Source organism: Amphiprion ocellaris, chromosome 24 (genome assembly GCF_022539595.1).
Source record: "Amphiprion ocellaris isolate individual 3 ecotype Okinawa chromosome 24, ASM2253959v1, whole genome shotgun sequence".
In the NCBI taxonomy this organism is placed as follows: Eukaryota; Metazoa; Chordata; class Actinopteri; family Pomacentridae; genus Amphiprion; species Amphiprion ocellaris.
Genome location: NC_072789.1, coordinates 17,180,686 through 17,239,170, shown reverse-complemented (window position 1 = coordinate 17,239,170; position 58,485 = coordinate 17,180,686). Strand labels below are relative to the sequence as shown.

Here is a 58,485-nt window from a genome sequence, read left to right as displayed (position 1 = left end):
GTGTCGCCATTTAGTGTTTGTGACTGGAATTCGTCGAATAAAGTCCTAAATAAATAACAGTAAAGTGTAGAAATAACAATACAGTAAAGGGAACTGATGGTCAGGAGCTGAATGCGGTGTTTTTTCCGTGTTTCTCCACTTTGTGGTGCCTGAATCAGCCTGTAGAGGAGGCGGAGTGAGGAGCTGCTCCAAGCCGTTCAGGGAAGCCTGAGCTCGGCCTGACAACCGGAAGAGACCCGGTCTGACTGGATCCAGACAGCAAGAGGTTGTTCTCTAGCCGTCCCCTTAACGTGCTATCCTGCAGTCAGACTCAGGCCCGGAGTGGATAATCGGGAGGAGCGGGACAATTCCCGGTGGACAGGTCTGATGTTTGGACCGTGGGGGCTGGTGTTCACCCTTTTATTTATTTATGTATTTGAGTCGGTGTTCAGTCATGGCACTGGATTGATCATTACGCTGCTACCGCTGTTTCTGGGCCACCTCCGTCTCCACTGGCAGCTCTTTTTTCTGTTTTTTTCTGTTTTATTTTATTTATTTTTGCTTGCTGACGCACTCTGACGTAACACGTCCGTGCACACAGTCGGTGGCGTTTGAAAGATGGAGAATAGAAAGAGCAAGTTTAAGAAGGCAAGAATTAAAAAGAATACAGCTCTGGAAACAGACGCAGACAAATGTGCTGAAATTGGAAACTATTTCTCTAAAACCTGCTCGCGGTTTGAAATGACAAATGAGGACGATAAAACGGATACAGCAAGATGTTGAACTTTCTCTGCAAACCACCGTTCAGTTTGATTATCAAGTCAATGAACTGTGCAGCGTTGTGGCATATAATAACGTTATATAATTTAGTATGATGCGACACCACATCACTGGGAAACTTTGTCTTGTAGCCCCTCAGAGTCAGAAGAAAGATCCAGCACCAAGCAGCAGCCATGAACCACAAGTCTAGAGTGAATATTATTAAAATTAATATTATGAAGAGTGTGGTGTAGACCTGCTCTATATGAGAAGGGCCCTGAGATGCTAGATGATTCAGCACTACACTGGTAAAACTGCCCTGAAATGATCAGAAGGATTTGTAAAAAGGAGAGATTTGTGCTGAGAATTATGAGCATTTTTAAAATGTGATTTAGTGTCAGAAGCAGAGCCAGCAGTGATGAGAGGATTACTGCTGTCAGTATGGAAGGAACAGGTGAGCTGTTATAACAGTGTGAACTAGCAAGCGCAAGTTCCAATATAACTACTTTCTATGCTCAAACGATAATAGTGGCCCATTTTATTTTTTCATCATTAAACATGAGCTAGTAAATACACAAAGCCCACAACTGAAAGGGAATAATACCAAAGTAACATGAAATAAGCCTGCATATTTTTTTAAAGGTATCTTTATTGTTTTTTCTATTAATACAAGAAAAGTATAGTACAAAAAAATGAGAGTACCTGATATTACACCAAACATGGTGAACAAACATTCCCACACGGTGAAGACAGCAGAAGGAAAAAAAAAAAGGAAAAACCCCAATAAGCAAAAATGAATTCATTGAAGATAAGTATGAAGTGTAGAGATATGTAAAAATAAAATTTAAAATAAAATTAAAAAAAAAAAACATACAACAGCATTGAAATCTCAAATTGACAATTGAGGGGCTATGTAAGCCGATATCCAGGCATTCGGTATTACTATATGGTGTTTGGCTGATACCAAAACTCAAGTCTGGTTCTTTCTAGGAATGTCTGACCAGATAAGTCCATGAAGACCCTTCTGTAGGGTCTGCACCTCTTCTATAGAAGAGCAAGAGAACCCACCAGGATATAACCTTGCTTCTGAAGAGACAAAGCTATGGATCTGCAAATACCTAAATAAATGTTTGGAGGGGAGGTTGTGTTGTTCAATTAGCTGGTTAAAAGATTTCACAGTGCCAATACCCTTCTCAGACCATAAGAAAAATGCGCTGTCTTCAAGGCCAGGGGGAAAATCTGGGTTTAAATGAATAGGAGTGAATAGAGAGAGAGAATCCTCCTGAGACCCTATTTTATTAAAAATTCTCCAAACCTTTAATGTGTTTTGGAGGAGGAGATTGGCCCTTACTCTGTTTGCCACCCATTTTTTAGAAGTATACAAAATATTACGAAGAGGAATTGGATCCAGAGGGGTGGCCTCAATGCTAAGCCAAGTGGATCGGGGATCATTCCTAAACCATTCCCAGAGATAGCGGCCGAGGCAAGCCAATTGATAATATTTAATATTTGGCAGTGACAACCCTCCATCTCCTACGCGAAGTTGTAGTTTTTGTAATTTCAATCTGGCCCGTTTGTTCCTCCACAGAAAGGAAGATAATGAACTATTTAGGATAGAGAGTGACCTTCTAGTCAGAAGAACTGGGACCATTTGGAACACGTAGAGCAGACGAGGAAGTATGTTCATTTTAAAAAGATTTACCCTGCCTATAGGAGATAGTGGAAGGCTGGTCCAGTGTGCCAGATCCTCTTTAATTTTACGGATTAAAGGTATAAAATTGGCTTTATAAAGACCAGAGAGGGACAGAGTTATATGTATACCCAGATAGACGAACCCAGAAGGAGACCATCGAAAGGGGACAGCGCTAGAAGAGGTAGAGGGGGTATGAAGGGTGAGGGGCATAGCCTCTGATTTTGAATAATTAATGTCATAGCCCAAAAACTGACCAAAAGATTAAATAATTTCAATAATTCTGGCCATAGAGATTTCAGGGTTGCTTAGAAAGAGCAACACGTCATCCGCATAGAGGGAAATGGTGTGCTTTTGAGGACCTATAGTAATGCCAGCCACCTGAGGGTCAGTCCTTATCACCTCTGCTAAGGGCTCAATAGCGAGCGCAAACAGGAGAGGAGAGATTGGGCAGCCCTGGCGAGTACCGTGCCCAACTGCAAATGTGGGAGATTTCCAACCATTTGAAATGACCGATGCACGAGGGGAGTCATATAAGAGAGAGATCCATTTGATGAAGCTATCTCCTAAATTAAATTTAGAGAGGACCCTCAGCAAATATGGCCACTCGACTCTGTTGAAAGCCTTCTTGGCATCGAGAGAGACTACAACAGCTTTAGCTTCCAAATTGGTGCCATATTCAATAATATTCAGCAATCTCCTAATATTATTACAGGAATTACATCCTAAAATGAAACCGGTCTGGTCCATTGAAATAAGGTCTGGGAGGACGTGCTCTAGTCTTCTAGCTAAAATTTTTGCGATAAGTTTTCTATCTACATCAAGCAGAGCAATTGGTCTGTATGAGGAGCAATCCTCTAATGGTCTGCCCTTCTTCAGAATCAGTGAGATGTTGGTATCCATCATAGTATTTGGGAGGTGGCCAGAATCAAATGAGTGACATAATATTTTAAGCAGAGGGTCAACTAGCAGGCTCTGAAAAGATTTAAAGAACTCAGGAGTCAGGCCATCAGGCCTCGAGGCCTTGTTGTTTTGCAGTTCATTAATAGCAGCAACGACTTCTTCTCGTGAGATAGGACTGTTTAGCAGATCTTTCTGGGTCTGAGAAGCCTGAGGTAGATTGATGGCTGACAAAAAGTTTTGCATCAGGGCCTCTGACTGAGGCTCAGTTTCAGATTTACATAAAGATTCATAAAATGATTGAAAGCATCTGTTGATATCCTTACCATAATGAACTATTTTACCTGTCTCATCTTTTATGGCTGAAATAGCCTGTGAGTCAGACCTAGCCCTAATTAAATTTGCCAAGTATTTACTGGACTTATTCCCAAACTCATATATTCTGTGTTTTGCAAAAAACAGGGATTTCTGGGCCTCTGATGACATGAGTGTATCCAGAGCTGCTGTTGTGGTATCAATTTGGGATCTCAAGTCATTGGAAGGGTTCATATCAAATTCTCTCTGAAGCTTCTTTAATTGTTGTTCCAAATTCCGCTGTTCTGCCTCCTTCTTATGTTTGAGATGTGCAGAAAAAGAAGTTGTAAAGCCCCTTGACACAGCTTTAGCAGTCTCCCAGAGCACACTAGGAGAGACTTCTGGGGTGTCATTCTCAGCCAGAAAGAACTTTAACTGCTCTGTAAAATATTCTATAAAATCAGGGTTTTTAAGAAGATAGTTTTTAAATCGCCACTGTGGCAGAGGACGCTGCTCTTTACAGGACATAACCAAAAACAATGGAGAATGATCTGAAATAACAATATTACCAATTGAGCATGAGATCACTTTTTGAAGGGCATGATTAGGTGTGAAAAAATAATGAATCCTTGAAGGGGATTTATGTACCTTTGAATAGAAAGAATATTGTTTGTCTGTGGGGTGGAGGGCCCTCCAGGTATCGATAAGATCTAAATCTCTGCAGCAGCCTAAAAGAGTCTGACTAGTACCGACACTAGATCTTGACCCACTATGTGATTTATCTAGGCGGGGATTGAGACAGCAGTTAAAATCGCCCGCAATTACTGAGGATTCAGTAATCCAGTCCGAAAACAAGGAGAATACTTTCGTGTGGAAGTCAGGAGGACATACTGGTGGAGCATAGACATTTAAATAAGAGACATTATCCCCATATAACATCCCTGAGATCATTACATAGCGTCCAAGTTTATCACTTTTGACCTTCACTTCAGTAAGGGGCAAGGCTTTATTGATCAGAATTGCAACCCCTCTGCTTCTTGATGTAAAGGAGGAATAAAATATCTGGCCAACCCAATCTCTCTTTAATTTTTGGTGCTCTTCATTACTCAGGTGAGACTCCTGGATGAAAGCTATTTGAACCTTTTCCCTCTTTAACAAATTAAGAATTTCTTTTGTTTAACAGGGCTCTGAATCCCATGTACATTCCATGAGCAGAGTTTAACCGTTGAGTTATCAACCATAATCAAGCGGATTTCGAATAGACAAATGCATGCCTGAGATAGTCACAGAAGTATGTTTAACCCCATATGTCAATCTGGAGAAGGTGCTGAACATCAGACAGTCAAGAAACAAAAAAAAACAAAACAAAAAACACCTGTGTGGGAGAAAAAAGCAAATAATAATAAGACCTGATCCACCCCCCAAGTGCTTCCCCAAACGAAGCACCAAAGTCCAAAGCTACTACTGTGCATCTAAACTGTGCACTAAACCAGTGCTCCAGATGTATACATGTGCATTAGCAAAACTACAATAGGAGGAATAATTTAACACAAGTACTTGAACTGTAACAATATAAACAGAGAAGAGAAACAATATCCTGACAGGCCCCATGGTGGCACCTCAGACAGTTTGAAATGACAGATTGTCAAGCAGTTTAAGTTGTCAGGCTTATTTTAAAAAAGAAAGACAAAAAAGAAAAACAGACCGTGGCCCGCTACATAACCAGTAGAGCACAGATATTGGCTGCCGTGTGACAAATACAGCCGCCAGAGTTTCGAACATCATATGGCATAACAAACAGTTTGTGGAGCCAGTTTGTCAAGCAGTTCAGTTCGTGGAGCCAGCAACATGTAAAGCTGTAACTCACCCTGAAGCAGAAATCTCAGTCCCAAACATTAAGTCCGTGGATTTCCACCTGGCCGACATGGGCCCTGAGTGGAGAGACGAGCAGGGCCTGGAAGAACTTAACCATTTGGGGCAGGTCCCGATTCCGGTGGCCGGGCTGGAACTATCGTTTCCTCGTAGTATTTTTCGGCAGCCTCTGGGGTGTTGAAGAAGTGCTTCTTGATATTAAAGGTGAGCTGCAGCTGTGCGGGAAACAAGAGGCCATATCTGGGAACATGCACACCTGGTGGCCACAGAAGATCAGCGGGGCTCTCTCCCTCGCAAGTCGGAGGATCCGCTGTTCAGCCTGGAAGTGATGGACCTTGACGATCATCGGGCGCGAGGGGGCTCCTGGTTTGGGCTTGGGGGCCAGCGAGCGGTGGGCTATATCTAGCAATGGAGAGGCTCCGGAGTTGTCTATGCCCAGCAGCTCAGCAAAAAAGTCCGCCATAAATGAAGTTGTCTGCGGACCCTCGATATTTTCCGGGATTCCCAAAACCCTCAGATTTTGCTGTCTGCTTCTCGACTCCAAGTCTTCTGTTTTAGACACAAGCATCGTGTTGCTTTTGCTCAGCGCCTCACATTTAGCCTCGAGTTCGGCGACCCTGCCATCAATATCTTGAAGTGAAGATTCAACATCAGTAAGACGAGAGGCAAATGAAGCAATTGTGGACTGAATGGTGCCCATGGAGGCGCGAGTCTCGTTCCGAAATGATTCAATCAGCCTGACCACGGAGAAGAGGGACGGCTCCTCGTCTTCAGTATCGTCGTCGCCATTATGTGACCGAGGGCTAGCACCGCTTTCAGCCTTGTCCTTATGTCGTGACGGACGGCCTCTCTCTGCTCGCTCCTGGCGCGTACTGCCCTTACCAGTCATCTTGTGAACCTTCCTGACAAGACTTGGGGCGTTTAGGAGAGCGAAGAAGTAGTTTGCGAACTTATTGTAACAAAATATGCAGGAGCTGGTCAGGACGCGTCTACTCCCTACTCATGCTTCACCACGCCCCCAAGCCTGCATATTTTTAAAGCAACCCTTACTTGTACTCAATTGGAAATATTTTAGAAAAATACACTGAATTACAGGCTTTACAGAACAGTGCGCTATTGCAGACTTAACATGTAAGGTTATAATTAAATGGTTTTAATAATAATGGGTCATGATCTAAAGTGGGCTGGTCTGAGGCATGAAACTCAAGGTCTGAAAATGAGTCCCACTCTGGCCCTGGTCAAACTCACTGGATTTGACTCTGATCACTGCCTATTTCCCTGTCAATACTATCAGCGGCCTCGTTTCAAGTGATGAAAGCATTAAAAAGCCTAAATCTCCTCCAGGATGTTGACTTTAATAATCAGGTTGATCATAGAACAGACAGCTGCCTCACTGGAACGTTAGTAGCTGTGACTTGTAGAGGACTGGGATGTTTATTCCACTTTATAGAGTCTGCTGCCTGAACTGACCTTAGAAACACACTATGTTGATGTGAGCCAGTAGTTTTATTAGTGTCTGCATGGAACCAACAACTGATCATCAAGTCTAATAAATTCAGTACGGTTCAAAAACATTCACACAACATTTATTAAATGATAACTTTTGATGTAATTTCAAGTCTTTATGAGGTTATTTCACATCATTTGTTCTATGTCGAGTGTTTTATGGTAATTTAGTGTTTTTTTTAGTTTTTCATGCTTTTTTAAAAAGTGATTTTTGCACCCTATTGTGTTGATTTTGCACATTTTTGTGTTGATTGCACATTTTTGTAATGTCGTGACTTTTTATGTTTTCTTATGCATTTTTTAAAACTGATTTTGCACGTTTTTGTCTTGATTTTGCACATTTTTGTTGTGACTTTAGTCTTGTTGAGGTTATTTCACATCATTTATTGCTATTTTGGGTGTTTTTGTGGCAATTTAGTGACTTTTTAATGTCGATTTTGCATTTTTAAAAATGGATTTTGCACCTTTTTGTGTTGATTAACATCTTTTTGTGTTGATTTTTACATTTTGGGGGGTCATTTCATGTCATTTGTTGTGACTTTGAGTCTGTACATAAATTTAAATAAAATCTTCAGACATGTTGGGGTGTTCCCAACCAGCAGGAGTTATCAATCTGAGGCTGAAATCAATGTGTTTAAGCAGTAAATATCATTTGTATTTGTCAGACAGTTTGTCACGGGTTCGTTTTTTTAAAAAAAAGTTATAAAAATGATGGCAAGGCCGAAGAGTTCCAAAAACAGTGAATTTCTTTTATTTGCACCAAATCCTTTAAAAGTGTATATACATATTTACAGTGCAAAACAAAAAAAAACTGGTGGACACAGCAGAAAAAAAAACAGAAGTATTTACAGAGAGCTTGAACCTTACAGCAGGCAGCCACATCACCTAGAGAACCTCCAGCACCAAAACTCTCTCTCTCCCGCTGTTCAACTCAGGGGCCCTATATATACCCCCCTAGCCCCTCCCCCGGGCAAACCAAAAGTTACTTGTAGGGGGGTAAATAAGAAAAGGCAAAAATAACCATAAGGAAGAACAAAATCCATAATACAATTAAACCAAAATTACACAAAACAAATTACCCAACTTAAGGTAACTGAAACAACTCTGAAAACATAATAAACCACAAAATAGCTACAGAACCGGAAAATGGGAAAGTCCCGGTCACGTGGTGGCCCCATTGCGCGCCACTTGCCCCATTTATCCCACAGCCGGAAGCGCCTCTGTTTGGCCCACGACACAGAGGCTGCACAGTCATTAAGAGGTGAGTGTTATTGTCCGGGTGTGCTTGGTGAGGGGAGACGTGTAGGCGCCGAGTGTGCACCCTCGACGCGTTACAGCAGGGAAGAGATGAGTCCAGATATGGGGAGGATTATGAAGGGCAGTTTATAAGTCCAGGGAACGTGCGGGCGATCCCGGCAAACAGTTTCTCAGCGCGCGCTGTGAGAACAATGGAGCGCGGCGCGCTCCTGCACCCCGCCCCCTCCGGAGCCGCCGAGAGGAGAAAAGGCGCACAGGGCTTAAGAGTGACGGGGCATTTAGAGGCGCTCCGTCACATTATCCCCCTCCTCCCCGAGGTTGGCGATGTGCGGCAACCTGGAGAGATAGTCCGCCACGACGTTGGTCCTGCCGGCTCGGTGACGGATCTGGAACTGGAACGGCTGAAGGGCGAGGTACCACCGGGTGAGACGACTGTTGCGGTCTTTCATAGAGTTCATCCATGTCAGAGCCCGGTGGTCAGTCTCCAGGTCGAACTCCCTCCCCAACAGGTAGTACCGCAAGCTCTCCAGAGTCCACTTGATTGCGAGGCCCTCCTTCTCAACAGTAGAGTACCGGGTCTCACAGGGCAGCAGCTTTCGGCTCATGTAAAGAACCGGACGTTCCTCTCCTGGCGGAACCTGGGCCAGGACAGCTCCCAGTCCCACGGCGGACGCGTCGGTCTGGACCAGGAACCTCTGGTTGAAGTCAGGACTCCTCAGCACGGGTGAGGAACACAGGTGGGTCTTCAGGGTCTGGAAGGCGGTCTCGCAGTCCTCGCTCCAGGCAACAGGATTCCTCTGGTCCTTCGCAGTCAGCGCGGTCAGCGGAGCAGCAATGGTGGCGAACTGCGGGACAAACCTCCTGTACCAGCCGGCCAGGCCCCTGAAGGACCTCACCTCCTTCTTCGTGCGGGGCCGCGGGCAGCTGCGGATGGCCTCCACCTTGTCCATCTGCGGTCGGACTTCGCCGTGTCCAAGCCTGTAGCCTAGGTACATCGCTTCTTCTTTGGCCCACTGACACTTGGCAGGATTGAGTGTCAGGCCGGCCTGCTGGATCTGGCTCAGGACCCGCTCCAGGTGCTGCAGATGCTCCTCCCAGGTGTTGCTGAAGATGACCCATCGTCCAGGTAGGCGGCACTGCAGTCCCCACACCCCTGCAGGACCCGGTCCATCAGCCTCTGGAAGGTGGCGGGTGCTCCGTGGAGACCGAAAGGCATCACCGTGAACTGGAAGAGGCCTGCAGGTGTCTGGAAGGCCGTGTAAGGGCGACTGGACTCTTCCAGGGGCACCTGCCAGTAGCCCTTGCAGAGGTCGAGGGTGGTGATGAACTTGGCCCGCCCAATCTTCTCCAGGAGATCATCGATCCGGGGCATCGGGTAGGCATCGAACTCCGACATGGCGTTGAGCTTCCGGAAGTCAATGCAAATGCGAAGTGAGCCGTCCTTCTTCACCACGATGACCACCGGACTGCACCACTCGGACTGGGATGGCTCAATCACCCCGAGACGCTGCATCTCCTCCACTTCCTTCAGGAGCTTCTCCACGAGATGTTGTGGCACCCGATAGGACCGCTGGCGGATTGGCCCTCTCTCTTTCAGGCAGATGATGTGTTCGACCAGTACAGTCCTCCCTGGGTTGGCGGCAAACAACTTGGACACACGCTGGAAAACCTCCCTGAGCTGGATGGACTGGACAGCAGAGAGGTGGTCAAGGGCAGGTTCGACAGGCTGGTGGAAGCTGGCTGCAACGGACGCCTCCTCCCCTTCACTGTCCACCTCGGCCACCAACAAGGACGTCACTGGACACGGGACAGGAGCCTCCTTCCACTCCTTCAGCAGGTTTATGTGATAGGTCTGCTTCGTCTTCTTCTTGTCTGGATGGTGGATCTCGTAAGTCACTGGACCCATCTTCCGAAGGACTGTGTATGGGCCCTGCCATTTGGCGAGCAGCTTACTGGTGGAGGATGGCAACAGGAGCAGGACCTTCTGGCCGGGATGGAACTCTCGATGTCGGGCCTGACGGTCCTACCACGCCTTCTGGGACTGCTGGGCCTTGCGAAGGTTAATCTCTGCTTCATCACGGTACAGCGCCAACCGGTCCCGCATCTCGAGCACGTATTGGACCACAGTTCGATCACTGGTTGTGGAGGAAGGAGCTTCCCAGCCCTTTCGCAGCAGGTCCAACGGCCCCTGGACATCCCAGCCGTAGAGCAGCTCGAACGGGGAGAAACCAGTTGAGGCTTGCGGCACCTCACGGTACGCAAACAGCAGGAAAGGCAGCCATCTATCCCAATCCCGCCCCGTATCAAGCACGAACTTCTGCAGCATCTTCTTGAGGGTTTGGTTGAACCGCTCGACCAAGCTGTCTGTCTGCGGGTGGTAAGGCGTAGTCTTCAGCGGCGAAATCCCCAGCTGGCGATGGAAGAGCTGAAGAAGTCGGGAGGTGAAGTTGGTCCCCTGGTCCGTCACAATCTCGTCCGGGATTCCAACCCTGGAAAACAATTGCACCAAACAACGCAGCACAGCAGGGGCAGTGACGGTGTGCAAGGGGAAGGCCTCGGGGAACCGTGTAGCGTAGTCTGAAAGCACTAAAATATACTGGTGACCCCGACTGCTTTTGACCAAAGGTCCTACAATGTCCATGGCTATACGCCGGAATGGGGTGGAGATCACGGGCATTGGTTGGAGGTAAGCACGATCTGATTGGCGCACATAGGAAGTCTTTTGGCAGATGGGACAGGTCTTACAATACATTTGTACATCTGCGTACATGGAGGGCCAATAGAACCGGGACGACATTCGCAAAAAGGTCTTATTGCGGCCCAGATGACCTGCCCAAGGCAAGGAGTGTGCCAAGTGCAAAATCATAGGCCGACAGGACACAGGAAACCACGAGGCGCTTGACACCGTCAGCCACTGCATACAGGACATCCTTCTCAAGAACAAAACATTCCCTGTCCCCTTTAGCAGAGTCCAACCCCCCAACCACCTTGTCAAATAAAGACTTGAGAGATGCATCCTCCCTTTGCATGGCCCCAATGTCCTCTGGCACTTCCCACCTGTCCTTTATAAGCCCCTCCTTACAGTCTGGCTCCCTGGATTTCAGACCCTTTTCAAAGCGTCGTTGGCGGCGAGACTTCCGTGGGCCCTTCGTACCTCCCTCAAACAGACTATCATCCAGGGTGGAAAATGGCTCTGTCTGAGGCTCACAGGTTAGCTTTGGTTTAGACGTCACCTCTGCTCTAGCCTGAGCCCGGGTGATCACAGGACCTAACACGCCCTTTTCACAGTCTGTGTCCTTGCCCTCCTCTTCCAGCAGTACATCCAGCAGCACCGGTAAGTCCCACCCCAAGATGGCAGCAACAGGCAACTTTTCCACCACCCCCACACTTAGCAAGTAGGCCTGTCCATTCACTCCAACAGTCAAATCAGCTGTGGGGTAGGCATGTCGGTCTCCATGCACACACAAAATGTCTTCCTGTCTGCTAAAATCCACCATTCCAGTTGGCACCAAGTCCCTCCGGACTAGGGTTAGGAAGCTGCCAGAGTCAAGGAGAGCAGTCACAGGCTGGCCATTAACTGTAATGTCCTTAAAACGCTGCCGTCTCCCTACAGCATTTACAGCTTCAGCACGTGGGGTATAACAGGCACCCGTAAGTTTAGCTTTTCTGATGGGGCACAAGGATGCTTTGTGGCCTGGCTGCTGGCAGTAGAAACAGATTAGCTCCTTACCGGGCCCACGCTGATTGGGTGCTGTGTTGAAGTCTCCAGGGGGCTGGTAACCGGATCTCACTGCTGGCCTGGGCTGTGACAAAAGCTGACGACTGGGACCTCCTGGGTGTGCAGCTGGGCCTCCTTTCCGCGCATTGATGTACTGCAGCGCTAGCTTGGATGCAGCTAGCCCATCTGCAGGCTCGTGCTCCTTCACCCAGGTGCAGATGTCGGCAGGAAGGACACGCAGCAGCTGCTCCAGGATGATCTGCTCACCAATCTGCTCCTTCGTGTGCTGCTCCGGACGGATCCATCGGCGATAGAGCCCCTTTAAGCGGTGGTACGTCTCAGTTGGGTTTTCTCCAGGCGGAACCGCGCTGGACCGGAACTGCTGACGATACGTCTCTGGCGAGATGTCAAATTTAGCCAGCAGCGCCGCCCTCAGGTCGGGGTACAGGTGGGCCCTCTCTTCGTCCATCGCTGTGTAGGCCTCCAGTGCCTTCCCACTGAGTAATGGCACCAGGCGACAGGCCCACTCCTCCTGTGGCCACGCCCACGTCTTGGCAATGCGTTCAAAGCGCAGGAGGTAATTTTCAATGTCCTCTCCATTGACATACTGAGGGATCTTTGGGTCTCCATAGGGTCGGGCGTCTGCACGGGAATGTTCCTCTCCACCGCCCCCACGAGACTCAGGTGTGGCTATGGGGGAGCTACGACGCTGTCGTGGAGCGGGAGTAGGTAGACCCCTAAGGCTCAGCATCGACTCTGCAGACGGCGACGCTGCCCCTTCTGGTGCTGGATTGGATACCCCAGGTCTCTGCTCGGCTGCTTGGGCTTGCTGTGGCTGAGAAGCAGGCAAAGAAGCTTGGAGTCCTCTCATTGCTGCCAGGAGCCCCTCCTCTCTCTTCTGTTGCCCGATCATAAAGTCATTCATGAGCCCCAGGAACTCACTCATGGGTTGGGCCATTTCAGATGCTTCTTCGGATGCAAGTTCCTCTTCTTCCATTTTTCTCTGCTGAGAGCGTCTCTTCCTTCGACCAGCCATCCCACTTCTGACACCAAATGTCAAGGGTTCGTTTTTAAAAAAAAAAGTTATAAAAATGATGGCAAGGCCGAAGAGTTCCAAAAACAGTGAATTTCTTTTATTTGCACCAAATCCTTTAAAAGTGTATATACATATTTACAGTGCAAAACAAAAAAAAACTGGTGGACACAGCAGAAAAAAAAACAGAAGTATTTACAGAGAGCTTGAACCTTACAGCAGGCAGCCACATCACCTAGAGAACCTCCAGCACCAAAACTCTCTCTCTCCCGCTGTTCAACTCAGGGCCCCTATATATACCCCCCTAGCCCCTCCCCCGGGCAAACCAAAAGTTACTTGTGGGGGGGTAAATAAGAAAAGGCAAAAATAACCATAAGGAAGAACAAAATCCATAATACAATTAAACCAAAATTACACAAAACAAATACCCAACTTAAGGTAACTGAAACAACTCTGAAAACATAATAAACCACAAAATAGCTACAGAACCGGAAAATGGGAAAGTCCCGGTTACGTGGTGGCCCCATTGCGCGCCACTTGCCCCATTTATCCCACAGCCGGAAGCGCCTCTGTTTGGCCCACGACACAGAGGCTGCACAGTCATTAAGAGGTGAGTGTTATTGTCCGGGTGTGCTTGGTGAGGGGAGACGTGTAGGCGCCGAGTGTGCACCCTCGACGCGTTACAAGCAGGGAAGAGATGAGTCCAGATATGGGGAGGATTATGAAGGGCAGTTTATAAGTCCAGGGAACGTGCGGGCGATCCCGGCAAACAGTTTCTCAGCGCGCGCTGTGAGAACAATGGAGCGGCGGCGCGCTCCTGCACCCCGCCCCCTCCGGAGCCGCCGAGAGGAGAAAAGGCGCACAGGGCTTAAGAGTGACGGGGCATTTAGAGGCGCTCCGTCACGACAGTTCTAAACATGAGTTGTTCTTATTATCTCTCAATCACAACCTGTGATCTGATCTGTCCAGCAGAGGGGAAAAGATTTAAACTGAAATAAAGTTCACCTGATACACTTTGAAGAAAGCAAAATGCTAGAAATGTTCAGATGTTTCTTAAATGTAGCATTAAATTAGATTGAGAGCAGACATGTCTCTTTCTGCACTGTTGAGGGAAATGTGCATTAGTGTGATCTCTGCTGATGTTGGTTCTGTCCCAGTGATTCCATTCTAGGGAACGTTAACTGTCAGGGATTTACAGCCTGATGGGAGTTTCTGCTTTCATGAACCACAGGGTTTTGTAGAAGTTGTGTTGGATGTTGAGTGACATGAAAAAGGTTGAATGTTGAAATAATCCGTCACATGAAATGAGTGGGAATCAACCTGTAAAATGTGCTCTTATTGTGAAAGTCTGCCTGCTGCTTCCTCATAGGTGGAGTCCTGACTGGTTCCAGGAAACAGATCACCTGTCTGAGCGTCCAGGAGTGGACTGGAAACTTTCTTCTTCTTCTTCAGTGCTTTGAATAAAGTGTAAGTTTGCTTTGTTTGCTGCTTTAACTTCAGTAATGTTGCTGTTTGTTTCTGCTCTGTGATGTTTCTACATGTTCACTTCTTATTTCAGCACAAACTTTGGATGACTGCTGTTTAAACATGGATCAATATGATTATTAGGTTATTGATTGACTGCAATCAGTCAATATTTCTATGAGATTATTGATTGCTTGAGTCAGTTTGATGAGCTGCTGATGTTTCTCTTTGTTTGTTCTCAATCCAAACTGCATGGTGTCTTTTTGACTTTGGGTTTGTGGGTGAGTCTCTGCAGCTCCATGACTCCATCTGCTGGACTGATAGTAGAAGTGCAGCAGCTGATCTTTTCCAGGAGGATTTGAGTGGATCAATGATGTTTGTTTCCTGTGCAGGTGAAGGTAGAAAGTGTGTGTGTGAGCTGCTGTGAGTTGAGCAGCATGGATGAGTGTGAGGACAGAGAGGAGGGAGTCCCTCCCTCTAAAAGCTCTCTGTGTGGGGAACAGGAGAACCAGAGCAAAGCTCAGAGGTGAGACCAGCATCTCTAAATGTCCAGGACTCTGGTGCATGTCAGAGCTCAGCAATCACATCACTGCTGCATCATTATTCACAGGGAATCCACCTGGACCTGGACCTGGAACTGGACCTGGACATGGGACATGGACCTGGACCTGGATCTGCATCCAGCTGTGTGTCCTTCAAGAGCGACCAGTCTAAGGATCTTTATTTTGAATTTAAAGAACGTCAACCTCCTGAAGTAAGAGGGAAAGAAGAAAAGAAGAAAAAAGAAGTAAGCTGTGAAGTCAAACTACTGACTGTTGTGTCAAATGTTATGTCATTGTTCCAAATATGTTCCATCATTAAATCACTCTGAATCTCTGCTACATGATTTTTCCTTCCTAGTGGTCTTCCTCTCTATTTACCAGAATCCATCAGAGACCAGAGTCCTCTGGACCTGGACCTGGACCTGCATCCAGCTGTGTGTCCTTCAAGAGCAACTTGTCTAAGGATATTATTTTTGACTTTAAAGGAGAACCAGGTCCTGCTGCAGAGGGGTAAGATGTTCAGAACAAGGTTTCAGAGCTGCTAGTCTGATAGCAGATTGGCTCCTCATCAAACAGAACAAATGTTTTGAAGAAGTGATGCTAATAACATGAACATCATCCACCGAGACATTAAAAACAGAACCAGGTGGATCACAGCAAGAACTCTGAGTTCACTAAAATATCAAGAAATAGTTTTACTGGACAAAACTTCAGTTCTGTGATTATATAAGCCTTGTTAGCTTGTATGTTAGCCTGTTTGTCTCTGTGTGGACAGACGTACTGAGATCTAACTGTTGATATTGATCCAAAGAGTGGAGCAGCAGAACTCGGAGGTTCCCAGAGCTCAGTCTGTCCAGCAGCATCACCTGGACTCCATATTCATGGTGAGTTCATGGACAACAAGTTGTTCTCCATCTGTTGTGTTCAGGTGTCTCCATGCTGCTCTTTGTAGACCAGTGGACTGTCAGCGTGTCCAACATGGATCTGATGTTTGGCTCCATGATTTGACTCTGATGGACTCATTGACACATTTCTCTGTTCCAGCTGCTGGAGGACAACATGGTGACTTTTGTGAAGAAGGAGCTGAAGAAGATGCAGAAGGTTGTGAGTCCAGATTACCCAGAATGCTCCTCAGAGAGTCAGAGGGAGGATGAGGAGGAGTTGGAGGGTGATGATGAAGAGCAGAGGAGCAGCAGAGAGATGTTTCAGCAGATCACAGTGTTGTTCCTGAGGAGGATGAAGCAGGAGAAGCTGGCTGACTGTCTGCAGAGCAGTAAGAGGATTTGTGGAAAGACTGAAGCTGCTGATCAACAGAACATTTACTAAAGTCTCAGAATATCTTCACACAATCAGTCTTTAGGGGACAAACTGTCACCTTCACTTTATTGCTACTTTGGTGCTTTAATATCCAGGTTACTTCTACTTCACTCTTTCTTTCTTGTGTTTTCATTCAGAATTTCCTGCTGGAGTTTGTGGACGTGAACTTAAATGTGGTCTGAAGAAGAAGTTCCAGAGAGTGTTTGAGGGCATCGCTAAAGCAGGACAGTCGACCCTCCTGAATGAGTTCTACACAGAGCTGTACATCACAGAGGGAGGGACTGCAGAGGTCAATGATGAACATGAGGTCAGACAGATTGAAGCAGCATCCAGGAAAGCAGACAGAGCAGAAAGAAGCATCAGAGCAGAAGACATCTTTAAAGGCTCACCTGGAAGAGATGGACCAATCAGAACAGTGATGACAAAGGGAGTGGCTGGCATCGGGAAAACAGTGTTAACACAGAAGTTGACTCTGGACTGGGCTGAAGACAAAAGCAACCAGGACATCCACTTCATGTTTCCATTGACTTTCAGAGAGCTGAATGTGGTGAAAGAGAGAAAGTTCAGCTTGATGGAACTTGTTCATCACTTCTTCAGTGAAACCAAAGCAGCAGGAATCTGCAGCTTTGAAGACTTCCAGGTTGTGTTAATCTTTGATGGTCTGGATGAGTGTCGCCTTCCTCTGGACTTCCACAACAATGAGGTCCTGACTGATGTTAGAGAGTCCACCTCAGTGGATGTGCTGCTGACAAACCTGATCAGGGGGAAGCTGCTTCCCTCTGCTCGCCTCTGGATAACCACACGACCTGCAGCAGCCAATCAGATCCCTCCTGACTGTGTGGACATGGTGACGGAGGTCAGAGGGTTCACCGACTCACAGAAGGAGGAGTACTTCAGGAAGAGATCCAGAGATGAGGAGCAGGCCAGCAGCATCATCTCCCACATGAAGAAGTCACGAAGCCTCCACATCATGTGCCACATCCCAGTGTTCTGCTGGATCACTGCTACAGTTCTGGAGGAGCTGCTGAGAACCAGAGATGGAGGAGATCTGCCCAGAACACTGACTGAGATGTTCATCCACCACCTGGTGGTTCAGGCCAAAGTCAAGAAGGTCAAGTATGATGGAGGAGCTGAGACAGATCCACACTGGAGTCCAGACAGCAGGAGGATGATTGAGTCTCTGGGAAAACTGGCTTTTAATCAGCTGCAGAGAGGAAACCTGATCTTCTATGAGTCCGACCTGACAGAGTGTGGCATCGATGTGGAAGCAGCCTCAGTGTACTCAGGAGTGTTGACACAGATCTTTAAAGAGGAGAGGGGACTGTACCAGGACAAGGTGTTCTGCTTCGTCCATCTGAGTGTTCAGGAGTTTCTGGCTGCTCTTCATGTCCATCAGACCTTCATCAACTCTGGAATCAACCTGCTGGAAGAACAACAACAAACAACCTCCAACAAACCTGATCCAACAGTTTTCTACCAGAGAGCTGTGGACGAGGCCTTACAGAGTCCAAACGGACACCTGGACTTGTTCCTGCGCTTCCTCCTGGGTCTGTCACTGCCGACCAATCAGAATCTCCTACGAGGCCTGCTGACACAGACAGGAAGTAGCTCACAGACCAATCAGGAAACAGTGAAGTATATCAAGGAGAAGATCAGTGAGAATGTGTCTGCAGAGAGAAGCATCAGTCTGTTCCACTGTCTGAATGAACTGAAGGATGTTTCTCTAGTGGAGGAGATCCAACAGTCCCTGAGATCAGGACGTCTGTCCACAGATGAACTGTCTCCTGCTCAGTGGTCAGCTCTGGGCTTCATCTTACTGTCATCAGAAGAACATCTGGATATGTTTGACCTGAAGAAATACTCTGCTTCAGAGGAGGCTCTTCTGAGGCTGCTGCCAGTGGTCAAAGCCTCCAAGAAAGTTGTGTAAGTAGTTGGAAACTGAAGATCCTTTTTCGTTTTGCTGCTGTTTCATCAGTATAATCTGCTTTTTGTCTCTTCAGACTGAGTGGCTGTAATCTGTCAGAGAGAAGCTGTGGAGCTCTGTCCTCAGTCCTCAGCTCCCAGTCCTCCAGTGTGACAGAGCTGGACCTGACTAACAACAACCTGCAGGATTCAGGAGTGGAGAGTCTTTCTGCTGGACTGGAGAGTCCACACTGTAAACTGGAAGCTCTCAGGTCAGGACTCACACTTTGAAACTGATGTGATTTCTATCAGTGGATAAACAGCTAACCTGAGTAGAATCATTTCTGCTGATGGGATTCATCAAATGAGCTTTTACTGAACTTGTGCAGGACTTTGTCAGGGTTTATTTTCTACATGATTAAATCCCACTAATCATTGTTGAGATTGTTGATTTGCTTGAGATGCATGAAATGTGCAGCAAAATGTAGCTGAAAGACAAAGAAGAAAAGAAAGAGTGAGAAACATCCATCCAAGTGTTGTCCGTCAGGTTTGTGTTGTTTTGTGTGTGCAGGCTGTCAGGCTGTCTGGTCACAGAGGAAGGCTGTGCTTCTCTGGCCTCAGCTCTGAGCTTCAAGACCTCAAATCTGAGAGAGCTGGACCTGAGCTACAACCATCCAGGAGACTCAGGAGAGAAGATGCTGAGAGCTAAAGTGGAGGATCCAGACTGTAGACTGGAAACTCTCAGGTACAGACAGACAGACACTCTCAGGTACAGACAGACAGACACTCTCAGGTACAGACAGACAGACACTCTCAGGTACAGACAGACAGACACTCTCAGGTACAGACAGACAGACACTCTCAGGTACAGACAGACAGACACTCTCAGGTACAGACAGACAGACACTCTCAGGTACAGACAGACAGACATTCTCAGGAAACTATCATCCTAGTGTTGCAGACCAAGCCTGCTCCTTTCCATCGGTAGGTTTCAGGGTGTGTGAGACGTCAGAGGAAGTGCTGCAGCGGTAGGAAGGAAGAAGAACAGTGAAGCTGAAGAAGGGTGATGTTTAGGTGCAGCTGCAGTCACAGCGCATGTTATGGTCCAAACAGAGAAGTAGATCCAAGTGTGTTCTGGAGAAGGTGAGTGTGTGTACAGTGAGCTGCAGAGCTTGAATAAAGTTCCTCGTTCTCCACCGCAGAGTTGGGTCCGGACTCTGAAAACAATTTGTTACCAACAGCGAGCCACGCTAAGCTAAGTGAGCTAGCGTTTACCCGAGGCTGTCCAACTACGATTCAGATGCCAACAAAACCAGGTCGGTAACACTAGCTTAGCAGAAAGACTGGAAACAGGGTAAACTGTTAGCATAGCTTAGCACAAAGACAGAAAGTAGGGTAAACTGTTAGCCTAGCTTAGCTCAAAGACAGGAAGCAGGGTAAACTGTTAGCATAGTTTAGCTCAAAGACAGGAAGCAGGGTAAACTGTTAGCCTAGCTTAGCTCAAAGACAGGAAGCAGGGTAAACTGTTAGCCTAGCTTAGCTCAAAGACAGGAAGCAGGGTAAACTGTTAGCCTAGCTCCATGAAAAGAGGAAGCATCAATGAGTAAAGCTGAATAATGAGTGTAAACTGAGCTGGAACGTGACGAGCACAGGACAGGACTTTAGAGATGCTGCATTCAGGTGTCTGTGTCTCCATGTTGGACTGGTCCTTTATCAGTGGAACAGTGTGAGAGCCATGTAACGTCCATGTGTGCTGCTGAAAGAGTCGCTGCTGCTCTGACCGTCCTCCTCCTTTCAGGGTGACGCCTGCTGGAGTCCGATGGTTGACACCAGGTCTGAGGAAGTGTAAGTGTGTTTTAATGGATTGATGGAAACAAAGCAGCACATTCAAGCATCTTCAAAGTGTCACATCTCTGAGGTCATCATCAAAGGTTTAATACTGATCACATGATCCATCAATAACTGCAGCTGTGTTGTGTTTGTTCTCTCCATCAGATTCCTGTCAACTCACAGTCGACACAAACACAGTAAACAGAAAACTAAAACTGTCTGACAACAACAGGAAGGTGACACGTGTGGAGGAGGATCAGTCGTATCCTGATCATCCAGACAGGTTTGATCGGTGGGCTCAGCTGCTGTGTAGAACTCGTCTGATTGGTCGCTGTTACTGGGAGGTCAAGTGGAGAGAAGTGGTTCATATATCAGTGAGTTACAGAGGAATCAGAAGGAAAGGAGGCAGTTATGATTGTTGGTTTGGATTTAATGATCAGTCCTGGAGTCTGCGCTGCTCTGATGAAGGTTACTCTGTGTGTCACAATAACAGTCAAACATCCATCAGGTCCTCCTCAGTCTCTCACAGAGTTTCAGTTTATGTGGATGTTCCTGCTGGAACTCTGTCCTTCTACAGAGTCTCCTCTGACTCTCTGATCCACCTCCACACCTTCAACACCACATTCACTCAACCTCTCTATCCTGGATTTGGGTTCTGGTCCAAGTCTGGTTCCTCAGTGTTTCTGTGCTGAGTTGAGTCTCCAGAGTCTCCTCCTGGTAGAGAAACAGTGTTGAACAGATAGTTGAGTCTCTCCATGACTCTGTCCCTCAGAAACATGTTTCCACATTCATGGATTAAATATGTTTCTTTGTGAAATCCTTCTAAATGATTCCTTGTGAACTTGTTCCTCTTCAAAGATGGAAGTTGCGATTATTCCAGGAGCCAAATGTGGTGTTTGCGTCTTTTTCCAGTCAAATGTTTAGAGTGAAAATCAGGATGTGGTGTTTCCTCTGATGCTCACTTGAACTAAAAGCATTTGAGCTGCACAAAGTGTGAAATGAGAGAGGAAGCAGTGAATCTACAAACTGCTGACAGACTTTCACACATTATTGTCCAGTGAAAATCAGGTTTTTGTGCAGCCAGACTTGATCCTGATTGGAGTGTTTCAGTCCTGTTCTAGTGATGAAATGAGAACTTCCTTCATCTTGTGTGTGATGGAGAAGAATAAAGGGCTGTGGCTAAAAATCCTGACTCTGAGTTCTTCATTACAAACATACATTATATCAGCTGTTTATTATTCATCTGCTTTATTCTACTCAACATGGAACAGAAAAACAAGAACAGGTATAAATTTAAATATAGAATATCGTATATTTTCAAATTTACTGTTTTTGAGTCTTTTCGCAACAAAAAATATGTATTTTTCTTTGTTTGAGTCTATATAGTCCTTTATATTTACTTTGAAGGCCAAATTTGATTAAATATAATTAAAAATGGCAACAAAAAGATCAAAGCTTCATCATTTATCATCTCCCATAATGCAAAGTCACTTCTGCACCTTTTAGACTCTGAATCAGAGAAAGCAGCAATTTCTCATCAATTCTGTCCCATGCTTTAATAATTAATTTTTCAGATCATCCTTGTTATTGAACTGTTTTCCATCATTATGAACTTTTCTTGCCATAAATCTCCATAACTTTCTGATGGGATTAAGGTCTGAGGACTTGGCAGCCAGTTCATCACATCTATATCACTCTTTCCACAGTATTCTGTGATCTTCTGTGATTTGTGGCATGATGTGTTGTCTTATTGATTGATCCATTTTTCATTTTTACAATAAATAAGTGGTTCAGTGTTTTTTTCACAAGTTTTATATAAGATTCTGAATTTGTCATTTCATCAATAAATTCTAAACAGATTTTATTTTTTCCATAAAAAGCTTCCATAACTCCAGCTATCTCTGGATAAAACATGGTTTCAGCATCGATATGATGCCAGTAGAATTTAAACCACCAGGACTATCCAGATTACATTTAACCCTGGAAATGAAACATTTTTTAACCTATATTCGATTCTATAAATGTTATTCTTGGCCATTAAAGGAGGTTTTCTGCACATTTTGGTGTATTTTAACCCTTCGATGGTCTAAATTCTTTGAATAGACCTTGTGCTGTAATCAATGTCTAACTTAGTTTTTATTTTCATTGCAGTGGTTGATTTTTCCTGAACAAGATCAATGATTTTTTAATACGTCTTTCTCCTATTTTATCTGGTCTAACTGTGGGTTTTAAACTATTATTTATTCAATAAATTACTAATAACACACTTTGATCTTCATGTTTGTTTGCTTATTTGTTGATAAGTGGAATTTAATTTTCCATGTTGAATAATCACAGCTTTTTCTTCTTCAGACAAGGTTTATCCTCTTCCATGGCAACAATGAATTGTAGAAATGAAAATAGAAAAAATATCTTTTGTAAAGCAGGAAAGCGAATGTTTTTATTTTTGTTCTCATCTTTTTTTTTGCCATTGAACTAAATTAAGCCCTAAAAGCAAATATAAAGAACTACAAAGACTGTAACAAAAAACTACATATTTTTAGTTGTGAAAAGATTCAGAAATAAAACTTGAAAATATATGATATTCTGTATTTTAATTTATATCTGTTCTTATTATTACAGTCAGTGACCGAATAAAACGTGAACAATATAAAGTTATGAACTTTAACTTCTTTCTGATTTTCCTCTGAACAATCAAAAATAAAGTGTGATTCCAAAGTGTGACGGTTAGATCAACATAAACTACTAATATCCTGTTTAACTGCTATAGAACCATCAGAGCAGCAGATTCTAAAGTCTGGTCCAGATAAGGAGCTCTACAGTGAGGCTGACCGTCCATCATAGCTGTCTAACCTGGACGCTCACATCTCTGGAACCGTTGGAGCTCATTTTTAATCAGGCTTCATCTGGATGAACTCACCACAGATTTGATGTTTTTAGAACGACTTTCTCACCTGAAATCATCTGAATACTACATTTTGTGTCACAATCACAGTAGTATTCCCAAAATACTTGTGTTTCCTCTGAAAGTTTCCTCCTGGGTCTTTGCTGCTGGTCTAAATGCATTGTGGGTTATTTGGCTCCAAGTCCACACTAGTCTGGTCTGATGATCCTCCATAATGTGGGCGGAGCCAGAACACATCCAGGTATTTCATCTGTTCTTGATCAGATGCTACTTTGAACTGGATCAGTACTTGGTCTCTGTCTGATGACGTTTTAGAAGAACACCAGAACTCAAGTACAGACCAGTACGGTCTAGTCCTGATTGATGAGCCAAAACACCAGCAGAGCATTCTGGGATTTGTAGTAATAACAGTACATGTGCTCTATAATACCAGCTCTAGTAGTCATCTGGTTTTGCATCACGGTCCAAATATAATTACATTGCAGGCCAGAGTTTGACACCTATGATTTAGAGCATTTTCTTCATGGTATAAACCTGACATTGTGTTGCAGGAGACGCTGCTATAGGAGAGGCTGTCATTGGCTTTTTTCTCTCTACATGCATGGAAAAGCTGCAGTCAGGGTTTGTGTCTTGTGTCTGTGGCTTCCTCACAAATGTTGACTTTATTTTAGGTGACAGGAAAGATTTTTGAACACCATGTTTCTATGATGTGTTGATGCATCACTGTGCTAACAATGCAGTCTGACAACTATTCCCTCACATTCACACCTAGAGGCAGTGAAGACTCACTAATATTAACCTGCATGTTATTGTGTTGTGGGAGGAAGCCTGTTGTTTATTGTTTGTGTGTTTTTTATGTCTTCAGCAGCACACTCCAGCATTCCAAGGCTTTTTGAAGGAGATCCTGAGCATTTAGTCCCCTCAGCCTCTCACTTTGTTGTGGAAAGTGATGTGTTCCTCATGCAGGGAGAATGTTAGGCCACTCCTTTCTTCACGTGTCTTCAGGACTCAGCAGCACACTATGTTTGACCAACGGACAACAGGCAGGTCAGCGTTGCAATTGTGGGACTGTACCAGTTGGTGGCGGTAATGCACCAAGAGGTTGTTTGCTAACCGCTATTAAAACTCAAAAGAAGTCTAATCGCCGTAGAGTTCATGGCTGCCGGTCAAAGTGAAACGCTAGTTGTATGTGATGAACTCAGGACGTTTCAGCAGTCGTGGGAGGAAGAATTTGCGTTTGTGGAGGTAAATAACAAGCCAGTGTGCCTTCTTTGCCAGAAACAGTCCATTTCAGAACGTGCTAATCTCCAGCGTTACCATGAACAATTTCTGTGAATAATGCACAGCTATGGATCATTCCAGAATGGGAGGACATTTGGGCTTCAACATTTTTGAGAAATAAACCTTCTCTTTTTCTATTTTCTGCTACATATTCATCAAAAAGTATGTAATAAACTATCAAAAGCTTGATTGACTCAGCTTACACATCAATGGTGCCATTTTATTCCATGTTTTATTTGTTGTTTGCTAACCCCACTCTAATCACAGTAACAGGGTTGCTAATCCATGCTAATGTTAGCTTTTTCTCAGGAGCAGAAGCTAGGTAGATATTTAGCTAGCTGTTACTGCTGACCAAGAGGACAAACCTACTGATGGAAAACAGTAAGAAGAATTTAAATTCCAGCGTATCATGTGATTCACTGTTTTCTTCTTCTACCAGCTAAGAAAGGTTCTGCTAACAGGGTTGTTGTGGGACACACGTTCCATGCATAATACTTATTTAAAATATGTGATGTTCATTTAAAAAAATGTTCCCACAATTGCAAGAGACATCAATGAAAAAATAATACCAAAAAAGGGAGATTTAAAGGTTTAAATTTCATTTTGACTGTTTTATTTGAGATTCAATGTAGTTATCAGGGGTGGGACGAGAAAAATATCATTTTAGGGGGAACTCCAGACTTATTTGGTATTTTAAAAACTATTTTAAAACATTATTTTCTCCTATTGTTTTTAGATTTGGTCTCAGGACAAGTAACTTCACACAACAACTGCATGTTTTAATATTTTGTACATGTAATGTCCTCCAATTCTGGAATGACACATAAGTTATTTAATTTCATTTCGTTATACCTCATGGCTCAAAAAAAAAAAAAGATAGATCACCAAAACAGCTGCGTTTACAATCAGAGTCAGCTTTATTGGCCAGATATGTACACAACATAAAGGGAATTTGGATTCAGCCATTGGTGTCACCCAAGGAATAAGGAAAGAGAATAATAAGATAACTATAGAAAGAAGAAAAAAATGATAGTAGGGATAAAAATAAAGATTAAAAAAGTATATCCAGATATTTACATATATAAATATATATATATATATATATATATATAAGTACAGTAGTGCAAAATGATAATTGCTACATGCTACTTAAAATATTTTGTTATAGAATATTACCTTAATTATTTAAATGTCTTTTATATAATTCAGTCGTATTAAATTATTCATTTTTAGACTGTGACCCACGCAAACAGAGATATTTTTCTGTGAGCAATGTGAAGTTGAGTAGCTCTGATGTAGAGCAATGAAATTAGAGCAATAAACTTCTCTTTGGTCCTGCATGTGTCCTACTTTCCAAGAAAATAATTCTATTAATTTAACACACAAATCCACAACTACGGATTTCCTGCTGATTTGAAGCATCTTTCCTATTAGCTGCAGACAAATGTGGACATGATCAAACCTCTGGTGAAGGCAGCATCCCGCCCCGGTAACTGTATTCTCATGTCAAAAACTAAAGCCTGAGCATGAAATAATGTCTTGTAAACCTAAATCCTGATTAGATGCTTGTGTGTCAGACATGAACAGCACCTGGAGGAACCTTTAATCCTATTTTCCTGAATCCAGCAGACAGTGTTTTGTTGTTCAAGCTGCTGACTGAAGCTTTTTTCTCATTAGGAAACAAATTGCAGCGTTTTCAGTAACCGCGGTCGTCAATGCTGTGATTTTATGTCTGTTTTGTTTAGATAAATTCAGCAGCTGCAATGTAAACAGAGTTAAATTAGAAAGAGTAAATGAAGCATTCAGTGAAAGCAAGAGTGAAGAGTTTTTTAGTTTTCATCAGGGTGTAGTGCAGAGCTCGGGGGCTTTGCTGGGCTGTTTGACCTGAAGGCTGCAGGATTTGGGACAGATGGAGTTGGGACCAAGCTGAAGGTGTAATTTCAGTTCATTGAATCTAAACATTTAGGTAATTAAGAGGATATGTCAGGTGATGAACAGTAATCCTCCCTTTGTTAAACATTGTGATTTTTTTCAATCAGTAATTTGTTGTCACTGTTTAAAAATTTGGGGCCAGAAAGTGTCCCAACTGCAAGAGTTTTGCTTAAAAAATGATTTCTTTCTTCATCAGATGGTCCAGGCCTGCAGGAAGCTTGACGGTCTTGGTCAGGACCTGGTGGCCATGTGTGTGAACGATGTTCTCGCTCAGGCTGTCGAGCCGCTCTTCTTCCTCCGTGACTTTACCTGCATCAGGCTGGACATCGATGTAGCCGCCTCAGTGGTCAGCGGCATCGCAAAGGCCTGTGAGAAGGCTGGATGTGCTCTGCTGGGTAACCATTACCTGAGTCATGTCATGTTTAGTATTTGCTAACACCTTTTTCCTAGATAATAAACACTTAAATTATATGTAGCTGTAGTATCTGTCTGTGCCACCAGCTGGAGCCTTTTGCGGTTTAATTTTGTAGCAACAAGGGCAGGTGGGTAGTTCCATGCTGGCAACTAAAACCCACCTTGTTTCCACGTGTCCATAAATCTGTATAATAAGTGGACTACGCCCCCTGATGTTCAACACAAGGGATAAACCTAAGCACAGTTGTCTCATCAGTTTTTACTGTCCAGTTGCAGGATGTACAAAGAAATACAATATATGTATGTTCTGTAAACTAACTCCACTATTTTATGATGACACATTTACACAATTTACTGTCAACATAGTTAAACTACTCAATAGTAATTAATTTTTTCCACTTCCTGGTCCAACAGATGGCAGAGTTTTGCAAACATGACATTCCCATCAGCCTTATTTGTGTTTAGTGCTAATTATAAAATGTTAGCAAGGTGTTAGCATTCAGTTAAAGCACCTCAGTGACTCAGTACAGATTCAGAGCCTGTAAACTTTTATTAGATTACATTCAACTTTCCTGACATTGAACAGAATACAGTGAAATGCAGTTTAGCAGCAGCGTGTTTTATAAAAAGCAGGGTGTAAACACAGTCTGTTACAGTAATAACCATGTTCTTGTAGTGAGGACGCTTAAAAATAAACAACTGTACACAATTTAGTTTCAGTGGTAACAGGTCTTGGTAGCTTGTATTCATGTTTGCTGCATTTCTGAGTTTCTACTTTATTTCCAACAGTCTTTCTGAAGTATTTGCATCTGATGGTTCATAAAAGGAAATATTCTGCTTGTCAGCTCAGACATAGTGCTGTTATAAAGAGGTGATGTAACTTTGAACCATTTGACCTTTAAGTGATGTTGGACAGATGTATTCTAACTTCTTTTGTACTCTGTAACTTGGATTAAGTCAAGAAATGGCCACCTGAACTACACAGTTCTTGAAAAACAAGAATGCATCAGGAACACGTTATAACGGTAGATCAGGACAGGAAAAGATTATTAGAAGAATTTAACATTTGAATTTTTATTTCTAAAAGCATGATGATGCCTAGAAAGGTATTAGCCAGCCGTCTGGCCATCTTCAAGGACAGTTTATATAAATTAAATAGTCTTCAAACTCATCACAGTATACTTTTTCAAACAAAAAGATGAGCTGTGACTGAAAAGCTGGACTGTTTTTTTTTAAAAATAGGATGTGAAGTTTGGTAGCAAACAAAGAATAATCATTGTTTTCCATTAAACAAAACAAAAACATAGTCCCCAGTTCTAGCTTCTCTAATGTAAGGATTTTTTTATTGTGAACTTAGTATCTTTGGGAGGTTATCAGGATGATTTGTTACTCAGAAAAGAAAAAAAATGTTTTCATTTTACTTTTTGACATTTTACTGATAATTTTCAGCTGTTTAAACACCAACTGAAATCATTTCACTGTAGCTCTGCTTTCAGGGGAGGTTTTTCTGACTCCAACAAAGATCAACAGTCGCCTGCTCCTGCTCAGGATCCTGTGGATCTGTCAAAGCCTTCGCTCACATCACTGGTGGGGTGATTCTGGAGAACATCCCCCGGGTGATGCCCCAGGAGCTGCCAGTGGATTTAGGTGAGATGAAAACACTTAAACATAAAGAAATCTGGAAAGGTGGCTTGGCATTTGAAAAGTCTGTTCTTTATTTATAGCAGGACTCTTGCCTGTGTGGTGTAAATCTAAAGCCATCCTTCTTGTTGTATTAATTTTTAAATATTCATGTTCAACGCATAGATTTGATTTTGTGGTTGATAAGCCCTGGCTCAGACGGTATTACTGCTGACTTCTACATCTCTTTCAGAGACCTGCTGGCCCCAGTCCTCCTCTCCCTCTACCAAAGTATGGAGGAGCAGAGGTCAACCCCCAGAACCTTGACGCTAGGATTGGTAAGTCTGGTGTACAAACAGAGGGGGGACAGATCCTGCCTGAAGAACTACAGACCGATCAGTCTACTCAACACAGACTACAAAATACTAGCAAAAATATTAGCAAACAGGTTGAAAAACGTCATACATCACATAGTAGGAGACACACAGTCATACAGCATACCAGGAAGAGAAATTTCAGACACAATACTAACAGTTAAACACGGGGTGCAGCAGTTACAACAGGAGGGGGGGATTTACATCACTGTAGATTTCAACAAAGCATTCGACAGAGTAGAACACAATTTTTTATGGAGGTTAATGAGGACACTGGGGTTTAGGAGCAGGTACATGGGCTGGTTACAATTATTATACAACAACGCACACAGTCAAATAAAATGCAATGGGTTCTTAACAAAACCAATCCAACTCCAACACTCAATCAGGCAGGGCTGTCCTCTCTCTGTGCTTTTGTACAGTTTGGTGGCCGAGCCACTGGCCCAGCTGATTATCACAGACAGGCACATAACGGGGATCATAACACCAGCACAAAGACACATTAAAATAGTACAATTTGCAGATGACACAAACTTATTTCTCAAGAACTCAGAACAGGTGGACAGTGTAATCACACACCTGGACACTTTTTGTAGAGCATCGGGAGCACAGGTGAACACAGAAAAGTCACAAATCATGTTTTGTGGCTCGGTGGCTCGGCCGCCAAACATTTGGGGATTTGAGGAGGCCCAGGAGAGCGTCAAGGTTCTGGGGGTTTACATTGGCAGCGATGCTGCGGCAGCGAGGGACAAATCCTGGGAGGGGCTTCTGGTCAAACTCCCAGGTCAGTTCGGGTTGTGGAAGATGTGGGGGCTGACCCTGAGGGGCAAGGTGGTCGTGACCAACTCCCTCATTTTGTCAAAGTTAACACACACATTGGCTGTCCATGACCTCCCCAACGCAGTACTTGCAAAAATCAATAATCTAATAACTACATTTCTTTGGAAAGGCAAAAGTAACCTGGTAGCACACAGAACAATAATAGACGACTACAAGAAAGGAGGCTTAAACTTAATAGACATTCACACAAAAAAAATAGCACTTAGAAACAAAATCATTATTAAGCACTTAGACAAAAACAATAGAGCAGATTGGAAAGATTTTTTCACACAACAGCTTAAAGAAATCAGCAGTTTAGGGAATTTTCAACTGTGTCAGATAGCTCCACATACTCGCTATGCCCAGCTAGATAGTTTTTACAGGGAGGTCATGGAGGTGTGGGGGTTGGCACGACCACTGATGAAGGCCCAAGTCAACACCAAGGCTCAGGTGCTGGCACAGCCGATCTTCCACAACCCGGACATTATGCACCAGGGGAGGCCCCTCCTAGGTGGTTCCCTCGAGGCTGCAGACCTGATTACCATCGGTCACCTTAGTAAAGAAGTGAAGCTTAGACTTCTAAATGTTCTTTTCATTCACTGCTGGAGCAGCTGATTAAAAGCAGCCCAGCAAGTGATCCTGCAGGTAAAAAGGTGTCACCGTGTCTTTTTATTCGCTTACAACCAAAGTTCATCTGCTCTTCTATTTCTGCATGGAATGAAGCTTTAAAATGGTCCAAAAGTCAAATCCCAGACATTGAGACTCTGCACATGTTGACAGTAAAATGCTGCTACAGTCATGCAGCTGCTTTGATTGTAAAGCAGTTTACTGCAAGGATCTGAAATCTTTCTAAAGACCCCCACTAGTAAAAATCACTTTAAAACTTTGTTCAAACGTCCATGTTTAGTTTTCTATGTGCAAGAAGAGACATCAGAAGTGAAATAAGCAGTCAAAGGTCAGATGTAGAGTGTAGAGTTCCATCTAAGACATTTAAAGGCATGAATTCTAGAAAATACTTGTAAATCTGTAAATCTGACACGGAGAGATGAGATGAAAATAATCTAGATAAAAACAGTTGTGATGGTAGAAAGTGCTGCAGAATGAAATAAGTGAAGACAGAATGATCAGTGGTGCATTAATACTGAGGCAGAGGACAGCTGGATCCTGTCCTGTGTGTTGGACAGCAATGATGGGCTGGAAACCAGCACTAATATCTGACCTGAGCTGAGAAACTCTGTCCAGCGTAGAGAGGATGGACCGTGTTCCCTCCTCTGGGATGGAAGTCCACCGGAGGTCCACTTTAACTCCATCACTGTGTCTGAGGGTGAAGAGCAGAGCAGCAGAGTCCACTGAGTCCAGCTCTCTGCAGCTCAGCTTGATCACATGATCCAATGACCTCAGCAAACTGGGGACCATGTGACTGGCGTGAGCTCTATACAGCTCTCTGATGGAAGTCATCACCAAGCTGGGACTGGGCCTGAAAGTATCCACACCATTTACAAGGACACTTTGTTTAAAGAGCTCACAAAGTGCTGATGAAAGATGAGTCACATCAGTTGACAGAGAAATCATTAAAGAAACCAACCGTGATCCTGGTAAGAGGTCAGAAATCCAAAGCCACCACCTTTTAATCACAATCCTGCCCAGAAAGGGAAGCAGACGAGCGGCGCTCTCCTGGAAGAAGAGGTTCTTCCTCAGGTTCACAGTGATGGTCTGAGCTGGAGACTGCTGCAGCAGATAGTGAAGAAGCTCCCAGTTCAGGCAGCAGGAGGTCAGGTCTCCAGAAACCACACTCAACAAGGACAACGTCAAGTCCTGGTCCTGGACTTCATGGACCAGGACTCAGTCTGCAGATTTCAGCACAATAATGAGTCTATCTGTTAAAGTGTTCTATGCTTTGTTTGGTTCAGAAGGTTGAGGAAGGATATCTACTTGATGGTTGGAGGACCATGGTGGAGCAGCAGTGGAATGAGACACTGAACAGGGATGCAGGACTCAGTGAGGACCAACTGTCTGACTGAACAGGATCTCAGCAGGGAAGATAAACTACTGACAACCTTCAACAACTCTCTCTCTGATGCTTGATCTTTCTGAGCCACAAGACAAAAATCTTCAACAGTCAAAGGACACATCAGTTTACTTCTTCTGACCCACTGAAACAGGACCAAGACCATGGCACTGGAAAGCCTGAAAACCAAAGAGAAAAACCAAAGAGCTGCCATCAGTGACTGGAGATTTAAAGTGGACCAAAGTAAAAGTCAGTGAAAGACAACAAGAGACAGGAAGTGTTGAAATGTTCACCTCAGACTGTGGAGTTGTGTTGGGTTTGTGAAGAGCAGGGAGGTTCTTCTGACAGACATCTTCTTTGCTGTGAGGCTGAGATCCACTCTAGAACCACACAGTTGAAGAACTCTCCCCACAGAGCAGCAGGTCGTTCTGGAGAACCCACAAAATACAAGACAAAACTGCCACAAATATGTATAAAATGACAGAAGACAGAAACCATTAATACTTTAAATCCAGGTTTTCAGAGGTGCTACTATACAGTCAACCAGTCAATCTGATAATGCTCTACTTTCATCTCTCTGTAAATTAATTTCTTTTAAGACAACATTTTGAAGAGAAATACATTTTGGTAAATTAACAAGCAGCAAACTTACCAATAGAGCTGCCCGTTGCACATAAAATCAGATAAATAGTTGTTGTTTTTGTCATCTAGATCTTTACTCAGAGACTAAATTCCATGGTACTCCACCAAACCTCTCCCTGAAGAGAAGAATGAAAACATTAACTTGAGCTCAACTATTAGTTAGGTACCAAACACTATTTATGAGATCATAAAAGAACAAGAAGAACAACTGATAAGCACCTTTAAAATCCAGAGTTAGTGAGAGCTCTGGCCTGTGCTGAGCTCTGTCTACTGCAGGTAGTACAGATACTGGCCATAAGAACCCACTTCAAATAAAAACTAACCATCACTTTAACTAGAGCTACTGGAATGTTACTATGTTGGACACCTACCTTTAAATGTCTGGATAAATGTTCCCTCTAGGAAGGGTTTGTCTCATCTTTCTATGATTTAATCCATCCTGATCAGGACTCTTCCTCCTCCTCCTCCTCCTCCTCTCTGTCATCTTTGCTGTAATAATGTTCAGACAACAACATTACATTTCAGTCAGGATATTTATAAATGTCAGAAATGTCACATGTCTGTCCTCTGGACAACTATTAGCCAACCTATAAATCAAGCCAAACCATATCTGGTATTCTGGCTTCACGTTTAACAGGTTCATAGGAATAAAGTGATGAATAATTGATGTCATAAATGAATAAACTCTTCTGTAAAAACCTCTAAAATACAGATATGACTAAAACTGAAGTGTGGTGTCTTTAGGTGGTACTACAGTAGAGATTTCATATTCAGAGTATGAGAGAAAACTAACAAGAAAACATGAAGAAAACATGATCATACAGCTCTGTAACCCTTTAGTAGAAATGTTAACATGTTGTTCTTAACTGTCCAGATGACCTTGTAATAAACACACAGAATATTATCATTGAAAGTTAGATGCTGCTGCAGCTCTACTACTGTGCATCACTGTTTTACAAACCAAACCATTGAATCCTCCCAGATACATTTCACTGTATAAAATATCTAATAGTGTCACTTACCTGTAGATTAATTTCACATTGTGCATGTAAATCATTCATATGTCATTTCTGTCAGATGGCTGCCGAGTTTTACCTTTAACCTTTGACATCCAGCTCAGCCAATCACTGACAAGAACCCACAATTTTTACTGACGACTAGCGTTCAGTCTGAGATGTTTAGAAGAAATAAACCTGCATAATGTGTCAAATGAACAGATTTGATTTCCGTTTGTTCCCACGGCTGCTGCAGGTAAAGTCACACAATGTGGAGGAATTTAGTTGGATTATGTTCCTTTTGTCATTTATTGTTATAGGATAGTGTTACTGGGGCTGCACAGTGGTGTAGTGGTTAGCACTTTCGCCTTGCAGCTAGAAGATCCCTGGTTCGCGTCCCGGCTTTCCCGGGATCTTTCTGCATGGAGTTTGCATGTTCTCCCTGTGCATGCGTGGGTTTTCTCCAGGTACTCCGGCTTCCTCCCACAGTCCAAAAATATGCTGAGGTTAATTGATTATTCTAAATTGCCCGTAGGTGTGAATGTGAGAGTGCTTGTTTGTCTTTGTATGTAGCCCTGTGACAGACTGGTGACCTGTCTAGGGTGTCCCCTGCCTTCGCCCGAGTCAGCTGGGATAGACTCCAGCCCCCCCATGACCCTAGTGAGGATTAAGCGGTGTATAGATAATGGGATGGATGGATAGTGTTACTTTTAAACCGACAGTTCAGTAAGAAAGGAAGGTTTTATCTTGCTGATGTGTTTTGACGGCATCTGCCGTCTTCTTCAGAGCGTCATCTGACGTGTGATGACGTGTCCTTTTTTATCACGTGGCTGATCTGACAGGATCTGTGGAGGAACTTAGTCGCATAATTAAAGACAATTAGTGCCCACAATGAATGTTATCTGAAAGTCAGGGAACTGTTGTTCATCAGCGCAATACAAACAACAGGAGAAACTAAAAAAACAGATTAATGTTAGAAATATTACAATTCAGACTCTAGAAGATCCGGATTTCTGGACATTTACCTAATAATTGAAATGTTCAGCTTCAGATTCTTCACTGATGTTTATTCTGTAAGTTTAGCTGATTACAGTTTATGACTCTGCACTAGAATATGATTTATGATTTAAACTGACATCATTGTGTTTAATTTTCAGGGTTAGACTCTACAGCACTGAGATGAAGAAATAAAATATTCTAGAAAAAGCAAATGTAGGAACAAATGTCTGGAAATGGATTTGTTTTCTAAAATAAATGTAGTTTGAGGACTCTGTTTGTTTATTCACACCACTGTTAACACTTTAGACCAGGGGGATCCAACATGCAGCCCGCGGCCCAAAACCGGTCCTCCAGAGGGTCCAATCCGGTCCTCAAAATGTAAATATTTCAGAGAAAACATTAACAGCAGATTGTAAATTAGTAAAACTATAAAATTAAAACAATTTCTGGACCATAACAAGTTGTTTTGATCATAAAGTAAAAGACCAGATTGTTCTTTTGTTGTTTTGTGTCTCGTTTTTGTAATATTTTGTCTTGTTTTGTTGTTGTCTGACTTTTGTCGTTTTTCTCATGTTTTTGTCATTTTGTGTTTCGTTTTACTCGTTTTGTGTGTCGTTTGTCTCGTGTCTTGTCATATTGTTTCTTTTTTTTTGGTCTCATTTCTGTTTTTGTGCAATTTTTTGTTTGTTTTGTTGCTTTGTAACTTTTTTGTCTAATCTTTTTGTTTCTTTTGTTTTGCTTCATGTCGTTGGTCTCATTCTTTGTCAGTTTTTTTTCATTATTTTGTGTCTGTTTTTTTATATTTTGGCTTGTTTTTGTTGTCTTTTTTGTCTGACTCATTTGTCATTTGTCTCATTTTTGTTGTTTTGGTTTTTTTTGGTCTCGTTTGTGTATTTTTGTCTACTTATTTTTCTCTTTTTTGTTTTATATCATGCTGTTTGTCTCAGTTTTTGTCGTTTTGTGTTGTTTTATTCGTTGTTTTATCATATGTATCTTTTGCACTTTTAGCACTTTTGTTGTATATTTTGTCATTTTCTTTCTTGCTATTGTAATTATTTCTTTTTCTGTTTTGTGTCTTTTTTTCATTTTTTGTCGTTTTCTTATTTTTGTAATTTGTCTTTTTTTTGTCAATTTTTTTGTTTTCTGTCTTTTATTGTTTGACTTTTGTGGTTTTGCTCCTCCAGTAAATCCTCTGTGGTTCAGTTCCAGATGACTAAATGTTGTGTTCCTTTGTCAACACTGTGATCTGGAAGTTGTAATGTGGAAATGATCAACTGAGGCTGAATGTTGCTGAAACTGAATTTATTTTTCTTGATAAACTTCAGGTTCGCTCTCAGACTGCAGGCTTACTTGTTGTTCCTAGAATCTCTAAAAGTAGAATGGGAGGCAGAGCCTTCAGTTATCAGCTCCTCTCCTGTGGAATCAGCTCCCAGTTTGGGTTCGGGAGGCGGACACCCTCTCTATTTTTAAGACCAGGCTTAAAACCTTCCTTTTCGACAAAGCTTATAGTTAGGGCTGACTGGGTGACCCTCACGGGGTGAGCTGGTGTTTTCATTTGCACAACTGACTTCCCCTCTTGACGTCCCTTTAGTTTGCCCCTAGTTATGCTGCTATAGGCCTAGGCTGCTGGGGAACCTCTCTGGATGCACTGAGCCCTTCTCTAACTACCTATGTATTTACTATATATACCATTATTGCATTACATTCACTCTGTTTCTTTCTGTGTCCTTTCTCCGAGTGTCCCTGGTCCCAGAGCTGGATGCTGGATGCTTCAGATGTGTGGCTGTGTTTTATGGTCCTTGTGTCCCACCCCCCCACCTCTCTATCTCTACCCCTCTATCTGTATCCCTCTATCTCTACCTCTACCCCTCTATCTCTACCTCTCTACCTCTTCTGTCCCTCTCAACCCGCCCGGCCAGCAGGCAGATGGGTCCCCCCACATTAGAGCCGGGTTCTGCTCGAGGTTTTTTTCCCTGTTAAAAGGGTGTTTTCCTTGCCACTGTCGCCTTTTGGCTTGCTCTGGGGGTCAGGCATATGGGTTCTGTAAAGCGTCTCGAGACAATTTGACTGTAATTGGCGCTATATAAATAAAATTGAATTGAATTGAAATTGTTGATGATGTTTTGTCTAAAAGGCTCTGATTGATGAGGAGAGATTCTCTGAGCTTCTCTGTTGTTTCACTGGAAATAGTTCAAAGTTGATCCAATGATCCAATCAGAGAGAGGAACCTTTTAGTCACATTGAGATGGGGATTTGTTTTTGGACTTTAAATGGATTTTTTACAACCCTGTTCCATGTAGAGTAGAATAAAGCAGATGAATAATAAACAGCTGATATAATGTATGTTTGTCACGAAGAACTCAGAGTCAGGATTTTTAGCCACAGCCCTTTATTCTTCTCCATCACACACAAGATGAAGGAAGTTCTCATTTCATCACTAGAACAGGACTGAAACACTCAAATCAGGATCAAGTCTGGCTGCACAAAAACCTGATTTTCACTGGACAATAATGTGTGAAAGTCTGTCAGCAGTTTGTAGATTCACTGCTTCCTCTCTCATTTCACACTTTGTGCAGCTCAAATGCTTTTAGTTCAAGTGAGCATCAGAGGAAACACCACATCCTGATTTTCACTCTCAACATTTGACTGGAAAAAGATGCAAACACCACATTTGACTCCTGGAATAATCACAACTTCCATCTTTGAAGAGGAACAAGTTTACAAGGAATCATTTAGAAGGATTTCACAAAGAAACACATTTAATCCATGAATGTGGAAACATGTTTCTGAGGGACAGAGTCATGGAGAGACTCAACTATCTGTTCAACACTGTTTCTCTACCAGGAGGAGACTCTGGAGACTGAACTCAGCACAAAAACACTGAGGAACCAGACCAGACCCAGAATCCAGGATAGAGAGGTTGAGTGAATGTGGTGTTGAAGGTGTGGAGGTGGATCAGAGAGTCAGAGGAGACTCTGTAGAAGGACAGAGTTCCAGCAGGAACGTCCACATAAACTGAAACTCTGTGAGAGACTGAGGAGGAACTGATGGATGTTTGACTCTTATTGTGCCAGACAGAGTAAGCATCATCAGAGCAGATCAGACTCCAGGACTGATCATTAGATCCAAACAGACAGTCATCACTGTCTCCTTTCCTTCTGATTCCTCTGTAACTCACTGATATATGAACCACTCCTCTCCACTCCACCTCCCAGTAACAGCGACCAGTCAGACCAGTTCTACACAGCAGCTGAGGCCAGTATTCAAACCTGTCTGGATGATCAGGATATGACTGATCCTCCTGCACATTTGTCACCTTCCTGTTGTTGTCAGACAGTTTGAGTTCTCTGTTTACTGTGTTTGTGTCGACTGTGAGTTGACAGGAATCTGATGGAGAGAACAAACACAACACAGCTGCAGTTATTGATGGATCATGTGATCAGTATTAAACCTTTGATGATGACCTCAGAGATGTGACACTTTGAAGATGCTTGAATGTGCTGCTTTGTTTCCATCAATCCATTAAAACACACTTACACGGCTCATCCGGTATGGACGCACTGTAAAGAGCTCTGCAGAGTCGGTGATTAAAGTACCTCCGGGCGATAACAAAGGATTTCAAATAGGTTGTATTTTATATCGTAAAGGAGGGAAATGTATAAAACACGCAAGACTGAGAAGAAAACTTTGAAGGCAAGTGAGAACGCCGAAGAAACTGAATATGCTAACGACGAGGAGGCTAACAATGGGGAGGCTAATGCTAACCTAACCCTTCAGCATGCTAGATTGCTAGAAAGCATTTCGTCGCTAACCAAGGAGATACTGGATTTTAAACGAGACATCAAACAAGATCTAGGTGAATTCAAAGAAGATGTAACGAAGAAAATACAAGATGACTTGAAAGAGTTTAAAGACGAGATGCTACAGAAACTTGAGAAGCAGAATGCTAACATTGACGAGGCCCAGACACGCATAGCAGACCTCGAAGCTGCATGTATTGGAATGAAAGATACCCTCCTCTCAATAATCAAACAAAACATGGAAATGCGCAATAAGCTTGTGGACTTGGAAGGACGTGGACGTAGGAATAATCTGAGAATCTACGGGGTCCCAGAAGACAAAGAGGGCAAATCTGTACAAGATTTTGTGTCAGAGTTGCTAAAAACACATATCAAGCTACCGGAAGGGGTTCAACTTCAAATACAGCGAGCACACAGAGCACTCATCACTAAACCAGCTGCAACTGCCACTCCGAGATCTATTATAGTAAACTTTTTACAGTTTCAAGTGAAAGAAATGGTGCTTAGGATGGCATGGCAAACCAAGATTGAGCTCGATGGCAAACATCTGTATTTTGATAATGACTACACCTCCGAAACGATGGAAAAACGCAAGGCATATGGCCCAATTAAAACCGCATTGAAGGAAAGAGGTGTCAGGTTTCAGACGCCTTATACGAGGATGAAAATATTCTGGGACAGTGGACTACGGAGCTACGACACAGCGGACGAAGCGGCGCAGGATTTGGCCAGGAGAGGATTCAAGCTGACATGGACAAAGAGAACGGACCAAAGGGGATCGATGGAGGACAGACTGGCGGAGCTGATGCCTTGGACGCGTGTTGGAGCGGAGGACCGCGTGGGACTCCGAGCGCGCGAAAGGCTCAACGAGTTTCGACGTACTCCAGTGTGAAACAAACAAAGATAAGCACACTAAACCTATTTTACACTAAAGACAATGTAATGAGTAAGCCAAAACTCGAAAGTAATCTTGTTTATGTTAAAATAGCCTATGGTAAAATTAATAGTTTAAGAATAGATCTTCTATTAACAACTGGATAATAAAAGAAAACCGACTAGAGACTCACTAATTGTTGGACATGTCTAATAAGGGAGAATCACCACTGGTTTGGGACTTCCCTTATTTCAGAGAGGGTCCCCATGGCAACATGGTACATTACCCTTTACCCACCAACAGGGACTCACAGGAATGTTTACAATCCTGTCTTTTGGAAGTTCCATTGTTCTATGTTTATTCTTTGTTAACTTGTTCGTTTATGTTAGGGACACAGGGAGTGAGACAGCAAATGTTACCTTGATTATTTAAATGATGGAAAATATAAAAATACTGTCGTTGAATGTGAACGGGCTTAACAACCCTATAAAACGAAAGAAAGTAATGTCTGTAATGAAAAAGGAAAAAGCACAAATTGTTTATTTACAAGAAACCCATTTATCGAAAGAAGAAACTGAAAAGTTAAAAGGATTTGGCTACACTAAACTTTACTACAGTACATATCGACATACTCATAAATGGGGTGTAACGATTCTTATACATAACACTGTTAAATTTGAATGTCACCAAGAAATTAACGACAAGGAGGGGAGATATGTCATTGTAAAAGGTGTACTGGAAAATGAAAAAGTAACTATGGTCAATGTTTACGCTCCACCTAATAGTAACAATCTTTTTTTTAGAATGCTTACTAACAAAATTATATCGGAAATAGAAGGAATACTGATTTGGGGTGGGGATCTTAATATTCTGATGAACCATAATCTTGACACCACAAACAAAAAAAAACACAAGAATCCAATCTCTAAAAAAATTAAATGCACACTTGAAGAATTTGGAATTGTAGATGTCTGGCGGGAACTAAACCCAAATAAAAAGGACTACACCCACTACTCTGCACCAAATAAAAGTTACTCACGTATTGACAATTTTTTTCTAAATAAGCTGGATTTATATAGAGTGAAGGAATGCAAAATTGAAGAAACAACTTTATCAGATCACTCCTTGTTGACATTGTCATTAAAATTTAATACAAGAACACGTAACACATTATGGAGACAATGTAGGAATTTTAAATAACAAAATGATTAAGGAGGAAATTAAAATGGATATTAACAGGTACCTAGAAGAAAATGATAATGACGAAGTTACCCGACCATTTTGTGGGATGCTTTAAAAGCCGTTATAAGGGGGAAACTCATCTCCAAGACGGCAGCACTCAAAAAGACAAAAATAGAAAATTATGAGAAAGAAAAAATAAAGCTGAGAGAGCTTGAGAATCAACATAAAAAGACTTTAAATCCAGACCTGTTGCCAAAACTTAAAGAGATAAGATCCAATATTGACAAAATAATTACATCAGATATTGAGAAGAAAACCAAATTTCTTAAACAATCCTATTACAAAGTGGGCCCCAAAGCAGCTAGACTACTAGCAAAAAAGCTTAAAAAACAACAAACAGAAAGAACTATTTATAAACTAAAGAAGGACAAAATAAATGACTTTACATATGAACCCAAAGAAATTGAAAAAATATTTAAAAATTATTATGAAACGCTATATACTCAACCACCCAGTGCAGACAAAGAACAAATCAAAACATTCCTACAGTCATTAGATCTACCCTCTATTGGAAAAAACCAAAATGATCTTTTAACATCACTAATAACAAAGATTGAAATAGAAAAGGCAGTTGGTAGGCTAAAAACAAACAAAATGCCCGGCAGTGACGGATTACCATCCGAATGGTATAAATCATTTGGTGCTGAACTTATACCATTGTTACAATCATCATTCAACTATACATTAGAACAAACTGTTCTTCCTCCATCGTGGAGCGAAGCAATTATAACAGTCATTCCTAAAAAGAAGAAAAGTGAGACGTGCAGATTTTAGGCCCATATCGATACTTAATGTAGACTACAAAATTTACACCTCTATTCTCGCAAAACGGTATGAACAATTTGTTGGCGATCTTATAGATGAAGACCAAACTGGATTCATCAAGGGTCGACAAATGAAGGACAATATTAGAAGGAGTCTTCATATCATAGATTATATTACAAAGGAGAAAATTAGTGCGGTACTAGTAGGCCTGGACGCAGAGAAGGCCTTTGACAGCGTTAGCTGGGTTTTCTTGTATGAAGTTCTAGAGAAATTTGGTTTTAATGCAAAAGCTGTTCAGTCTGTCAAAACACTCTACCAATCACCCACAGCCCGAATCAAAGTTAATGGCAACTTAACGGACAATATACAATTGAAACGTTCAACTCGCCAGGGATGCAGCCTATCCCCAACCCTTTTTGCAATTTATATAGAACCTTTAGCTCAATTTATTAGACAAAATCAAAATATCAGGGGTATACAAATTGGTAATGACTCACACGTTGTCGGACTTTTTGCAGACGATGTAATCTGTTATTTGAAAGACCCAGAAATATCTTTTCCCACTCTAATTCAAAATTTGGAAATGTATGGTTTTTACTCTGGATACAAATTAAACTTGGCTAAGACACAAATATTAACAATGAATTACTGTCCATCAGAATTTATAAGGAAAAAATATATATTAAATTGGAATTCCAAGAATATGTCATATCTAGGAGTCACATTAACCAAACAAATTGAGAAATTCTATGACGCCAATATCCCCAGGGTGGATCAAGAAATTAGGAATGATATAGCAAGATGGGACTTTCTCACCCTGGACTTGAGTTCTAGAATAGAGGCTATTAAAACAAATGTTCTGCCACGTCTCCTTTACCTTTTTCAGGCAATTCCCATAGAAATCCCAGAAAAACAATTCAAGCTATGGGACAAACTCATATCACGATACATTTGGAATGGTAAAAAACCAAGAATCAAATTTGAAAAACTACAAATAATAAAAGATAATGGAGGAATGGCTCTGCCCAATCTCAAAGAATATTACCATTCAGCTCAGTTAACTCCCATAATGAATTGGTGTGATGAAAATTATATTTCAAAATGGAAAAATATTGAACAAATTATACAGGGAAGGAAAATATCCAGTATTTTAGCAGAGACGGAACTAATCAAAAACACTCTCAAACAAGTAGACAAAGTGACTTGTTTCACACTGGAAATGTGGCTAAGTATACTACGAAAATACAATCTAAAAAATGAACTTCCTTTACTTCAGTGGCCGGCTTATGATAAACACTTTATCCCAGGTACTCATGATCATACATACAAACAGTTGATAATTAAAGGCATAACAGCCTGGTGTGTATTGATTAAGAATGGCAACTTTAAGAGTTTTCAAGAGTTAAAACAAGAATTTGACTTAACTAATCAAGATCACTTCCGCTACTTACAATTAAGGGATTTTTATGACAAAACAATCAAAAACAATGTGAATCTTCTAAACAATGATATTGTACAAATGATAGTTGGAATATACCATTCCAAAAGATACAGACACTTATCCTCTCTTTATAAACATTTAATGAGGAGGAGAAGTTGTAATACTTTAGACGTGAAGCAGAAATGGGAGAAAGAATTAAGTGTTGATATTTCAGAGGAGGAATGGTTCAATATTTGGAGAATTCAGCAATCAACCACTTCTTCTAGAATTTGGAGGGAGCATTGCTGGAAAAATATAATACGATATTTCATAACCCCTAAAATTACAGCTAAATATGTATCCAGAGTACAACCTTGTTGGAGAGAATGTGGAGAGATTAATGTGCATCATGCACATATTTTTTGGTTATGTCATAAACTTGCACCATTTTGGAATGATGTCCATTTAACAATTGTTAAAATATTGGGATATTCAATCCCCAATACATGCTTGGTAATGTATTTTGGTTCTATTATTATTAACGAGGTAAATAAAAATGATAGATATTTATTAAAAATACTTCTTGCGGCTTGCAAAAAGGCCATTACTAAAAAATGGTGCAAATTGGAACCACCCACAATCAATGACTGGTTACAAATTGTTTCGGGAATATTAGAGATGGAAATTTTGACTCACAGACTAAGAACTCAAGAAGAGCAATGTCTAGACAAATGGGAAAAATGGATTGTTTTCACTTCAACGCTAGACTGAAAAATTGAAAGGAATATGTTCATGCATCTATTGTATTCTGGTTTGAGGGAGCTATGCCCGATTTTTTTTTAGAGTTGCAGGGTCACCCAGGTTTTGGAAGACTCTTTTCTGGACCAGGCTCATCTCGGACTTTCCCGGTGCTTTTGCGGCTTCGGGATTCTTCACAGGGATGATTTTGGGGCCGGGATTGGCAACTTTTGAGGAGGAGAGCTGTGACTTCGGTGTGGAGAATGCCAACTACAGTGATAGTTTATGATTTATTGAAGAACTTTGAGGCCAATATTTTTTGACAGATGTCTTTCTTTACTATATATTAAGGGCAAAACAAATTTTATTTCAGTATCAGAAATTAGGGGAGATTGGCTATAGCTCCTTCAATTCAATTTGCTTTTTTTTTACTTCAAATTTTGATCTGATTTTGCTGTATATGTCTCATTATGTCCCGGGTGTCCCACTTGTTAAATTATTTTTTTTTCTTTCTTTGTATATGTAAAAGATAACAAAAATAAAGTGTTAAAAAAAAAACACACTTACACTTCCTCAGACCTGGTGTCAACCATCGGACTCCAGCAGGCGTCACCCTGAAAGGAGGAGGACGGTCAGAGCAGCAGCGACTCTTTCAGCAGCACACATGGACGTTACATGGCTCTCACACTGTTCCACTGATAAAGGACCAGTCCAACATGGAGACACAGACACCTGAATGCAGCATCTCTAAAGTCCTGTCCTGTGCTCGTCACGTTCCAGCTCAGTTTACACTCATTAATCAGCTTTACTAATTTATGCTTCCTCTGTTCATGGAGCTAGGCTAACAGTTTACCCTGCTTCCTGTCTTTGAGCTAAGCTAGGCTAACAGTTTACCCTGCTTCCTGTCTTTGAGCTAAGCTAGGCTAACAGTTTACCCTGCTTCCTGTCTTTGAGCCAAGCTAGGCTAACAGTTTACCCTGCTTCCTGTCTTTGAGCTAAGCTAGGCTAACAGTTTACCCTGCTTCCAGTCTTTGAGCTAAGCTAGGCTAACAGTTCTCTCTGCTTCCTGTCTTTGAGCTAAGCTAGTGCTACCGAACCGGTTTTGTCGGCTTCTGAACCATAGTTGGACAGCCTGGGTAAACGCTAGCTCACTTAGCTTAGCGTGACTCGCTGTTGGTAACAAATTGTATTCAGAGTCTTGACCAACTCTGCGGTGGAGAACCAGGAACTTTATTCAAGCTCTGCAGCACACTGTACACACACTCAGCTTCTCCAGAACACACTTGGATCTACTTCTCTGTTTGGACCATAACATGCGCTGTGACTGCAGCTGCACCTAAACATCACCCTTCTTCAGCTTCACTGTTCTTCTTCCTTCCTACCGCTGCAGCACTTCCTCTGACGTCTCACACACCCTGAAACCTACCGATGGAAAGGAGCAGGCTTGGTCTGCAACACTAGGATGATAGTTTCCTGAGAGTGTCTGTCTGTCTGTACCTGAGAGTTTCCAGTCTACAGTCTGGATCCTCCACTTTAGCTCTCAGCATCTTCTCTCCTGAGTCTCCTGGATGGTTGTAGCTCAGGTCCAGCTCTCTCAGATTTGAGGTCTTGAAGCTCAGAGCTGAGGCCAGAGAAGCACAGCCTTCCTCTGTGACCAGACAGCCTGAAAGCCTGCACACACAAAACAACACAAACCTGATGGACAACACTTGGCTGGATGTTTCTCACTCTTTCTTTTCTTCTTTGTCTTTCAGATACATTTTGCTGCACATTTCATGTGTCTCAAGCAAATCAACAATCTCAACAATGATTAGTGGGATTTAATCATGTCAAAAATAAACCCTGACAAAGTCCTGCACAAGTTCAGCAAAAGCTCATTTGATGAATCCCATCAGCAGAAATGATTCTACTCAGGTTAGCTGTTTATCCACTGATAGAAATCACATCAGTTTCAAAGTGTGAGTCCTGACCTGAGAGCTTCCAGTTTACAGTGTGGACTCTCCAGTCCAGCAGAAAGACTCTTCACTCCTGAATCCTGCAGGTTGTTGTTAGTCAGGTCCAGCTCTGTCACACTGGAGGACTGGGAGCTGAGGACTGAGGACAGAGCTCCACAGCTTCTCTCTGACAGATTACAGCCACTCAGTCTGAAGAGACAAAAAGCAGATTAAACTGATGAAATAGAAGCAAAATGAAAAAGTATCTTCAGTCTCCAACTACTTACAGAACTTTCTTGGAGACTTTGACCACTGGCAGCAGCCTCAGAAGAACCTCCTCTGAAGCAGAGTATTTCTTCAGGTCAAACACGTCCAAATGTTCTCCTGATGACAGTAAGATGAAGCCCAGAGCTGACCACTGAGCAGGAGACAGTTTATCTGCGGACAGACGTCCTGATCTCAGGGACTGTTGGATCTCCTCCACTAGAGAAACATCCTTCAGTTCATTCAGACAGTGGAACAGATTGATGCTTCTCTCTACAGACACATCCTCATTAATCTTCTCCTTGATGTACTTGACTGTTTTCTGATTGGCCTGTGAGCTACTTCCTGTTTGTGTCAGCAGGCCTCGTAGGAGATTCTGATTGGTCGGCAGTGACAGACCCAGGAGGAAGCGCAGGAACAAGTCCAGGTGTCCGTTTGGACTCTGTAAGGCCTCGTCCACAGCTCTCTGGTGGAAAACTGTTGGATCAACTTTCTCTCTGAACAGTTTTGATGACCATGATGTTGTTTGTTGTTGTTCTTCCAGCAGGTTGATTCCAGAGTTGATGAAGGTCAGATGGACATGAAGAGCAGCCAGAAACTCCTGAACACTCAGATGAACAAAGCAGAACATCTTGTCTTCCTGTTTCCGTCTATGCTCTGCTTTGAAGATCTCTGTGAACACTCCGGAGTACACTGAGGCTTTCCTCACATTGATGCCACTTTCTCTCAGATCTTTCTCATAGAAGATCAGGTTGCCCTTTTGCAGCTGTTCAAAAGCCAGTTTAGCTAATGACTTAATGGACAGAATGCACTTCTTTGGACCGTATTTCTCTTTTGTGTGATCTATCTGAAATCTTAGAAACTCTGTGTACATCTCAGTCAGGGTTCTGGGCAGATCTCCTTCCTCTCTGGTTTCCAGCAGCTCCTCCAGAACTGTAGCAGTGATCCAGCAGAACACTGGGATGTGGCACATGATGTGGAGGCTTCGTGACTTCTTCATGTGGGAGATGATGCTGCTGGCCTGCTCCTCATCTCTGGATCTCTTCCTGAAGTACTCTTCCTTCTGTGGGTCGGTGAACCCTCTGACCTCTGTTGTAGTGTTGACGAGGTTTTGAGGGATCTGATTGGCTGCTGCAGGTCGTGTGGTTATCCAGAGGCGAGCTGAGCGCAACAGTTTTCCACTGATAAGTTCCATCAGCAGGACTTCTATTTTAGTTGATTTTGTTACATCCACAGAGTGAATGTTGTTGACATCAAAGTCCAGATGAAGGCGATTCTCGTCCAGTCCATCAAACACAAACAGCAGTTTGAATCTGCTCTTCTTGTAGCTGCTGGTTCCTGATGACTGCAGAGCTGTAAAGATGTAATTCAGAGCCTCCACTGAGATGTCTTTAGTTTCAGGGATACAGAAATGAATGAGCTCTGCCAAACCAAACTTTTTTCCCTGCAGTGAATTCAGGGCACGAAAAGTGAATGGGAAAATAAGATGCACATCTTGATTGGTTCTTTCTTCGGCCCAGTCCAATACAAATTTGCGTACAAGGAATGTTTTTCCAATCCCTGCAATCCCATTGGTCAGCACTGTTCTGATGGGTATGTCTTTTCCAGAAGGATGCTTGAAAATGTCTCTGGGTTGGATCTGTGTCTCTGTGTCTGATGGCTTCCACACCTTGTCAATCTGTAGGACCTCATGCTGTGTGTTGACGTGCACGTCCCGGCCAGCTGTGATGTACACCTCTGTGTAGATATCAACCAGACGCTCCTCATCTGCTGCCCACCCCTCTGTTGTAACCTTAAACGTGTCCTGGAAGTTTGACTGAAGCTTCTGTTGGTAATATCTGATGGGACGTGGTTCTGGTACCGGAACAGTCTCAACTGTGTCAAACATGAAGGGAACAGTGTGAGGTGTGTGTCTACAGAAACCTCTGTTGTTGTTGGAAAAACACAAGCAACTACAAAGAGGTTGGACTATTAAGTGGCCACCTATAACATCTGATGGTAATATAAAGTTGGGCTATTGTGTCTTTGAGATTTTTCTAAATTTATTCCTGGGGGTTTCACCCTAAACTCTACACATAATGCAGCAACTTACCCTGATCATTTGGAGGAAAGTGACTGAAAAAACTGACTGAAAGGGCAACTCAGGTAAAGGGCTACCCAGATGGTTAACTATGGAGGCAGTCAGAAGGTAGGTGGTTCACCTCAAGTCCAGATTAAGCTGTTCTTAGAGTTCCTATTAGGGCAAGAACCTTTGGACAATAGAACCAAAAAACAGAGAGCTGGACCAGCAGCCCTGTTCTGGGCTCACTTATCAGTACACTACCAGTCAAATTTTTTAGAATGCCTCAGTTTTTCCAGTTTTTTTATTGAAATCCAAGTAGTTCAAGTCCAGTGAACAGCTTGACATGCTACAAAGGTAAGCGGTGAACTGCCAGAGGTTAAAAAAAATGTTAAGGTTACCCAAAACCAAAAAACAATGTACATTTCAGAATTATACAAAAAGGCCTTTTTCAGGGAACAGAAATTGGTTAACAAAGCTGTTCAGCAGCAATGGAGGTTGATCAAGCCTTGAAAGTTGGTGTTACCAAATCCTACAGGTGTCCCAACTTTTCTAGATTCCTTCCACCCCCCTCTGTCTGCATAAAGTACTGTTGGAACACACTGTGGATCCCTCCAGAGGATTATTTGAATAGTATTGTACAGCAGAAAGTAGTGTGTTGCTATAAAAAAAGGAGATGAAAAGGCAATTGACAATAGAAGAGAGACAGACCATCATAACACTTAAAATGTAGGTGTTTCCTATGGAGAAACTGAAGACAGTCAAGGTGTCAGTGAGTACAGTTTTCTTCAACATCAAAAGGCTCTCAGAAACCTACTTAAAATGGACATCAGTTTAGAAAGTTGGATTTGAGGATCCCCAGACACAAAACTGACCGTTATGCTGCAGCTACACTACAACCTGCTGCCTCATGCAACTCCATAGACAACCACTGTTCTGTGTTGAACAAAACAACCTGCTGAAACTCAGCTTCCATTTCAGGCATGAGGAACTGCTGCCATCTTTCTTTACAGACCAAAGAATCCATCAGTTTTACCTTCAGTCTGAGGAAGAGGAGGCTGAGTCTGAGAGGAGGAAGGTTCTCTGTTCTCTGAAGTCTCCCCAACATCACTGACATGAACTGACAGACAGACAGAGATCACGTTATATTCTCCACTGCTTACTGCTTTCATTTATTTCACTTACAGCAGACTTAGAAGGGACTTTATGTTGACATTAATTGATGAGTTTATGGTGTCGATTAACTCTGGTTTTCCAAAGTTGTTTAATCAATCCAACTGGACTTTAAGAAGATTCCTTGAAGACGTTTCACCTCTCATCCCAGAGGCTTCTTCAGTTCTGGTGGTGGTTGATGTTGCCTCAGCTTATAACCTCTGTGAGGTGTGGTCAGTGTTATTCACATTCCGACGACCATTGCCAAGGCCGGTCTGTCTCCTCAATGATGGTCGTTGGGAGCCTGGGAGTGACAAAGGGGGTCGTTGAAATGCGACTGTAGCAGGATAGTCCTGCCCAAGGTCAGTGTCTGTGTTCTTCTAGGCTGCACGGGGCCATTGGAGCGGCCCCCTATACGTTCTCTCTCTCTCTCTCTCTCTCTCTCTCTCTCTCTCTCTCTCTCTCGCTGAGGTTAAAGCCACGCCCCCTTCCGGTTGCTCGCCCTGGTTTGTTACTGGTGTTTAGAACTTTCGGCGTGTTATCTTGATTGGCGTCGGGTAGCTACGTTTAGTGTTACCAACGGTAGGTTGTATTGCTCCTTTTGTCGGTTTTATTCCAGCCAGCAGCCTGCCTGTTTGGTAAAATGTTCACTGCAATTGTAGGAAGCTACAGCGGCTGAAGCGGCTCCTGACGTGCTCTCCCTTGTGTGTATGTGCCACGCAGCTGCCCAGAGGTATGCTCGCTTTTTTGATGTTGAACATAATGAATTGCCACATTCTTCTAACACAGCCTTTCTGTTGTGTCCCCATGCTGTTTAGTGGCAGCACCAAGGACCCGCTGCTGTTTTGCCTTGCTGTTGTTTTGCTCCACTTTGGCCATGTATCTGTGATGGGCTTGCTATACGGCTAACTGCAGCTAGCCTCCGCTATTTCTCTGCCTCATCGGCCTGGTCTGCTTCCCCTCGGCGTCAGCCGGGTTAGACCAGGCAGCTTGGGAGTTGGATTTCTTTTGGAATTGAATATTTATCTTCTTGTTTATAACATTCGTACTCTTTGTGTTTTTATTTGTGTCCACGTGGGGACACAGCTTTATGGGTGGATATTATTTGGGGTTTAGTTTCTTTTTGTTTGGCCTTATGGCCTATATTGGTTTGATTAATTAAGATCAATTTTCTATTTTATTTGTTATTTGGTTAGCTGTGTCTAAAGGATTGGTTTAGTTTCTTTTTTTTACTTTGAACTTTAAATGTCCGTGATTCTTGGTATTTTTTTGGTATTTTGTATTCTGGGTTTAAATGTTTCTTTCGTGATGTTTAGTTTATAGGATTTTTGTTCTTGTTTATAGTTTAATTTCTTACTTTGTTTATTGTTTATTTTGTGTTCCCACTAATCCCCCTTTTGTTTGGTTTCAGAGGCTGAGCACCTGTGGCAGGGAACGTGGTGTCGTTGGTGGTGGTATCCCTCCCCGTGTGATGTGTGAACCCTGGGTATTTTTCATTTAATCCATCACGTGTGTGTGGTTGATTTTATTCACGTGGTGACCTCTCCCTGGGCCTGTCTGAAAAACTGAGGAGGATCTTCAACAAACACCAGATCCCTGTCTTTTTTTAAGCCAAATAACACCTTCAGACAAAGACTGGTCCACCCAAAAGACCCCACACCACACAGTCAGAAGAGCAACCTGGTGTATGCAGTTAAATGCAGCGAGGAATGCTCAGATCTCTACATAGGGGAAACCAAACAGCCACTTAACAAGCGTATGGCTCAACACAGAAGAGCCAGTTCCTCAGGACAGGATTCAGTGGTCTTCCTTCACCTCAAGGAAGAGGGACACTCATTTCAGGACACCAATGTTCAGATTTTGGACAGGGAGGACAGATGGTTTGAGAGAGGTGTGAAAGAAGCCATCCATGTCAAAGTGGAGAAGCCATCTCTGAACAGGAGGGGTTGTCTGCGACATCATCTTTCGCCATTTTACAATCAGGTCCTTTCTAAACTCCCCAAAAGAACTACTCAGCAGAATGACTCAGGTGAGGTGGCTCATGCCAACGACCACCATTAGCATACGAGGGCTCGGTGAAACTCACATTTCAACGACCCCCTTTGTGTCACTCCCTGGCTCCCAGCGACCATCGTTGAGGAGCCAGGTGGGCCTTGGCAATGGTCGTCGGAATGTGAATAACACTGACCACACCTCACAGAGGTTATAAGCTGAGGCAACATCAACCACCACCAGAACTGAAGAAGCCTCTTGGATGAGAGTTGAAACGTCGTCAAGGAACCTTCTTAAAGTCCAGTTGGATTGATTTAACCCTTTGATGCATAACCTGGGTCAAAAGTGACCCAAATCCAATGGAAAATGGTTATCTCCTCATGTGGTCTATGCATCAAAGGGTTACACAACTTCGGATAACGGATAACCATGACCTGGATGAATGAGAAACTACACAGACAACTCTGGTTTTCTGACACCAAACTGCTCCTTCAAAGTAAAACCTAATGTTACTCTGACATTAGTCTGGAATATCCAGACCATTCTGAAGAACAGAGTGTTCTGGCTTCACCTCATCATCATTCTGCTATAGAGGGAAGAAGGGCTGTCTTTTTAAAGCAGCCACAGTCATCCAGGGTGGAGCTAAGCCCAGGATGCAGCAACAGTGTCCCCTTAAAATAGTCAGCCAACATGGCTGCCTTATTGCTCCATCCAAACCCTCTGAAGACTTGACATTTTCAGTGTGGTAGGTTGCTGGGAGGTTGTTGATGGTTTAAAAGTAGAATGTAATGTTACATAGTACTACATACTAACATGCCAGATGGTACGCACAGAAAAAGATGTAGTACGTCCCAGTACATATTATGTTAAATGTAGTATGTCAGAAATACCCAGATGTCCGACCACATTCAGACTGATTTTGTAGAATGCAAACTAACATGTTTTTCTGTCCGTTCTGACCCACTTTCTATGAACAGTCATAGCACTTAACAGTGTGTCATGGAAATAGAAATAAGTTTGAGCTGCTGAGAGCTCACAGTCAGATGACACCACATTACTACAGACTGGGATAGTCAGAGTTTAAGGAACCATATTATGAAGTAGTATGTTCTAATTGGATGCACACTGCAGGACACAGTGAATACTTTGTGAGGTCAACTGTAGCATGTATTTAAATTTAAAGGTTTGTGATTTGGAATGCAGCTGCTTCAACAACATTGTTCTGCCCTTACTGAGAGCTGATTGGTCAGCTTCCCTCTGGTTGTAAACTGCAGGATCACTCCCAGCTAAACAGTATGAATGAAGAATCTTCAGAAACTGTCTGATCGACTCATAATGTGGTGAGGACAGGTGGGACATGCTTTGCTTCCACAGAAGGTCAGCTCATACAGAACTAATTTTGGTGTTCTATCAAGGTTTAAACAGCAGGGGGCAGCATTCAGTCAGTAGGTTGATCAGTAGATTTTACAGAGGAACTGACCTTACATGTGGACTCAGGAAAAACTGACAGAACCTGAACTCTATCAAACTGTAGCAGCACCATCATGCATCTTTCTGACTGTAATGATATCATGTTGTTCTTGTCTTGTGACTGACCTTCTGGTCCTGAGCTGCTGGCAGGAAACCTCTGCAGCAGATCATTCCTGGAGATCTTCTCTAAAACCACCCTGGTCACCTGCACAGCTCTCTGAAGTCCATAAGTCTCCACCATCACATCCACAGTTTTACACCTGTCTAGTGTCTGTAGTCGGCTCTTTGTGATGGCTGGGAGGCCTTGAACATTGTTGGGTTTCTGCAGGAACCACTGGAATTTAGACAGCTGATCATCATCCAGATCATCCAGGATGTTCAAGAGCACCTCTGACGTCATCGTGTCTCCCTGATAAAGTCAAAGAATATGTCAGCAGTTAATGAACATTTGTGTTTTTGGAGTGGTGGAGGTTGTTGTGTAACAGCAGGACTGCAGTTAATCCCACAGGATCACTGACAGCAACACTGAGGGGAACCAGCAGGGGGCGCTCACTGCTGTCTGTTAAATATTACTCATGGAAGTCACTCTGCAGTCACTGGACCACAACACAAAGATGATCCCACATTATTACACTTTGACCAACAGAGGCTCCAAATAAACATGAACTCTGATCCTTCACAGAACAAGTCCAGGATCAGAGTCAGACTGGAGTCCAGGATCAGAGCCTCATATCGGGGTTTTATACTTTTATACTGAGTCTGTTCAGAGTCCAGACCAAACACTGCTACTAAAAAGCTCATTACTGCAAGAAATGTCTCTCATTGACTCCACATACATTTCATTCTTCAACTTTTCAACAAAACACAAACTTCTGTGAGGATTCTTCTCACATTTCTCCTGACAGTAATAAAAGCTGTTCTCTTGGATTTCTTTCTGCTCTATTTTACTATTTATCAGAGTTTTCAGTCTGTTTCTGTCCTTTTAGACGGACTCTTGTGATCAGCTGATTTCTACGCAGCAGCAAACTGATGCTGATTTCCACGAGACTTGATGTCAAATGGAGGCTGAAGCATGAAAACAGCTCTGAGGTCTGGACTACCAAGCAGGATCTGAGCTCATGGAGGGAACTTCAGCTTTAACGCTGGTTCTCAGGACTTTTCAGGATGCTGGTTCACTTCTTAGCAGGTCCATCACCGTGGTAACTGATGCTGAACCAGATAACAGATCAACTTAAACACCTCCTACTGACCAATCAGCTCTCTGGAAACATCTCCATCCTTCCTGAAGATGCTGCAGAGCTCAGTGTGCAGATAGTGAGACGGGAAGATCAGAGTTTTTACAGCTGCAAGTGATTTCAGAGACATTTCATAGTTCTGTATGTCTTTGTAGAGGCATCGAATCCTAAAACAGGAAGTGATGAAACACCAAAACCTTTCAGCTGATTGTTGATTGATCAGATTTACAGTCAGTTTACTGATCAGATCAATGATGGCTTTTATTGGCTCTTTGCTCCAATGACTGTGTAACATATTGTGTATAATTATATTCATTTGCTTAATTTAGTTGATTATTTTGGTATCAATTTATGGTGTGTCTTATGTAACCCGTGTGGTTTTCACTCACTGTGTTGTGTTTTGTGAAATAAAGTGATTCTCAGGACCAGGTCTGTTCTCTGGATCACTTTCATTTTCTGACCATGCAGGTTACGACTCTGTTAGAATAAAATAATCACACATGAGCTGGTGGCTCTCAGCGGTGAATCTCCTCTCTCTGGCCATATAAAAATATACTTGTACAAAAATATAAAAAATAACCAATGTCTCACAAAAGAAACAATTATACAACATATTGGTCAAAATAAATTAAGACGAACAAATATTAATGCAAATAAAATACTTAGAAAAATAATCTCAAATAAATAAAATATTTGAACAGCAAAATAAATAAAAAGCATCCAGAAACTTCTCTGTTTTATCTAATACATTACAGAACAAAACAAGTAACATAAGAACAGATATTCTCGTACCTCACATGAGCTGGTGTGCTCGACAGCCACGTTCAGACTGATAAGGGAAGCTAACTGTGAGCGCTAGCCTAGCAGTTAGCTTTACACCCATCCTTGTGATATGGACGCTCAGACAGGTGATCTGTTTCCTGGAACCAGTCAGGACTCCACCTATGAGGAAGCAGCAGGCAGAGTTTCACAATAAGAGCACATTTTACAGGCTGATTCCCACTCATTTCATGTGACGGATTATTTCAACATTCAACCTTTTTCATGTCTCTCAACATCCAACACAACTTCTACAAACCCTGTGGTTCATGAAAGCAGAAACTCCCATCAGGCTGTAAATCCCTGACAGTTAACATTCCCTAGAATGGAATCACTGATACACTTCAGAACTTCGTCCCTAAACTTAACTACATCAGTTTAGGGACGTTTCTCTTCAAACTTCATACACATTCACAGATTTTAGCCGCTAATGGACAACTTTTTAGTCCCATGAAGGAACGAACACGGAGCTGTGGAGCCACATTTCTGCTGCTGGAACTAAACTAACAGCAGCTAGAAACAGGGGCAGATCTACTAACTTTTCTAGTCATTTTATTCAGATTTGTCATCTGATTTGTCACAAAGTTTAAGTAATTTTGGACAAAATTTAAGAATTCTTTGACATATTTTAACTAGTTTTAACTTATTTTGAGCTATTTTAAACAAATCCTGAATAATTTTGAGTAATTTTAGATGAATTTCAAACTCATTCCAGATCACATTCAGACGGTTTAAAGTCATTTTGGGAAAAATTTTGAGTCATTTTGGAACTTTTAAATTCACTTTGGAGTAGTTTTGAGTTATTTTAGACCAACTCTGGACTCATCTGACCACAGAATCTTCTTCCACTTCCTGGCTGTCCAGTTCTTGTGTTCTTGGTCCAACGATGCCGGGCTAACCTGTGTCTCTCATTGGTCAGGGGCTTCTTTACAGCCTTGTAGGACCTTCAGCCATGATCTAAAAGTCTGGTGGAACACTGGACACCAGTTTGGTTTGACCACTGCTTCTGAAGCTCCTGTCATGTCATTGGCTGGTTTTCCATGTGGATCAGGATGAGGTCATTTCTTGCTGAAGAAACTCTTGGATGTCCAGATGTTGGTTTGTCTTCCAGCTGTTGGTTGGTCTGTATTTCTGAGGAGTGAATCCAACTGCTGAAGGACTGCATCTGCACTTCCTGTTCATGTGGTTACAGCTGCACTTCCTGTCCGAGAATCTGTGTCTTCACTCATGTTTCCTGTGTTAGGTTCTCTGTTTTAGTCATTTTTATCTCTGAAGAACTTTCTGATGTGCTGCTTTATAAAGACATGAAGCACAGAATCTAAAATTGTGTCTTTTAATAAAAAGCAGGACCTTCATTAGTGGATCACTGGAACCAAAATGACCCAAAACTCAACATGGAACCAATCAGTTTTCAGTTTTTAATGTCTTTTTTTAGGATGTGTTTAGTATTCTGGCTGTGACTGAACTAAAAGAAATTACACTTGAAGACCTCAGAGGGATTCTTAATGCAGTATTTCACAAATGCATGGGGAGTCCCAAAACTTTTTCCCACCACTGTTTGGTCCACACAATGTTCTAGTTCTATGTGTGTTGTTGAAAAATCAAATGTTCAAAGCATTTCCATCCTACAACTGTTGCACTGAAATTCTGCTAATAAGAACAACTCATGTTTAGAACTGCCTGACAAATACAAATGATATTTACTGATAAAACACATTGATTTCAGCATCAGTTTGATAACTGCTGCTGGTTGGGAACAACATGTCTGAAGATTTGGCTTTAGGGGAAAAAACGATTTAATGTTTTAATTGTGCCAAAACAACGTTGTTTTAGAGTTAAAATAAGATGAATGATTCAATCAGTTTTATGTTCTATAGATATATAAAAGATAAAAAACAGTTTAAAGTGTTTTACTCACATTCAGACGGAGAAAAGAAGCTGCGACATGAAGACAGTAAAAGCAGAACTAATATGAGGAACAGGAAGGGCCGTGACATCACTGTTGTCAGGGCAACGAAGCAGGAAACAGATTTCTACATGATCTGACATCACCACTTCCTTCATTCAGACGCCTGCCTCTGGATCTGGACTTCTTAGAGTTCACTCACACACAAGAACTTGTGTTTTTAAAGGCTTCATCCAACCAAGTAGAAGTTTGTCCAGCTATTTGAAATGCACAGCTACACCATCTTATCAGCTTAGAAAAAGAAAACAGGAATCGGTACATTGCAACTTTGCACTTTGAGACAGGAGCAGCTGGGAGACAAAGAATGCTCACATCCCCAGAACACATTTACAACTTACTGGAATTTACAGTTTTTCTCAGTGGCTTTGGTTCATTTCTCAGATCAGAACTGAAATTCTCAAAACTACTTGTTCAATCTTCACATCATTGTGTCACTTGTGCACATCAAAAAAGCAGTTTCTCATTTCTTTGAACAAGTTGCAAATGCTTTGGTTCATCCATGCAAATGATTCTGTACAATTCTCTGCTGTTTCCTACATTATCAGCTGCTTATGTCATGTTGATCAGAATGTATTCTAATGGGTCTCTGTTGAATAGTCTCACTGCCCAGTTAGGCATTAGTTCATCACATCAGTCTTTACATGCAAAATGGTTCAACAAGTTGTCATAATGTCAGGATGTTTCTAGACTTTTCCAGTAGACTTTTTTTTTCTAAATCTGTCCTGAATTGGTAAATTGCTCCCAGGTGAATCTTGACTTTCTCTAACAAAGGGAAATGTGTGAAGGGTTAGAGTTTTCTGAAATCGCTCAAAGACACAAGAGAAGATATTCGTGAAGTGGATGAGAATTTGTGTCCAACAGACAGGAACGTCAGGAGGTGTAGGAAGACTGCACTGGAATTCCTCCAGCTGCATGTACAGTTTTCCCTCAGGAGATTGTCCGATGATTTCTACTTTTGTTTTTTGTTTTTTCTTTGTGCTCTGCAGTGCTGTTCTCCTTTCTGTATTGCAATGATGTGGTCTGTCAACAGATTACAACACAAACAGTAAAAGCGTAAATGTGAATATTGTCCAGTCTCTTGCAGTCAATCTCCCACATACACTAAGGAGTAACTTACAATTTACAATAACTGTCATCAAAACTTTAGCCATAGTTTACATCAGAACATCCCTCCAGAGAACACTGTTATAATGACAACATGACTCAGCAATCTGACTGTCTGATCCACACAATGACACCAGGACTGGTCATTCTGATGCCACTGACATGTTCACTGACACAGATATTTACTTTTGAGAGATGAACTAAGGATTTTGAGCAAGAGACTGGCTTTTGCAGGTAATCCATGGTGTTTTGCTATTTGTACGAATTGTTTTGAGAAATGCACTTACTGTTTTGCAAATGTCAAGGATGATTCGAGAAATGTACCAAAGTGACTGAGAAAAACTGTAAAATGACGCAGCAGCAAACATCACAAGAAAAAGTCAGAGAGAATCTTGAACTAATTGACTTTAAAACCAGCAGCAGCATCTGTTGAAGTCTCAGATTAAAACTTGAAGCTTTTAAAGTCGGGAATCATTATTTGATAACTCCAACATGAAGGAGTGCAGAGACAACACAGAATAAACCTACTTTAGTTTGTATTTGGTTGAATAAAGCACCAGAAATGACTCAGCTGTTGTGTCTCTGTGATTCTTGTCACATTTGATGCTTTCAAACTATCTGCCAGTTGGTTCATTCACTGATTGACTGGAGCTCATTGGGAGTCCAAAGGCAACTCTGGATTGTTGGCTTTTCTGTCCTCTGTTTGGAATTCATCAGGTCTGTACCTTACTATGTTCTGCGCTGTGAGATGACAAATGTTGTGAATGTTCTCTCAATAAATCAAAGTGAATTGATTGAGCTCACCTGGATTCAGTGTCCTGCATCCTGTATCTGGAGCCACTGTACAGCCAAAACAGAAGCAACAACAAAGCAGCATCAGCTGCAGCTGATCCACCTCAACTTTCTCACATACAGCCTCAATCCACAGCAGGAGGCGCCACCTGGTGGTCGGAGGAGGAACCAGGGGACAGAGAAGGTCTCCTGCAGACGTGGAGGCAGAATCAGTTCACTTGTTGGCTTTTAAAAACCCACAGAGGTTTCAGTTGACAGCCAGTGGTGGATCTTCTGCTTGAAAACGTTTCCTGATGCTGGAGGAGAAGACGAGCAGCTCTGCAGCTTTTGAGGTCAGAAGACTAGATTAGTTTTGAACTGCATGAAGTCTGGCTAACACTTTAAACTACTGTTCAAATCTACCTGCCTCCATTTCCATGGAAAATGTTGGTGTAGTTTGAGGAATAAAGAGGAATAAATTGGGCATGTATTCCTACTATAGTGAAGACTTGTGCCTCAAAGTGAAAATGTGCTAATTAATGCTATCTATCACAGCTAATAGTGAACTGTGTTCTCTTGAACTAAACCAGGACAGTCTCACCTGTTTGCTTAGTTAAATTCAGGTGGTGACTTTTTTCTATCTATCTATCTATCTATCTATCTATCTATCTATCTATCTATCTATCTATTGCTAGCTAGCTAGCTAGCTAGCTATCAATAGATAGATATCTTCCGGCAGGAGTCAACTAGGAAAAAGTCCATGGGATGACAGAATAACACTATTCACAACTCACTACCTCCATGGTACAACACCTGGAACATAACCTT

The 58,485-nt window shown here is 42.6% G+C and overlaps 2 protein-coding genes, 1 long non-coding RNA gene and 1 pseudogene across 5 annotated transcripts; 2 read left to right on the top strand and 2 right to left on the bottom strand.

Moving 5' to 3' along the window:
- Positions 1-14,885: 14,885 nt before the first annotated feature.
- Positions 14,886-22,448, top strand: LOC111588313 (NLR family CARD domain-containing protein 3-like; annotated as a pseudogene).
- Positions 22,449-22,625: 177 nt separating this feature from the next.
- Positions 22,626-28,369, top strand: LOC111577172 (phosphoribosylformylglycinamidine cyclo-ligase-like). 3 transcript variants are annotated; one of them, XM_055008348.1, is made up of 3 exons: positions 22,627-24,213; positions 26,378-26,576; positions 28,080-28,369. In XM_055008348.1, the coding sequence occupies exons 1-3, from the start codon at positions 24,124-24,126 to the stop codon at positions 28,244-28,246; spliced, it is 456 nt and encodes a 151-aa protein (XP_054864323.1). In that variant the 5' UTR covers positions 22,627-24,123; the 3' UTR covers positions 28,247-28,369. The 3 variants fall into 3 exon arrangements, 2 of the variants coding, with proteins under 2 accessions (XP_054864323.1, XP_054864324.1); XM_055008349.1 differs by having other exon boundaries at positions 22,662-24,213; positions 28,092-28,293; XR_008600767.1 differs by lacking the exons at positions 26,378-26,576; positions 28,080-28,369 and adding an exon at positions 26,093-26,181 and having other exon boundaries at positions 22,626-24,213.
- On the bottom strand, positions 28,314-31,967 carry LOC111578158 (uncharacterized). Its single transcript, XR_008600809.1, has 3 exons — positions 31,710-31,967; positions 31,033-31,595; positions 28,314-30,885 (listed from the first exon to the last, which is right to left on the bottom strand). It is a non-coding gene; the product is annotated as an uncharacterized LOC111578158 (long non-coding RNA).
- Positions 31,968-36,424: 4,457 nt separating this feature from the next.
- Positions 36,425-54,119, bottom strand: LOC111578157 (NLR family CARD domain-containing protein 3-like). The gene is made up of 8 exons (XM_055008364.1): positions 53,790-54,119; positions 53,387-53,474; positions 51,889-52,171; positions 45,113-46,964; positions 44,862-45,035; positions 44,389-44,562; positions 43,459-43,505; positions 36,425-37,439 (listed from the first exon to the last, which is right to left on the bottom strand). Exons 3-8 carry the CDS (start codon positions 52,160-52,162, stop codon positions 36,919-36,921), a joined length of 3,042 nt encoding a protein of 1,013 aa, XP_054864339.1. The 5' UTR covers positions 52,163-52,171; positions 53,387-53,474; positions 53,790-54,119; the 3' UTR covers positions 36,425-36,918.
- Between the last annotated feature and the right edge of the window lie 4,366 nt (positions 54,120-58,485).

Excerpts from the sequence above, each read along its gene's own strand:
- LOC111577172 (XM_055008348.1), top strand. The coding sequence starts at position 24,124 with ATGGCTGCCGGTCAAAGTGAAACGCTAGTTGTATGTGATGAACTCAGG. Across the intron at positions 24,214-26,377 it reads AAGAATTTGCGTTTGTGGAG|ATGGTCCAGGCCTGCAGGAA; the intron begins GTAAATAACAAG and ends TTTCTTCATCAG. Across the intron at positions 26,577-28,079 it reads GGCTGGATGTGCTCTGCTGG|CTCTGCTTTCAGGGGAGGTT; the intron begins GTAACCATTACC and ends ATTTCACTGTAG.
- LOC111578157 (XM_055008364.1), bottom strand. The coding sequence starts at position 52,162 with ATGACGTCAGAGGTGCTCTTGAACATCCTGGATGATCTGGATGATGAT. Across the intron at positions 46,965-51,888 it reads CAGCAGCTCAGGACCAGAAG|TTGAGACTGTTCCGGTACCA; the intron begins GTCAGTCACAAG and ends TGTTTGACACAG. Across the intron at positions 45,036-45,112 it reads AAAGTCTCCAAGAAAGTTCT|ACTGAGTGGCTGTAATCTGT; the intron begins GTAAGTAGTTGG and ends TTGTCTCTTCAG.